The 72,089-nt window shown below is 44.3% G+C and overlaps 2 protein-coding genes and 1 non-coding gene across 5 annotated transcripts; 1 reads left to right on the forward strand and 2 right to left on the reverse strand.

Annotated features, from left to right (window-relative positions):
* Positions 1-7,929: 7,929 nt before the first annotated feature.
* Positions 7,930-16,203, reverse strand: MAGED2 (MAGE family member D2). 3 transcript variants are annotated; one of them, XM_032398216.1, is made up of 13 exons: positions 16,049-16,203; positions 14,492-14,565; positions 13,619-14,107; positions 12,704-13,012; positions 12,522-12,585; positions 12,184-12,263; positions 11,533-11,627; positions 10,762-10,841; positions 10,626-10,668; positions 10,242-10,304; positions 9,068-9,182; positions 8,254-8,672; positions 7,930-8,064 (listed from the first exon to the last, which is right to left on the reverse strand). In XM_032398216.1, the coding sequence occupies exons 2-12, from the start codon at positions 14,534-14,536 to the stop codon at positions 8,262-8,264; spliced, it is 1,794 nt and encodes a 597-aa protein (XP_032254107.1). In that variant the 5' UTR covers positions 14,537-14,565; positions 16,049-16,203; the 3' UTR covers positions 7,930-8,064; positions 8,254-8,261. The 3 variants fall into 3 exon arrangements, with proteins under 3 accessions (XP_032254107.1, XP_032254108.1, XP_032254105.1); XM_032398217.1 differs by lacking the exon at positions 16,049-16,203 and adding an exon at positions 15,885-16,028; XM_032398214.1 differs by lacking the exon at positions 16,049-16,203 and adding an exon at positions 15,442-15,545.
* LOC116628109 lies at positions 9,360-9,484 on the reverse strand. The gene has a single exon (XR_004298574.1). It is a non-coding gene; the product is annotated as a small nucleolar RNA SNORA11 (small nucleolar RNA).
* Positions 16,204-23,657: 7,454 nt separating the features above from the next.
* Positions 23,658-48,713, forward strand: ITIH6 (inter-alpha-trypsin inhibitor heavy chain family member 6). The gene is given in 17 exon segments (XM_032398157.1): positions 23,658-23,682; positions 23,769-23,776; positions 25,944-26,051; positions 26,053-26,099; positions 30,920-31,030; positions 32,076-32,325; positions 33,569-33,650; positions 34,469-34,638; positions 39,645-39,731; positions 39,733-39,765; positions 45,407-45,578; positions 46,436-46,460; positions 46,462-47,090; positions 47,093-47,260; positions 47,263-47,450; positions 47,452-48,207; positions 48,210-48,713. Coding segments are annotated over 17 exon segments (3,363 nt in total).
* The last annotated feature ends 23,376 nt before the right edge of the window (positions 48,714-72,089 follow it).

Consider the following 72,089-nt stretch of genomic DNA (forward strand, 5'->3'; position numbering starts at 1 on the left):
ATCAACCTATTCTGTCATTCCCTCATTCACACTTACTTACTGATTCATTCATGTATTTATTCACATTACATTCATCCACTCCATCCTTTACTCTCACATTCATACATTTTTGTTCACATTCTGTCAATCAGAACAGTGTCAAAAAACAGATGGCACATTCAATGGGTAACTGAAGATAAATTAGTGAAGACATAATTTTCAGAGGTGGGTAGTGTTAAAGGAACTTACAAGGGATGGCCAGATACCCAAGGACTGATCAGCTGAAATCCATTTCCACTCCAAAAATTTAAAGATCAAGGGAATAGGTTATAAGACAGTGGTTTATAAATGCGGACAAGGGCTGCCCACAGGAGTTTATGGCCATGGTTAGGGAACTCAGACATGGCCAAAAGACAACTCAGTAAATAGGAATACATGGGAAAAAACACCCTAAACTCTCTGATCATCCTCCATCTCATGCCAATGTGTCTTGTTTGCAGAAGGGGAGCTGTGAGGACGCAATAAAAAAAAATCATTATCCTGGGGCACAGAATGGGATAGACATGGCTCAAGAGGAGCAAATGGGGAATAATGAAGAGAGCCCATCACCATCACCTCCTCAGCTACCTTTGTACCTGCTTGGGGAGACCCAGCCATCTGTCCTACATCAAGATCTTTGACAGGGCACACATTACCTGGTGAACTGAGTGCAGGACCACATCCAGAGCCACATTGTCTACTATCTTAGGAAAATCCAAGTCACACCCCACTCCATCTACTTATGCCAGCATGGTGAGAGTGAACTCAACCTCAGAGGCCACATCAGAGGTGACTCTGGTCTCTCAGCTCGGGGCAAGCAGGTAGGAAGGGCCCCAAGCGACCCCAGGCATTGGCTGAGCTGGCCCAGGTGGGCTGTGGGTGGGTGGTACAGCCACTGCATGGGTCCTGAGGATGGGAGGACTCAGTGACAGGTAAAAGCAGGTTCTGGTCATACCTGCTCTTCCACCCAATCAGCCACTCAGTCTTGATCCATCCTTGAATGGCTCCCATGTGCTAACAGCATTTGCACATCTGTTAGCTTGGTCTTGACACTTCAGGCCTGCCCAGATCTGGCTGCTCCTCCAGCCCCATTACAGTGAGCACCCTTCACCCCTGCCTGACTGGTTCCCCTCCTCTCTTTCACAACTCTGTGCCTTTGCTTGTGCAGTTTCCCCCACCTAGGCTGCTCTCCTCTGTCAGCTGGTGACCACCACATGCCCTGACAGCTGCCCTGAGGTGCCCCACCCTTGAATCTATTTTCTCCCTTACTCAGGGTTGATGCCACAGCCCCCCACCCCCACTTCAGGCCATCCCACTGTCAGCACTTGTCCCCCACCAGTTACTGCTCTTTTCCCGCCCTCCCCCCACCCCCTTCCAGGGCCCAGCTGCTGCTCCATGGTTTGGTCCAGGAAACCCTGTCCTGTCCTCTCCTGCCCTCCCAGGCAGGTCCATCTCTCCCAGTTCTGGCCCATCTCTGACTATGGCATGAGTCTCCTATCTAGCCAAGCATGGTAACCTGCACATTATGGGTATAAAATAAAATAAAGGCACACATTTTCCTTAGTGTTTGGCCCTGTGCCTGGGCTTGTTAATACAGGTATTGTTCTTGCTGGAAGGATGGCTTGGGTAGAACAAATGGGAAATGGGGTGCAAAAGGGAGGGAGCACTCTCTTTTATTGGGCACCTGTGCACAGTCACAGCACCGTCTGCTTCCACATGTGTGGAATTCAATCTTCATTCAATCTTCACAACAGCTCTGTGGGGTGGGCATTACCATTAACTGTTTATGAAACCTGAGGAAGCTGAGGCCCAGGGAGGAGAGAAGAACAGCCCCAGGTCATGCAGCCAGTAAAAAAAGAGCCAGAAATAAAATGTAAAAATCCAAAAAAAAAAGAGCCAGGATTGAAAACCAGGCTTTCTTGCCTGCCCCCCAGCATCCCCCCACTGCAGAGGTGGTAGTGTCTTAGGCAAGGCACTGCACTGGAAGACCTGGTCCTCATGGCCCCCTTTCTGTTACCTTCAGACTGGCAGGCTCCCCTTGAGGTGGACTCAGACCTTTGACTCCCACCCGTCTTACTCCTCAGAGCAGAGGGTACTGGTGGCATCACCCCTGCCCCATGGCACCACCTGCAGCCAGGGGTCTCTTGGTTGGGGCCAGCTATGGCCCTGCCTATACAGCTCAATGCTCAGTTTGACACATAGCCATCTCCACAATGCATACTGCCCTCGCACACAAACTTGTGCATGTACACATAAATGCTTGGCCCCAACCTTCATACTTATGGGCACAGTGCACCATGCAGTTTACAAAGCACTTTCCCATCGACTCTCACCCATAATCAATCACAGAGGCTGTCACCTACTGTATGTCAGGGGGCACTCCATGTTCTCCTCTTCCACTATCTAATGTGATGCTCATAGGACAAGATTCAGTGAGCTAATGCTGTTCACATCTTACAGGCAGAAGATATAAGGCCAGAGAGAAACGGGGATGTGTCCCAGGTCACACAGGGACCATGTAAGGAAGCTAGAGCAGTTTAACTCCTGTTGCCTACCTCCCAATCAAGGGCTCCTTCCACCAGAGCACACTGACCGCTGACTCATAATCCATAATCAGAATGTGTGTACACAATGCCTATATTTAGACATATACATGTGGGCTTGTGTCTATGCATTTGTGCTGATGTTCATCACATGCCATCTGTAACTAATAACATGCTTTTGCCAAAAAAGAGCGAATCACTTGCTCATTTGGGTTCTCATAGCTCTTCATGGTTCCTCTCGGTGCTGTCATTGTTTCCCTCACTGGACTGGTTGTGTCTTGAGAATGGGACACTCTGGGACCCATGAATATTTTAGTCTCTAATGCATGTTTGTTTAATAAACAAGTAAATGTCTGAGTGAGTTGAGTGAGTGTGACAGATTGGGATGCTGTATGGAGCCTCTGACAAGCCCCAACTGGAGAATCAAAGCACAAGCCTCTAGAGTTTTAAAGCAAAAGTCATGCACTTTGTCAAATAACTACTCTCCTTTTAAGAAACAGCTCCTGGCACCTGATGACTAATTCAGCAAAGTTAAATTACTGGCCCTGGTAGAGTTCGAATACCTAACCATGGGATCCCCAGTGACCCTGCAAACTGAGCAGCCCATCCTGGGCTTGGTGCCATCTGATCCACCAAGCCAAAAAGTTGGGCAGGCAATAACAACACTCCATCACCAAAGGACAGTGGTATAAACAAAATCAGTCTGGAGAAGGTCCTGAAGGAACAAGTGAGTTGCAGGAGGTTCACACTCCCATAGCCCCTACTCCTGCCACACTGCTTGCTCTTTGTCAGCTCACACCTAAGTGTTTGTGGGTAATTTCCAATAACCAGCTTACTGAAGAAGAAAAAACCCAGGGGCATGGTTTGCAGGTGCTGCTGCTTGATAAGGAGGAACTAGGTGGAAGTTGACAGCTGTAGCGTTAATAGCTCCACTCAGGTGTGACCCTGATGGGAAGTAAAGGAAGAGAAATCCTCTTAGAAGGCAAAACTTGGAGCTATGAATCTGGTTGATCTCTTTATCCAGAAAGTGACCTGGCCAGGCACACAATCAATACCAACTAACACTCTGGCCTGATGATCCAAGACTGGGAAGGAATAAGACTGGAGAACTGATAGCACTAACAATAATGCAACAAAGTACTTACAGAGTACTGAAACTAGGCTAGTTTCAGTAACAAAGACTATAACCATCCTTCTTATTTCCTTCTTTGTTCTCTGTGTGTATGTGTAATTTATTTCCATCCTCTTCATCTTTGCCCCACTGTAGAATATAGTGTGTGCTTGGTGGCTCAACGTACAATTTAGTTCATAGCTTGTAGCATATCTAGAAAGGGTTGTAAGGTAACTGGAATAGGAAAGGCTATCACCCAAAAGTACTGGACCTGAAGCTGGAGATAGTGATAAGATTTGCGGTAATCTCCTTTTGGATAAGGGGTGAGTGGTGGTTATACATGGATTAGTAGCATTATGTTGAACCAAGGCATTTTTGAAAGTGTTAAGTTTGGGGAAAAGTTTGCTGTCCATTTTGTTCTCACAAATGCTTGATTTCTAGAAGATATTCTCTCTTACTCTCTCCCCTCACCCCCTTTCCTGGATACCCAGCATTCATTCTACCTTGTTTTATTCAGTCCACAGGAAATATTACTCTAGGGCTTGCATTTTCAACGTGGGAGTGTTGGTGGATAGGATGGTGGGTAATCACCCCCAGAGGGGTGAAAATTGGCTCTTGGGGAGGCAAAAATAATCAGCTATTGTGATAGTTTGTGGTCCTCTAAGGCTCAAGCCTATCTGATAAAAATCTTATTCCTCAGTTTTTAATTTCTCTTACTGGATTTTCTTGGCTATCACATGAGCAGCAATGCTGAGGTCACGGAAGATACACAAAACCTATGCAAGGTCAGCATTACAAAATCTCGGAGAATAGATGGCTGTGACTGGAGGACTTTCAATCCATTCCTCCACTGCAGTCATATAGTGAGAAGTGGCCTGTGTGTGCCTTTTGGCTGCCATTGACTGCCTTTGACCCTCAGTGCCTTTGTGTTATTTGGGCTTTGAGAATTAAATTAAAATAGTTTCTATTTAACTCTACAAAAGTTATTCATTCCATCGTTATTTATGTTAAGTACTGAAAAGAAAAACTGTTAATACCTGAATGAATATCTAGCAGCTAGTTATTTTCTCGTATCAAGTAACACTTAAAAATTAAGTTCACTAAAAATAGTTTTAAATTAATTTAAATTTCCAATTGTTTTACTTTTGCTAGAAAAAATAAGTTGTGAATAACTTTTTTAAAAAAATTATTACACTGCTATCATAACTGTTATAAAAATGGCTGAAAAAAATAAAAATAAAAATGGCTAATTTTCAGGGGCACCTGGCTGGCTCAGTTGGAAGAACATGTGACTCTTGATCTCAGGGTCATGAATTAAAACCTCACATTGGGTGTGGAGCCTACTTAAAATAAATGGCTAATTTTCATATGTAATTTGATACATTACAATGTAAGTTACATTATAATATAAATAAATTGCATTTAAAGTTTTCAGCAAATAAGGATGCCTGGGTGGCTCAGTCAGTTAAGTGTCTGCCTTCGGCTCAGGTCAAGATCTCAGGGTCCTGGGATCAAGGCCCGCATTGGGGTCCCTGAGCCTGCCGCTCCCCCACTTGTGCTCTCGCTCTCTCGTTCTGTCTGACAAATAAATAAAATCTTTAGAAAAATGTTTAAAAAGGGGTGCCTGGGTGGCTCAGTTGGTTAAGCGTCTGCCTTCAGCTCAGGTCCTGGTCCCAGGGTCCTGGGATCGAGCCCCGCATCGGGCTCCCTGCTCAGTGGGAAGCCTGCTTCTCCCTCTCCCACTCCCCCTGCTTGTGTCTCTCTGTCAAATAAATAAATAAAATCTTTTAAAAAAATGTTTAAAAAAGTTGTTCAGCAAATAGTTATAAAGTTAAATGTTAATAGCTTTTATGATTTTTAAACTTTTAACTTAAACATTTTAGTCATCACTAACCCTGTATTTAATAAAAATATTTTATGTATTAAGCACAAATATACAGTTATTAAATACATATACAGTATATCTGTGGTATCGAAATTTCATGGGAGGGAGCAATAGCAATTAGGACAAAAATATCTAAAAAGGCTTCTTCAGGAGTGATAATGAAAAATAGGTGGAGAAACCGCTCTAGGAGCTCTTCCATCTCCTAGCCAAGGGGAAGACATACAATATAATCTAGAATTATTTGGAATTTAATATGTACTGAAACAAAGAATGAAAATTGTGGGAATTCATTCATTGCAGTAATGGCCTCCAAACTGACAATTGGCAAAAACATGAACTGGAGTCTATCCCCATTTTCTCTTCCCAGCTCTGGCCACTCCCCACTTGCCTGGAACCAGACTTCATCTCTTCCCCTCTGCCCAACATGCCTTCAGTCCTTACATTTGGGGAGGAATAAGCCAACCCCTTGTCCTCTCAAATTCCAGGCCTTGCATGAAGGAAGAAGAGGTGGATAGCCCTGCAAGCCCAGTGGTCTGCAGAGGGAAGTGGAAAGAGCAGAGTTCTCCCCATGACTATGATACACCCTTATTTCTATCAAGCACTTTTAACTCAATTATTAGAATTATAATCCCCAAGTTCCTTGCCAGGCCCCATCACCTCCCCATTCCACTTTCAGATGGACATTACCTGAGAACCTGAGGGGGACCCTGGACAGAGTATCCATCCACTAAAGAGTCCTTCCTAAGCCTAAACTGTCCTTGACCTTGTCTACACTTCCAGGTACTACCCAGCCCCTGAGGAAACTGTGGTCTATGAAATCAATGCAAGAACATCCGCTTCCAGTGAAGAATACCTCAACAGCAAAAGCAAATCTCCATTCATGGCCATAGGCAAGGAGCTGCCTTGCTCTAAATGGGAGTGGTTTTTTTGTTTTGTTTTGTTTGTTTTTTAGATTGTTCTTTTATTGCTTAGTCTACAGGAGGGAAGAGGCAGCCATTACTAGGTCCGCCGTAAGATTCTGTCCCAGTGATTAGGGGTCTGGTATTGGGGGATTCGATGATGGGGGCTTCCTGGAGAGAAAGGTCCAGGGAAATACTCCCCAAAATAGGGTGAAGGTGGATCTTTTGATTGACTGAGGACCCTATGTCTTAATGGGCAGTGTAGCTGAGAGGACACCTTCAATCACACAAGTGTACTTTGGCACCTCATTCCAAATGTTCCTTTCTACCCCAACTCCTGCCACCATCCCTGGTGATTTCACTGTCCACAGGGATAACCCAGCCAGCACCCTGGCACCCCAGGCTATTGACTCCTCATTTCCAGAAAATGCCATCTTCTCTCCCCTTTAAGTACCCAATCCTTGGACCTTACATCACTCAGAGTTCTCTTTGCTCTGTCTTCTTAAATACAATCATCCCACTGTCTGACCATATGACTAGTCCCCCAGATCATCTTTCTAGTTCTCTCAACACCCCTTCCCAGATACCTAGAACACTGCCAGACATAGAGCAGGCACTTAACATTCTGCCCTGTTCACAGACTTCACTGAAACTCCTGCCCATAAACTCCTACAGTCTCCCAGTTCATCAATTTCCTCATCTGCCCCCTCAAGCCTGCCTGGGTCCCATGATCCATCCATCTCTTCCACCATTCTGTGTACCTACTATGTCAGACATTATGCACACAGTAATGAAGATACAGACCCACATACTCACTGCTCTTGACCTTATGTCCTTATTCCAGAACCAAAACCTTGGGATAAATTAACTCATCTTCTTGATTCCAAAATTGCTGAGCACCTTGCCATGGGGGAAAGGTCTCCCAAAAATCATGGGCTCCATCCTCTACTGGAGCCTACCCTCTTGCCTGACATCTTTCCACAGTCCCCTTTCCAAATCCTTTCTGGACAGTCCCTTCTCCCAGGCCTTACCCTCCCATCTCCTCAGGGCTACATGGGTCAGTCTTTAACATCTCCCTGTTTATTGGCTCCTGCCCGCTCAAGCCTCTCTCTCCTTTCCCAAGAAAATCCTCACTTGTTCTTGTATCTCCCTTTAGCTACCTCTCTCTCTCCTCCCTTTCTCATCCAAATTTCTCAAAACGAGAGCCTATATTTGATATCCAATCTCCTCTACCTCTGCTTTCTGCTTGACTTGCCCACCTCAGGGCTCTTCTTCAAAGTGTGTCCTCTGTGCTTAGAATCTTCATGACTCCCCACCCCACTGCAATCCTGCCTACACTGCAGACTAGAGATGTGGAACAAGCTATCCCAGAGAGATGCTAATCTTTCTCCCCTGAATCCAGTAAACATAGATTTATTTTTAAATGTGATACCAAAATATGACAGCCCACCAAAAAAAAAAAGAGCAATAAACTCAGAAATGGCAGATAGATTTAATGTAGAATATCAACTTCAATTGATTGATAGTGGCTGCCTAGAGTGCTATGTTGAGTAGGTTTCTGAGGAGGCACCCTGGCTCGAAGAGAAAGACTGCTGGGATTAGGAATATCTGAAAACACAAGTAAAAGAAATGCAGAATGTCAACTGAGAGCCGCCAAAAGGGAAGGAATAAAATGCCAAGAGTGGGGTTTTCCCACGTGCTCCATATGGTCCTGCAACCTTGGCCTTCCTATAACCAGCCAGCTCCTCATCCCAACCCCGTAAGCCCCGGCTGTCCCAACCCAGTCTAAGTAGATACCTGAAATCTCACTTATAGGAGAAACCACAGGCACCCGAGCTGCCACTGGCGCTGGCACCAGCTCCACTGAGGCCCGCGAAGAGCCCAAACGTGAGAGTGGCGGTCAGGCTGGCAGTGGCACCGAAGCTGCCAGCGGTACTCGCACTGGCACTCGCACCGGAGCTAGCACCACCACTCTCTTGGGCTTTGGCTTTAGCTTCAGCTCCAGCCTGGATCCGGGCTTTAGCCCAGGGTCCAATATCAGCTTCGTCCCAGTTGCAGGGCCCAGCAGCATTTTCAGAGCCAAGCCCAATGCCCATTCGAGCTCTAATCTCAGCTCTCGCCTTGGCTTCAGCTGCTGCCTCAGCAGCAGCCTTCATATCTGCTTCCATTGCCTCTCGGTACTGAGCTGCCCATTCCTTGGGATCCTTCTTTTGTACCTGAAACAGAAATAACCACCATCAGAAGGATCAGAATCCAAGAACCGAGCACCTAACTGTATGCTCGGCACCACGCTGCAGGCTCTCCACAATAACAATATAACAAATACTACTAGTACTTATGTGCTTAACATTCCATCCCTGCTCTGACACTTATTAGCTCTGGGAGCTTGGACGTGTCACCTAACAACCTCTCTGAGCCTGATTTTTCTAATCCGGTATAGGGTAATGACATGTTAGCTGGACAAATTAAATGATTCAGATAAATGTTTGGCACAGTGACAGAGGCTTCAGAATGTTCCCATATGACCTGCAGGCTGCTCTACACACAGCCTACCCTAGCCAGCAGCACCCTATGCTCTTGATATGCCAAGGTTGGGCAGCTATCCAATTACCTTGCAGGCAAACTTGAGGACTTTCATCTTGCTGGTCTCATAGTAGGAGCGCAGGCCCCAGAAGAACTCATACTCAGGGGGGTTGCTATTAGGGACTCTGGCATAGTCCAAGTACCTTGAAAAGAGAAGTGAAAAGCCTTTATGTCCAAGAAAACCACAGCCCACCCATGTATGGACTGGACAGGTCCTAAGTGGCAACCTCCCCCACTAAGTACTATAGCTTTTCTTCCAGTATTGAGCCCTGTCCCATTGGTCCTGTCCAGGGAAGCCACATGGAGGTGCAGGGTGGGACACGTGTAGCCTATATGTTTGTAAGAAGGCCATAAATTTCATTGGTCACAATGAACTCAGATTCTTATTGGGTGTCTTATAAACAGAGAAGCCATTTGTGTAGGCCCCCTGCTCTGAGCACACCCCATACTGGGGTACGTCTACAACCTGGTGAGCCCTGGGACAATCTACCATAGAAAATGACTGTAAAGGGAAGAAACAGTCCACAAAGAGTAGCATACCTCATGCATATTTCCGATCGCGCACGCACGCATGCACACATGTGCTCTCTAAGGATAAAGGGTATGGTGGGCCCTGACCAGAAAGTCAGAAGGGCTCCATGACCAAATCGTCCCCTTGCCAGCCAGGGCCACAATCAGACTTCCACTCTCTGAGACCCAGGTCCCTCAACTGAAAATGGGGATGGGATGGCAGCACCTATTCTGCAGGGCAGTTACAAAAATGAAATGAGATGCACAAGTCCCCAGCACAGTACCTGGCTGTCTAAAGCTATCATTCTATAGCGTCTCTTTATGGAGATTAATTTTTATAAAACCCTGGTTAGCACAGTAAAAAGAACCTAGGCATTGGGGCCAGGATCTAAATATGACTCTCCCACTTGCTACCTGTGTAGCAATTTACTTGAGCAAATTACTTCACTTCTCTGAACCTCAGTTTACTCACATGTACAACGCTGGTGATGACAATCCCTACCTTGAAGAACTGTCCTGCAAGCATATGTGAAAGTACAAGTAGGTCAGGAAATGTGTCCTCCTGTTCCCTCTCACTACCTCAGGAATAAGCTACCTACCACCTGCACACACACACACGCACCATAGGTTAATTACTCAGCTCTGAAACAAGCAAAACACGTGGAACACACCATCATCAGACACACACTTACTTCTGTTTCACAAACTCATCAGTAATAAGCTTCTTCACGTCCCCAAAAAGTGAATGATGTATCCTGATAGCAGAGAAAGAAAAATCCATCAATAAATCAGTTAATCAATCAATCAGATATGCACTTCCCAGATGTATGCAGAGGCATTTTCAACATGGAAAAGAGGTTACGAGCACAAGAGGAAAACTCCACAGAAGCCCAAGAGATAGTGAGACAGGAAGCAGAGTTTGGGACCATTTCCCCATCCACCCAGGTCAGAACCCTGGACCCTTTACCAGCACCCCCACCCATTCCACCAGACCACCAGACTGATGCAATCCTGGAACCATCCTTTCTTTCCAAACAACAACATGGACAGCAAGCACTGAGAGAGCCCAATCATACCCAGGGCGCAGCCCCAGCTTGCGCAGCACCTCCCAGATGACAGCTGCAAGGGGAGGCAAGAGGAGACAGGGACAGAAAATGAGCATGTGGAATTCCAACTGTGGCCACCCATTCAGCTGCATGCCCAGCCACTCACCCTCACTGGACCGATTTCCATTCATAAAGATGATACTAAGAAGCACCATGAGGAGACCCAGCTTTGGTGAATCCTTGGTCCTAGGGGAATAATAAGGTAGAGAGAAGGTTTATGTCCAGTGGCCATCTGCAAAAAACACACCAGCCAGCTCACTAGGCTATCCTCTCCCAGATTCCTCAGACGTGACAGAATTCTGCCCAGTCTATGCTTCAAGCTCTATGTGACCCTGAGCAAGGCTCTTAGACTCTTAAGTCTCAGTCTCCTATTGAGTAGCAGGGGAAAATCCAATCTTACCCCACCCCAAGTAGCAAGAGGATGGAAGAATGCCTGTCAAACTGGGACAACCCAGGGACCTTCTCTCCCAGACCCCTCTGCCCCAAAAGAATTCTAGGCACAGCCCCAGTGGTGCTCCTGTCCTTCAAGCATCATGATTCACCCACACCAGGAAGCCCTCCCTTGAGAACCCCACTCTACCAAAGCCAGTAGGAAGAGACAAGCAATGACAGGGCTGCTTTCCTGGGAAGCTTCTGGAGAAACAGAAAACCTGACAGGAGGAATGCACTGCTCCAGGCTTCTATACCCTTCAGTCAATCATAATCAAGCACCATTACCATGTGCAGGACTCCAACTATGTGCAGGAACTGGAACGGGGACTTTTTAGGTCCTGTCTTCCTGACTCTCCAAGGAGATGTGGGGAGAGATGACAGGGATGGGGTAGTGCCAGAGACAGAAGCAGAGCCTTCCTCCCACCCCAGCCCTTTCCCAGCTTACGTTCCCAGTATGCCTGCATCAGTGGGCTCTAAGGTGCTGAGAAGAATGTACAAGTGGTCATTCTTATCAATTTCCTTCAACTGAATCCCAAATACCTATGGATGGGGAAAACAGCTTGTAAGATCACAAATTCAGCTTCCTGAGCATCCCACAGCTCCCATGTACCTAGGTGTGTGGGGGTACGTGGGTGTGGATGAGGATGTGTGTGTGCGTTGTGTGAGGGGAGGGGTCAGTGAGATAATGTACATAAACCTAAGTGGTTGGCACACAGCCAACAGGTAAGAAATCTACTATTGTTTTCAGTATCATTTCTGTGATTAGTGGAAATCTAGGGAGACAGAGAATAGGGAAAAGGAAGACGTGAGCATGTAAAATACATTACAGGACATCTCCAGAAGCAGAGAGAAGCCAAGACTAAGTTGGGTGGCTTGGGTCCTAGCTGTGCTTTTATGAGATTTGCTATGTGACCCTGGGCTAGTCTATGCCCCTCCTTAGGCACTCTGGATATGGGAAGGCCCCTTCCTATCTATCCATTCACACAGTGATAGGACTGAATAGTGAGTCTCTGTGGTCCCACCCCAGAACAGACATGTACACTTGTTCAATTCAAAGCTTCCCCACTGCATCCATCCCCCATGGCTGCCCCTTCACCTTCTCCAAGGAATAGCCTGCTCGTTCAATGATTTCAGGGTACACATCAGTGTATTCTTTGATGATGTCCTTCAGCATGTCTGCAAGGGGAGAGTGTTGCGAGCACCTGAGCTGAAGTGAAGCCAGGTGGCCCCAAATCCAAGCTAAAGACCCTCTGCCAACCCTGCTGTAGGTGGCACAAACAGGTTCTGAAGTAATGAATAGAGATGCTAGCACTGCCAAATTAGAACTCTGGGAGTACAAAGGTAGGAGCGTAAGGGCAAGGAATGTCCTCAGCACGTGGGAAAGAGGGCAGTGGAGGGCACAGCTTAGGGGATGGAGTGTTAGCAGGACTCTACCTGAGCGTTTGATGGGAATCTTCGTCTGGTCTTTAACCAAGAGGTACTTCACCAAATCATTTGCCTGGGAAAGGGAAAACAAGGTAAAAAGATCAAAATATGTTTGCAGAAGATCTGAGAAGAAGGCAGAAAAGATAGGCAAGGCAGTAGATAAGGCAGAGTGGAGAGGACAGGGTTCTTACCCTCCCCTGCAAAAGGGCCACATCTCGAGGTGGTGGTGCTTCAGGCTCTTGGGATGACTGGAGCTTGGCAGCTCGACGGCGAGCCTTGCCCCTACGGGCCTTAGGTGACCTCAGGGAGAGCAAAGCTCTCCGGGCCCAAGCAGCCAACCGAGTCCTTGATGCCCTGCGGGCCCAAAAGGCTATGGGGCCCCTTGAAGCCCTGCGGGCCATTGAGGCCATTAGGGCCTTTGAGACCCTTCGGCCAGCTGTGGTTCCAGAAGCCTGACTCTGATCACTGTTGCCATCGTCTTCGCCATTCAGATGCTTCACCTGCATCAACAGAGAGGAAGGAAGCACAATATTATCAGATGAAGTAGGTGATCCTTTTCCCTCATCCTATCTCTTCTGGAAGGCCCCTCTAATCCCACCCCTAGAGTAACAGCCTGACTAGACATTGGCCATGTTGAGTCTTGGGTTTGTTTCTCACTGACTCCCACACAGGAGTTTCATCCCTGAATCAGGCCAGAAGCAACCTAATGGTGGGGCCTAAGGATTCTCCTCTTCCTATGTCCACAACTGGCTCTGCTTATATCACCCTGCACGAGTCACCCCACCTCTCTGGGACTCAGCTTCCTTCTCTATAAAACTGGATTACTTTCAGGATTTAATGAAATAACCTGTATGAATGTGCCTAGCTCAAGGTCTAACACATTGTAGCTACTATGTAAATACAAAGTGCTTTATATTCACATTGCAGCTACGTGTACCATTTCAATTCTCCACAGTCTGTGAACTCTCTGCAGAGAGAAATTATATCACATTCCTCTTATTGTCCCCCACAGCCTTGATGAGCACAGGGAACTTTCTAAATGTTTGCAGAACAAATGAATCAACTGAGAAGTGGAAAGGGAAGACTGGTGATTACAGAGGTCTTACCTTTCTGGCTTTCTTGGCCTTAACCTTGGGCCGAGTATCCTGATTCTGAGCCTGAGCAGCTGCACCCTCAGGCTTAGGTTCATCTGCCAAAGCCTGAGAGGCAGGAGCCTCAGTCTCCAAGGCCTTTGTATTGACCTTCGTATCAGCCACACAGCTGACCTTTTTGGTCTCAGTGGCAGGCATTGTCACAGGCTGAGGGTCAGCCCTCTGCATCTTGGTGTCAGCTGCTGGACTCTTCTTTTCAACTGCCAGAACCTGGGTATCAGTCAGCTTAGTGGTAGGTGAGGCCTGAGTGGCAGCTGCCTCCTGAGCCTCTGGGGCCTTTGAGACCTCTGTGGCCTTTGAGACTCCTGCAGCATTTGACACCTTCATGGCTTCTGAGACCTCTGGTGCCTTTGAGGTCTTCGGTATCTCTGAGACCTCCAAGTTCTGGGTCACTGTCAATAGGGTCTGTATCTTCAAGCCACTGTCCTTCTCTGAAGCTTCAGCCTACAAGAGGAAGCAGGAAAGCTCACAGACCTCCCCCCCCCAACTAGGCAAACGGCTCCAAAATTCCAGGGCCTCACTCCTCTGACCTATACTAACTCCTCCTTGCAGTGTGCTCTGCCCACCTAACCCCAACAAGGCCTCTCCTTCCTCTGAGCAGGAAGTGATGGCAGAAGAAGGGTAGGCCTGCCCTCCCTCCCTCCTTCCTTCCTCCATCCTTCATTTCTTCTTTCTTTCCTCCCTCCCTCTACTGGTGTGGGGGGGGCACCCAGGCAGGAAAGCGGGTAAAGAAGGACAAGGATGGGAGGGGTGGTGCCAATGGAACTGAGGCAGCAACAGGGGCTGGAGAAGAAAAGTAACAAGGGAGAGGACAGAAAGAGGCCTTACCTGGAAGCGGGTTGGACCCGTACCTCTCTTGCTTGTGTCAGACATGTCTCAAGTTCGCCTGGCAAGAGCTGAGCCTGAGGGAGAGAAGGCCTGTGTCAAAAGGGGAGCCTCCTGAACGTCCTCTCTCCTGTTCTGCCTGGAAGCTGATCCTCACTTTCCCTAGGGCCCCAATCCCAAACCCCTCCCCCACCCCCAATGACTCCGTTCTCAGATTCAGTAATCCAAAGCGTCTAGATCTCAGTTCTCTGCAGCCGCACCCTCCCCTTCTCCAGGAAGATGTGCCAGCGCGGCAGCTCTAAGGACCCCGCCCCTTTTCCCAGTGCACCCCCCCCCCAAGCCGCAGGCCAACAATGCGCATGCGGGTTCGCTGCAGGGCCCACCTCAGCCCCGCCCGCTTCCCCAGCACAGGCTTTCTTTGATGTCCACCGTGCACATGCGCATTCGGCAGCTGCCCCGTCTCCATGCTGGCTTTTCTCTACACGCCCCTTCCTAGAGATCCACAGTGCGCATGCGCAATGGTCCGGACTCAGTCCACCACCCCTTTCCAACACACGCCCTTCTCCAGGTCCGCAGGACCATTCGGTCCCACCCCCTCCCCTACAACCCTCCCTCTAAAATTGTCGCAGTGTCTGGTGGTCCTGGCCCCTCCCCTACTCACACCCACCCCAAGACCACACTACAGCCCGGTCCCGCCCTTTTTCACAACACGCCCCCTCCAGCCAGGGGCAAAGCCCATCTTGGTTCCGCCCCTTCCTTAATACACCCCCTCCTCAAATCAGAATAGAGCCAGTGATTCCATCTTGGGCCCAGCCAAACCGGGTCCAGTCCCCTCCCTTCTCATCCGGATGGATCCGGTACGATCCGGTCCCTACAGCAGGTTTTCTCCAGATCCCAGAGGGTGGGGCCGATCCCTACTGGGCTGTGATCCAGAGCCGGGCCCCGCAGCTCACCTCCTTCTCAAATTCCAGAGTGCGTCCACTCTCCAAGCCCCTCCAAAACTCCTAGACTGCCCTCCCTGCTCCAGGCCGGAAGTGGTCCCGCCCCTTTCCGCCTCCCTAGGGGGCCTCCGTCGCAGCCAGTCTGCCCTTCCCCCCCCGTCTCTGCTTCTCATTCCTTATCACCACCCCGTATTCCCTTTGCCTTGCTCCCTGCTCCCTATCACCCCTCGCATTTCCTATTTTACCCCACAGAATTCCTTATTCTCATTCCTTACCTCCTCCTCCCGTGTTACCTATGCACCCCCTTCCCTAGCACTCCTTAACCCTTCTCTGCATTCTCTATTTTCTTCTCTGGATTTCCACTTTCCCTCAGTATTCCCCTCCCCCTCCCAGTCCGCCACCCAACAAACCCGGTTCCCCTCCTCCCCCACTAGTCTCTGATCCCCAGTCCTTACCGCCTACTATCCTCAGTAGTCCTTGTTGCCTACATCCCACTCCAGGTCATCTCACCCTCAGCTGCAGTGGTGCAGTAAGGATTGCCCACCTGCCTGGCTGTAGGTTCGAGGGGACTGAAAGCACTGTCTGGCTGCCAGGAAACCCAAATCTCAACGCCCCTCACCTTGTCCTCGAGCAAGTCCGGGATGAGTCTGCCCTCTCTCAGTCCCTCTCGAAGTCTCAGCCTCCAGGACTAGAGCTGCAGCCAGCCCAGCCCAGCCCCTTTCCGCAGCCCCCTGCTACCCCCCTCCTTCCTTGGGGGTGGGGCAATGGGGCCCCGCTCAGGGCTGTCTGACGCCAAAGCCCGTGTTTATGCCACTGTACCAGGCTCAGTCTGCAGACCTTCCAACTAAAATCACCCCCTCAAAGCGATTCATTCATTGAATGTATTTCTTTTTATAACTTCATTTTTTTTCTTATTACAAAGGTAATGTGTTGTGAAAATTCAAATAATGCAAAAATATGTAACATACCAATGAAAGGCCACCCTTACCTCGTTTCCCAGAAATAACCACTGTTAACATTTTGATATACATCCCTCCACATTTTTTCTATTCATATACAAATTATTTGGGTTTTCTTCCCACAAATGGTATCCAACACCTACTGTTCTGTGACCTGTTTTTTCCCCCATTATATATTCTAAACAGCTTTCCATAGTGCACATTTTTCTTAACAGCTGCATAGTTTTTTCTTGTATAGATGGCCCATAATTTATTTAACCAGTCCAGGATACATGGATATGGACATTTAGATTGTTTCTCTCTCTCTGCTTCATGCTTAGTGATGCTTTCCACACTCCTATAACATTCTGTTTTTTTTCCAAGCACTTTTATGGCTTCAGTATTTACATTTAAATATTTGATTATTCCAAAATCTGTTTCATAAAAGTATTCAGCTTAATTATTTTCCAAAATCACAGTCTCTTATCCCTACACCATGTGTGAATTAATCCACCTTTTTCCCCACTGATTTGAAATAACACCTTTATCACATAATAAATTCCATAAGTAATTGGGTCTATTCAAGAGAACAAAATAAGATGTATAAATAATGGAAAGTAGACAAAATTATCATTAATTACTGAGTATATGAATGCAGACCTGGACAACCCAAGAGCATCAACTAAAAAGTTATTAGAAACCATAATAAAATTCAGCACAGTGGTCAGTTACAGAAATAAAATTCAATACCTTTCTTACACTCAAAAGTAATTCAAATGGTCTTACGTCTTCTGCTTTATGAGGTCACCTTTTCCTTTACTAAGCTAGTAAAACATCAATCCCTACATTCTAGGGATAATTCTCTCCCTCTCTCTCTCTCTCTCTCTCTCTCACACACACACACACACACACACACCACTCATTCAAGATGGGCCTCTGTTCTCCTGACTCCTCTGAATTGTTGCTTCCTCCAAGTTTATATCAGTTTACCACTTTCTTGCCTCCTGGATTCTCTCCCCCATCCACAGGGCTTTATTTCACACTAGACACAGCTCCTCCTTGTCTTCCAGTTCTAGTACCCAAATTCCCATTGCTTCCAAATCATAGCAAGCCTTGAATGCCAATATAAGAATTTTGGTCTTGATCTTGAGAGCACTGAGAGGTTTTTGAAGGGTTTTAAGTCTTGATACAATACAGATTTGTGTTTTAGAGAGAACACCCTAGCTGCCTAATCCATAAGGAGTCTAGATTAGATGTCTACCTGGAAAGAGGGTGAGTAGTCATCTTGGTAAACAATGATTGTGGTCTGGCCTAGAGTGATAGCAATAGAGGTAGTGAGAAATGATTGAATTCAGAATATATTAAAGAAGTAAAAAGCAACAAGACTACAAATAATTGCGTGTGGGGAAAGGGGTGAGGAGGAGGGAAGTATCAAAGGGAACTCTTGGGGATCTGGATTTGAGAGATCAAATGTGTCAATGGTTGGGGGTCTGATTTGAGAGTTTAAATGTGTCAATGGTAACCCTTTTCACTGAGATATGGAATACGAACAGAGGGCAACTAGGCATTGATATTGAGATACCTGTGGGACATCCAAGAAGAAATATTCCACAGGCCATTGAATATACATGTCTGAAGCTTAGGAAAGAGGTCTGGACTGAAGTTACAGATCTAGAAGTTATTAGTATATAAATGGTTCTTTAATCTATGGAAAGGGCAATAGCACCTGAGAAGAATGTGCAGCCTTAGAAGAGATGGGGCCTAGGGAAGAGCCCTGGAGACCAGCAGTGACTATGGCATAGGTGGAGGAAAAGGACCCCATGAGAGATGGGTAGGTAGTGACCAAAGAGATAGGGAGAAAAGCAGGAGAAAGTGGTATCACAAAACCAAGGGAAAAGATTATTTCAAAAGGAGGAAGGGGTCAATGGTGTTGAATGCTATCAAGAGGTCAAGAAAAGTCCTGAAAAAATGTCTAGGGATTATAACAATCAGGTGGTGGTCTGGTCTCTGGTGACCTTGGAGGGGATAATTTCAGTGCACACATTTGTGGCATAGATTGCTAATTGCTTACTCCCATATCCATTCTTATCTTCTTCCTTAGTAATAAAACATCTTGAGTTTTAGCTATACCCAGCCTCCTGGAATAAAGGCCATGAACACAAGGTGATAGTGGAGCAGTAAACTAAAAAGAACCTGGATCTCTTAACAATTTCACAGCGCCACCATACCGGCTTTGGACTGCCTACCCTCTAGATTTCTTTTGGGTGAGATAAAAACATGTATGTCTTATTTAAGCCATTGTTACTTTGGAGTCTATGCCATGCAATAGCTTCATGATTGCAGTGAGTTGAGATGGGAATGGTAGATGAAGTATACATGACAATGAGTATAGACTACTCTTTCAAGAAACACCTGAGCCTGATTTGAAGGTTCTCCCAAAATCTAGCCCTAACTAGTTTTTCAGCCTTTTTCTTGCTATTTTTCTGAACACTGCCTATATTCCAACCAAACAAAACACTTACTATTACCAGATAAGCCCTGCCTTCTCTTGCTTAGGAGCCTTTGTTTGTACAATTTCTTCCCCATGGAACACCCTCTGTTACATATCCTCTGTCACAACCTCCACCATTTTAAATTCCACAGCATTTTAAGTACCAGTTGTGGCCTTTGGGATCCTGGAGTAACTTTAAAGGAATACACAGTCAGAAGCTTAGGAGATACTGGATTCAAGCAATGGACTCAAGCAAAATCTCAGTCCAAGTCCATCAGTGAGGCATTCCCAAAGATTTTTGAAGCCAAACTTCCCCAGTCTCCTCGCAATACCACCATCTTCCTAACATAATACCATAGCTACCCTTACCTTATGACCTGGGGAATCAGAGGAGAGGAAGAAACCTTATCAGAAGAGAAAAGACAAATTCATTCACAATCTTCACCCTTTGACCAGAAAGATTTCTTTCCACCTTATCCTTGTGAACTCTTGGAATCTTTTGATCTTTAGCACCTACCCATAAAACCTGAAGAACCTAGGTCACAGGGTCCCAGACAAGTTTCCAGCATCCATATATCAGCAGGCAAATACCTGAGATCATATAGGTCCTACATATCAACTAAGAACAAAGATGAAAAGCTGAGTTATCACCAGGCAGCTCTGTTCAGGAGATAAGGAAAGGCAGGCTAAAGATTGCTTAGTGCAGAATGTCAGGGGATGAAACTACCTAATCCTGGAACATCTAAGATTTCAGATCTCTGAGGCTTAAATTGGAAACCCAGAATATCCTTAACCACCAACCCTCTCCTAACATATTTCCCTTTCCCCAAACTATACAAAATAAGTACCTCTGAATTTTCCAAAATTTTGGAAAATTTAGAGATAAGTCTGGAAGTGGGTGGCAAAAGTTTCTTTCCAAAGATACCTATCATGTTTTTAGTCATCTAAGTCTGCACAGCATAGCAATCAGCTTAAAACTGGACATCAGACTTTCCTGTTCTTCACATTTTTTTCAGCCATTCCCATCACTAGGAAAGGCCTACTAACCATCCCTTCTCCTGGGCTCCACTCATTGCTTTTGGGCCCTTTCTGTCCTTCAACATCTGGAGGGGGCAGCTCTTCTATTTCCAATTTTCAGATTTCTATGTCCCCTATCATGAGCTGCTGGTGGAATCTCTCTCTTTTTTTTTTTTCTTCCTTTTATGTGCAGAGCAAATTTAATTTATTTTGTAATACTCTAAGCCCAGAAAGCTATCTTTCCACAATCAAAGTGACTTCATTTTGTTAAACCAAAGGCAAATTTCCCATAGATGAGGAAACTGACTACCCACTTTTGGACTAAGACTCTTTCTCCCTTGCTCTTTGCACACTGAGCCCTTTCTCAGCACAAGTCTGTGAAGCAGGTTCAGGCCATTCAACAGTCATTGAGCACAAACTATATATTAAGCACCTCTATAGAGGTAGTCCTTGCTCTTGAGGGGCTTTCATTTCTACTGTATGAGCATTAGCCTCATTTTACAGAGGAAAAAATTGGTGGTAAGGGAAGTAACTTGCGCATGGCAAAGGAACTAACAACTAGTGAATGGGAGAGAGAGGACTTGAACCTAAGTCGGTACAATGCCAAATACCAGAGTCTTCACCACTGTGCAGTACTACTTCCAATGTTTTAAGTCTGAGAATATCCTTTCCAACCATCTTCATAAACATTTGTGTGGTGCGTTACAGTATGATTATCTTCCATGGAGGTGAACCTAACTGGATCTTCATATACCCATTTTGATACTATCATAAAGTATCATAGGATATATAATTATTTTGTTGTTATGAGATCAACATAAAGTTTTTAGAATTTTATTTTTATTAAAGTAATGCATGAACAAGGCAACAAATCAAACAGTACAGAAGAGCATATGATCAAAACCAAGAGTCCCTTGCCTCAACCCTCCCCATCTCCATCTCACTCCCTCCAAGCAAACTTAAAAGGTTTTTGTTGTGCTGCTGGTAGCTCCTTTTATAACTCTAGATAACATGTATATAGCTGTTTTTTGGTTTATAAAATTTAGACAATATCCTATTGTCTCTCCTGTATGGCAATGAGGATTTTGTTTATGTACATACACAGCCTCACTTTTCCCTCCACTCCCTTGCATTTTTAAACACTGATATTCTTTTTTGTTGTTGTTCTTGGTTAATTTTATAACTTGAAAAAATATAACCTCCATTCCTTATTCCATCCATTTTTGACAGATAATTTCAACTGCCCACTTTTTAGGAAAAGGATATTAGGGTCACTACACTCCCCCTGCCCATTCAATGAATCACATTGTCAGTTTCATCTTTCCTTTACATGGTTCAGGTTATTAACATTTACATTCTGCTCTGCAGCCACAACCAGGTCTTTCACGTTTTGTCCCCAAGTTGGCTCTAAAACCTGAAAACCAATAAATAGCATTTACATTATCATGACTATGTAAATATTTTTCAAAACCCAGCTGGGTACTAAGCCAGGAATACACTTACTTCTCTACAAGTCCAAAGACACAATCTTTGGTCCTCTCAAAGAAGAATGTTTCTACCATCAAGGTCGAAGAGAGTCTCTCTTATATTCTGTCAGCTGCTTATAATCATGATATATTTTATTTTGCTTTATATTTGGGCCATGATTTTCTCAGTTACACACCACACACACACACACACACACACAGAGTTTCTAATAGCCTTTCCTTTTTCCTTGAGTCATTTGCCTTTATCATATTCATTCATTCAACCAATATTTATTGAATGTCTACTATGTGCCATGCACTGTCCTAGAAGCTGAGGTTACAGCAGTGGAGAAGACAGACATCCTTGTTCTCATGGAGAAAATATTCTAGTGAGAACAAGAGAGAAAATAATCAGATAAACAAGTAAAATATACAACAAGTTAAAATGTGGTAAGTGCTCTGGGGAAAAATAAATCATGGTAAAAGAAATGGGGAATGCCAGTGAGGGTGGGAGATTACTGTAGTTTTAAATAGTCAGAGAAAGACTCACTGAAAAGGTAAAATGTGAGCAAAGACTTGCATGCCATGAGAGAGCTAACCAAGTGGACACCTGGGGAAAGAACATTTCAAATGAAAGAATAGTCAGTGTAAAGGCCCTGGAGCAGGACTGTGCCTACCATTTTTTTCTCCTGCCTGACATTTTTTTCATCTTTTTTTTTATTATTATGTTTTGTTAATCACCATCATCATTAGTTTTTGATGTAGTTTCCATGATTCATTATTTGCATATAACACCCACTGCTCCATGCAGTACATGCCCTCCTTAATACCCATCACTGGGCTAACCCATCCCCCCACCCCCTCCTCTCTAGAACCCTCAGTTTGTTTCTCAGAGTCCATAGTCTCTCATGGTTCGTCTCCCCCTCCAATTTCGCCCCCTTCATTTTTCCCTTCCTGCTATCTTCTTCTTTTTTCTTTTTTTTTTTAACATATAATGTATTATTTGTTTCAGAGGTACAGGTCTGTGATTCAACAGTCTTACACAATTCACAACGCTCACCATAGCACATACCCTCCCCAATGTCTATCACCCAGCCACCCCATCCCGTCCCCCCCCACCACTCCAGCAACACTCAGTTTGTTTCCCGAGATTAAGAATTCCTCATATCAGTGAGGTCATATGATACATGTCTTTCTCTGATTGATTTATTTCACTCAGCATAATACCCTCCAGTTCCATCCACGTCGTTGCAAATTCTCCTGCCTGACATTTTTAGAGAGCATAAAGGTCATTGTTGCTAGAGTGGTGGAGGAAGGCAGAGAGGGAAGTAATAGGATGAGGTCAGATAGGTAACAGGGCTTAATCTTACCAGGCCCTGTAAGCCACAGGGATCCACAGGAGAGTTTTGAGCAGAGGTGGGAGAGGATCTGACTTTGGTTTTATAAGGATCACTCAGGCTATTTGGAATATACACTGGTGGTGGAGAGGAGGGTGAAAGGGAAGATGACAAAGGGGGAAGAAAGAGGACCAGTGAGGAGGCTGTAGTAATCCCTTGGGTTGGATTAACCATTTCCTGGGTTCACTGTTCTGGGCATCTGTTCTGGAAATCCTTCTTCAGCTTTGGAAAATTAACTTCTAATATGTTTTTAACATTTTTTTCATCTTTTTCTGTTCTCTCTATCTAGAACTATTATTCAGATGTTGAAACGGCTGATCTCTATCTCTTAAAATTTCTCTCATACCTTGTTTTTCTTTTTCTTTTTTTGCCTTACATTCTGGGAAATTCCCTCAACTTTATTCCACAGTCCTTCTGTTGATTTTTTTTTATTTCAACAACTTATTTTCCATTTCTAAGGAGTCTTTCTTTTCTCTGATTGTTCCTGTTTTGTGGCATCTAGCTCTTGTTTTATTCATACTATATCTTCTTGAATTTTACTGAGAATATTATCATTTTTCTGCAATTCTCTTTTGTTTCCAAAATTCCCAGATTGCTCTGGGATCAGTAGTTTTATTTGTTTACTTTATTCTTTTTCTTTCATGCTGCAGTTTCTTTCAATTTGCCTGAGGATCCTTGGTTATCCATTTCTAGTTAAGGGATAAGACTGGTAGCTGGTTTCTCTGTTGTTGTACAAGCAGGGCTGTTTTCTAAATAGGGCTCTCCTCCATGAGGAAATTCTGACAGGAAACTCTGTGTGAACTTGGGGGAGGTGGCAACTGACAGGCTATGAGTGGTCCAAATACCAAGATGAGGAGGCTTTGTTCTGTGGTACCAAATGCCATAGGACAAGTCTGAATGTTCCCTACAGAGTTGTAAAATGACGTTGGAGATTTTGCCTGAAGGTAAGTACTGGAGCTGCATGTTCTCTATGTGGGTGAAAAGCGCAGGGAGATAGGGGTTCTGACTGATGCTGATATCCCATGTGCAGACCTTCAGGTAATCTTTTTCTCACCTCATCTCCTGACTCTCATCCTCCACTGTACCTGCAGACACAGTCCAGAGCATCTCCAGGTTCCCACATACTGACTGATGCCCATCAACTCAGCCTCTCCCCAACCTTCCTCCACCTAGGTCTCCAGAGGGACAGGGAGCTTCCCATACTTTTCATCTCAGTCCGGCCTCATCTCACTCTAGTCCTAGCAGCTAATATTTACTGAACGCTAACCCTGTTCCAAGCATTCTAAAAGTACAGTGTCACTTAATCTTTATTACAACTCTACCTCAACCTTATGAAGTAGGTGTTATTAATATCCTCATTATATAGGAAGAAACAGAGGCTACAGAGTAGTTAATTAACTTAATATTATTAAATATTAATTATTAATATTATTAGCTCAATGTTACATACAGAACTGAGATTCAAACCCAGATGATCTGAATCTACTAGTTCTATTTTGAACCACTATGTTATATTCTCACTCCTGCCCTAGCCTGTCTTGGCCTCTGACTATTCTGAAGATTGTAAGTCTCATGTCTGTGGAACTTCTAATTGGTTATGGGACCCAAAGTAAGTCTTTCTTGTCTCAAAGTTAAAGTCAGTGCCAGAAGGGACGAGGATTGGGGCCTTGCCCCACCAACCCCTCTCTCATATCTGCAACCTTTTTAAGATGATCAGTGTTAAGTGACCTTTCTCTGGCCTCAGTTTCTGGGCTCCTCTGGATGTTTATAGGAAAGAAAAACTCCACCTTGAGCCAACATAGCAAACAGACAGACCCAGCACTCTAGTATGTTTAGCTTTTATTCATCTACAGCTGGGTGAGGGGAAAAAGGGAGGCATGGAACTGGCCCCTCTCCAGGCAAGATGCCAACTCCAGCTCTTGGACAATCCTGGATCGTATGGGCCTCAGTGCCACATTCAGAGCCTTCCCCACCCTTCAGGATAGTTCCTCTCTCTCAAGAGAAGGAATACCTGGAGGTGTAAAAGACCAAGAATTTGGGGATCAGCTCAAAAGTCAGTTCTGGGATGAGGGAACAAAGCTCTGGGATTTTTGAGAAAATTAGCGCTTTGGAGGGGAATAAGGGGAAGTTATTGGGTCTGTTTTCTCAGTCCTACAACTCAGAAGCTAGGGCCAGAGAAAAGAGTTATTATTGCTGAGCATATGTCAGGTGCTGCACCAGAGATTTTAGAGTTACTATTTCATTTAGTCCTCACAGTGTCCTCGTGAGCTAAGCTCTATTATTAGCCACATCACACAGAAAAGGAAACAGAGGCTCAGAGGTTAAGACATAGTTAGGAAGTGGCAGAACCAAAATTTGAACCTAGGTCCATCTAATCCCAAATGCCTTCATTTCCCATTGCCTGACACTGAGAATGAACTAGATGTATGTTATATGTGGGTAAATGGAGGGATCATGGCTTCAGGAAAGGTGAGGAAGAAGATCAATATCTTACTTGTATGTGACCTCAGTCTCTAGGCCCAGTTAACACATTGGCAAAATGTGGACAAGAGTAGTATCTAGCTCAGAGAGTCAATTCGAGAATTAAATAAGATCATGGGTGCCAGATGGTTATCGTGCTTTCAGTGCATGATGGCACTTATCAGATGCAATTTTTTACACCTGAGATCCTAAAGAGGAAGAAAATATATATGTTTATCACAGTGCTTTGCATAGAGTAGGGCTTAATGAATGACAGCCACTCTATTATACTCTAAAGCCTTGCTACTCAAAGTAAAATCCATGTACTAGCAGCATCAGCATCACCTGGGAGCTTTTCAGAAAAAGCAGAATCACAGGCCCCACCCCAGACTTGCTGAATCAGAATCTACATTTTAACAAGATCTCCAGGAGATTCATGTGCTGGTGGTCCAAATACCAAAATGAGGAGTTAAAGTGTTGAAACACTTGTGTTGGAACACTTGTCCAGAGGTCCCTTAATTTGTGATCTTCTGAAAATCTGGTTCTGAGACTTGATAAAGCTCACAGAATATTAAGCAGATTTATGAAATGGATGACAGAGGCTGTTTTCCCTCTCTGGTCCTCAGTTTCTCCACCTGTACCCTGTGGTCTGTTCAGGAGTTCTGGGTTCCCAAGTACATGTTTCCAAGCACATGTAGGCCCAAGGTAGAGTCTACTTAACCCACCTCCCTGTCTTCTCTCTCAGCTGTTGATGACAAGCTATTGCATACATTCTACTGTGGCTTCTCATTGTGCTCACACCTTGATCATCTCTGTCCTGTTCAAGTCACAAGCTGAGGCCCATAAAGCCATTCTTTGACCTGCATCTGCCTCACCTTGCCTTTATCTCCAATTTCACTATATATGTTTGCTTCCAAACTTACTGTTTTATTCATTTGTGTGAACACTTTTTCATTCTTTTGTCCATTTTTCAGCAGAGCATGGTGATAAAGAGCATGCATTCTGAGATCAGACTTCTTGAGTTTGAATCCTGGCTCTGCCAGTTTTGGGACTCAGGACAAGTCACTTCACTTCTCAGGGTCTCATTTTACACATCTGTAAAATGGGGATAAAATTAGGACCCACTTGGAAGGATTAAATTAGTTTACATATGTGAAAGTGTCTGCTAAAATCAGTGCCAGGGACATAAGTCCCTGATAATGTTAGCTTGATTATTTTTTTAGCAAACATTTCCTGATGCCGACTGTGTGACTTGCACTGTGCTGGGTACTACGGAAAGAGGAAGATAAATTACACACAGTCCCAGCTCCCAAAGAGTTCACAGTCTAATGGGGGACAGGAAAAAGGAAGCAGATAGTTTTAATAATATGTTGGGAGAAAAGAGAAATGTGAATGCAGGATGATGGGAATGGTGAGGTCTACCAGGAGACAGTGGTTAGTTCCCCCACCCCCAGGCAGGAGGAGAAAGCCTTACAGAGATGACATATAAATTGAGGCTTGAAATATGAGATATTCACCAGGTGAGCAAGGAGAGGGCAGGGCTGGGGAATTTCAATGTCATTGGAGTGTAGGGCACAAGCAGGAGTAGAGAATGGTCTGAAATAAGATTGGAGATGTAAGGAAAGCCTAGGTAGTAGAAGGCTGCCAATGCCAGATCAAGTTCCTGGCCCTTACTTCGTAGTGTCCAAAACCATCTTATGTGTTTGCACACCCATCAGAAAAAATTTGATCAGGTAATCTCCAAATATGTATATTTATTAACTTATAAATTATATAAATAACTACTGAGCAACTATATTAGGTATAGTATGAAGCATATGCAAAAATATAAACAAAGGATGAGGGAAAAAAACCCTATAAGTAGAGTGGTAATCTTTCCCATTCCCTCATGATTTATCTCCAGCACCCCCTGGAGCATGTGCACCTCACTTTAGAAATAACTATGGCCCAGGGAACCTAGGTGGCACAGTTGGTTAAGCGTCCTTCTCTTGATTTGGCTCATGATCTCAGGCTCCTGAGATCAAGCTCCCCGCCTCAGCAGGGAGTCTGCTTGAGATTCTCTCTCTCCCTCTCCCTCTGCCCCTCCAACTCATGCTCTCTTTTTCTCTCTCAAATAAATAAACAAATCTTTAAAAAACAAAGAAATAACTGTGGCCCAAAGCGAGGAGACATGGCAAGGTTTTAAGCAAGGAATGACAATAATGAAATGGAGGTGGGCTGGAGGGGCCAACTGGGAAACAGAGAGCTCAGTAAGGAACCTGAGGGATGCTGAGGGCTGGAGCAGTGCAGTGGTGGTGGGATTAGAGACCATAAAGAGGGAGAAACAACTTGATGTATGTGAAAAGTAAGTAATACAGAGATGCCAACCTGATTTCACCTTGTCTGACCTGGTAGATGACAATGCCTTCTTTGCGATGATAAAAATGGGAGAAGGAGCAGGTCAAGGGGAGCTAAGTGGGGCCTCATTAGCCCATATAACACCTTATTGTGAACTAGAAAAGGCCCTCCCTGGCTTTGGGGAGAGGACTCAGATTTAGCAGTTGAGTAAGGCCAGCATAGGCAGTTTCAGTCTTTGCTCTGACCTCCTTCACCAGAGGGGGTCCTTGTACTGTAAACAACCGGTAAGTCTCAACAACAGCCCTGGGCTTTGTCATCTGGAACCTCCTGGCTTTGATGGCCAGATGGCACTCCCCTAGGGAGAGGGAAGTTTGGAGGAGGTGAGATGTGTGTTCCTGGCCAGGGAGTTCAGGGGGAGAGGTGCTGAGGTGATTAAAGAGGGCTTCCTAGAACCATGATTTTCTATATAGGTAAGATTTGAAGGGACCAGAATCATTGCATGTGAGAAACCAGGGAAAGGAGGGAGGATCAAAGGCAAAAAAGTTAGTATGGATTTGTAGTATGAGCGCTAACCAGAGAGGTTGCTGGTCAAATGATGCAAGGGCCAAGTAGTGGGGCAGAATTTGTTTTTTTGCTTCAATAGGAAAAAAAAACACCAAAAGAATTTTTTTTTAATTAAGCAAAGTAGGCTGGAGGAAATGTTCTTGGGCAGACTCTGTGGAAAGTATGCTTGCTGGAGGCAGCACATACACAGAGGCCCCAGTGTGCTGCTGCCAGACCAGCTCCACCCTACACCCCCACACCTCCCAGGAGACCTTGGGGCAGTGCCAGCCCAGCCCACCCCCACACTAGTGCAGCAATAGTCCGTTTCAGCTGCCTAGAAACACTTCCCGCCTGAGTGGTCTCTTCTGCAAGCTGCATATCCTCCTCAAGTGTTCCTGGCAGACACTGCTTTGGTCAAATAACTTCACCCCCACCTCCACCCCACCCCCATATCTGTGCCTCAGTTTCTCCATATGAAAATGGAGACTGTTGTTTCTGCCTCTTACAGAATTGCACTAATATTCTCTAGGACACTGAATTATCTACCACTCCTTAAAGGACAGCTCTGACCCATCCCTTCCCTTTTCAGGATTTATCCCTGACTCCTTATTCTCCATAGCAAAAGACTTCACTGCCATATGAGCTCCTTGATTCTGGTATTCAAATCCCTTTATTCTCTAGGCCTACCCAACCACTCCAAACTTCCCTCCATACCTTCTTTACCTGTACCTCTGCTCTAACTAAATACTTGCTGTTCCTTGAAATACAGTCTGTGTTTTTGTGCTGTCTATCCAGAATGGCCATTCTACAAATAATTGTTGAGTGCCTGCTGTGTGCTAGGCCATATTCCATGCACTGTGTATACAGCAGCAAATGAGACAGACAAAATCCCCACCCTAAAGGAGCTCACAGTCCACTGGAGAAGACAGACAAGGAAAAATTAAACATGGAAGTATATGTCAGTTTGTGGATGAGAAGTGCTACAAAGAAATAGAAAGTAGAGCAAGGGAGATACAGAGTGAATAGGAAGGTGCTCTTTTAGAGTAATCAAAGATATCTTTCTGAGGAAATGACATTTGAACAAAGACCTGAAAGAAGATAGGGTGTAAGACTTGCAAAGATCTAGAGGAAGAGTGTTCCAGACTAAGGGAACAGTCATTGTAGAAGCTCTGAGACAGGAGTATGCTGAACAAATTCAAGAAACAGCAATGAGGGCAGTGTGGATGGAGCAGAATAAATGAGGGAAAGATTAGGAGGATATGGGGTTAAAGAGGTAACAGTGAGCCAGACTGTAAAGGGCCATGGGGCCCTTGGTGAGAACTTTGGCTTTTACTCTGAGTTAAGACAGTCACAGAGAGTTTTGAGTGAAGAAGGGACATGGCCTCATTTAGGATTAAATGATCTTTCTGACTACTGTGAAGAGAACAGATAATAAAGAGGCAAGGCTTTAAAGAGGGAAGCCAGTTAATAGGTCATTTGTCCAAGCAAGAGATGTTGGTAGTTTGGACTTGGGTAGTAATTGTGGGAGTGGTAAGAAGTAGTCAGATTGTGGATGTATCTAAAGATAGAGCCAAAATTCCCTGATGGATTAGATGTGGAGTGTGAGAGGAAGAGGGGAGTCAGGCATGACTCTAAAATTTTTCAGCCAAACACTATTTCCTGAGATAAGGAAGACTGGGGAGGAGTAGATTGTGGAGGTGAGGGCGATACCAGGAACTAAGTTTGGGTTATGTTAAGCTTTAGGTATCTATTGGACATTCTAGTGGAAATGTCAACTAAGCAATTAGATATGTACCTCTGGAGTTCTTGGGACAGGTAAACAAGAGAGATACAGATTTGGGAGTCATCTGCATATAAATGATATTTAATTTAGAGGCCATGAGGGTAGATGACTTCACCTAGAGAGTGACTGTAGAAAGAACAGAGGAGGGGAAGGGGAGGTTGAGAACAGAGTCTTGGAGTGTCCCAAAGACTTAGAGGCCAGGAAGAGAAAGAGCCAACAAAAGAGACTAAAAAGGCATGGTCAGTGAAGAACGTATATCCAAAGTCTCCCTGTTTTTCAGGCCTAGCACTAAGGCTACCTCCTCTAGGACCCTTTCCTAAAGGCTTGGGAAAAAAGTGCTCCCTCCCTTCTTTGAAATTTACACTCTATTAGCTTCCTTAGAGCAATGGAAAAAATTGAAGGGGGATGGTAAGCAGTCTGATTTAGTATCCCATTAGTCTCTGAGTTCTCTAAGGTCAAGGCCCCCTCCCTAGTCAGGCCAGATGCCTTTGCAGGGATTTGCATTTTGCTTTCACAATTTTTACCACATGTACCACCTACCATATTATTTACTTAATATAGTTTTTTAAAAATAGATACACTTTTTAAGATTACCTAAATTAGTCTTATCTTAAGCAGCAATATCTGTGAGTTCATGGGTTCAATGCGTTAGTTATATTTTAATACATATTACAGTAGACACATAACAATTACAATAAAAATGTTCAGTTGTGTCCCAAAGCCTTATGTGCCAAAACATGGAATTCATTCAACACTTTGAGAAATGTAAAAGTCCCAACACCAGGTCCACCATATGCCAACTGTGTGATCTCCATTTCCCCACCTGACAAATGGAGATAATGATAACTGCTTCACCTGATTTTATCTACCTGGCCTCCCCTCTCTTCTCTTGTTCCTTTTCTCACTCTGGTTCTATAGTACTATTTTGCTCTTTCTCTCTCCCCATCCCCCATCTTTCTCTTCCTCCAACTTTTTTGTTTGTATCCTTCTCTCTATGTTGTTAACCACCTCTTTTTTTCCTTTTTCTGTTTCTGTCTCTCTCATTCCTCCTCTGTAAGGACCATCAACAATAAAGTCTATGTTGCAGAAGTCAAAGAGAAGCACCAGGCAAAGAAAATCTATGAGAAAGCCCATCAGCAGGGAAAGACAGTTGCTCATGTAGGCATCAGGTAAGGCTTCATCCAGTCTGAAATGTGACCAATTTCATCTTAGCTGTGTGATCAGGAACTTACACATGTTTTCCCAGGGCCTCAGTTCCTACCTCTGTAAGATGGAGATAATGACCTCTACTTCATAAGATTACATGAAGATGATGTAAGTTAATTAATATCCAAACTTGTAAGAAAGTAGGTGTTCACTAAATAGGAGTTTACATCCCCATTTCCACTTTCCTCCTCCTAGCAGGATGTGGCTTATTTAAGAACTGGCACCTTCTGGGGCGCCTGGGTGGCTCAGTCGTTAAGCATCTGCCTTCGGCTCAGGTCATGATCCCAGGGTCCTGGGATCGAGCTTTGCATCAGGCTCCCTGCTTGGCGGGAAGCCTGCTTCTCCCTCTCCCACTCCCCCTGCTTGTGTTCCTGCTCTCACCATCTCTCGCTCTCTGTCAAATAAATAAAATCTTAAAAAAAAAAAAGAACTGGCACCTTCTAGTAAGGTTATATTCAAGTAAGATTTTTCTAAATTGAATCCTCTTTCCTAACTGAGTTCCATTCTACTGGCCGAAATGTACATTCTTCCTTCAGTGTTTCCTCCCAGCTTCCAAAGAGTTTCATCAAACACATAAACTTTAGGTTTGGCTACTGCACACGGAGGAATTGACATATAAACAAGTTTACTCTAAAGCATGGGGAGAGGATGGGTGTGAGGGGCCATTTGATGGGAAAGAGGCATTGTGTGTAAATGGAAAACAATTTTCATAAAACAAAACATTAGCCATTTATTGTTCTATTCTACATTTAGATTTTCACCCACAGAGTTTCCTTATGTGTAAGCTGTCTGTGGATCAATTTCTCAGGCACAATATTTAGGAGTGTGAATGAGGGAGAGAGATTAATGAGCAGATGACAAACTATGGGTAAGGGACTTAGTTGAACTGGAAGCCTGGTCAGATCTGCTGGGGCCAGGGTGGGCATGGGCAGAACTAGATCATCTATCCATTTTCTTCCCCCTTATGAGATCCCAGCCCCTGTCCACCCTTCTCCCTTTCATGTCCAGAGACTGGATATCAGAGAAGTTCGGAATCTCTACTAGCCTGGCAGCAGGTACAGAGGTGACTTTCCCCCTGGTCTATCAGGGGCTGCTGCAGTGGCACCAGGGCCAGTACCTGGTGGTGGTTAGCCTGAGGCTTGGCCAATTGGTCACAAGTCTGAGTGTAGAGGTCACAGTGTCAGAAAGAATGGGCATTGGCTATGTTCATATACCTTCTCTGAGGGCCAGCAGCCTGTACCAACACCCACAGAAGAATGTCAGCAGCACTATGTGTCAACCATCATATTGGCCTTCCCTAAATGGGAAACTGCACTTGGAATTCCTTTTAGTACCACTTCTGCCCTAACCTTACTGCCAAGATCCCTCTGCATTCAAATGAGAAGGGGTAATGTTTGGACTTCAAAATACTTGTGTTATAAACTTGGTCTGACCCTTGCAAGCTGTGTGAAATTAACACGTCCAATAACTTTCCAAATTGTGATTTCTCTTACGAAAAAATAAAATTTGCAGGAGGGGGTGCTTGTTGGGCTCCATAAAATCACGTGGTGATAAATACTGAAGTTGCAGAAGCCGACATAACCAAACCTTGCAGAGGGCAACGGGAAGACAGTGTGAATTGCAGGCTGCCCTTGAGGATCCCATCTCAGGCTCTGTAGGCCAGAGAGCTGTCCTGGCTGCCAGCCTCGCTTTAAATTTCGTCTGCAGATGTTTGAAGGCCAGACTGGCTACATCAGAATCACTATGTGAGCTGTTAGAAATACAGATTCCTGGACCTCACCCTTCTGGATTCTGCTTCAGTAGGTTGGGGAGGGGCCCAGGAATCTATGTTTTTAACCCATTTGCAGGTGAATTTGATATCCAGCCAGATGGGAGAACAACTGAGCTGGCCTACCCACCTCCTCTGAGAGATGAATGGACAGGCACAGAGAAACCACTTATGCCATGTGGCCACCCTCACCAAGCTGTTTAGCTTGGAGGCTTTGCCTCATTTGAGCCTGCTGGCCCAGAGACGCAGGGTGGTATACATACATAAAGGAGAGAGACAGCCACACAGACCTGGGTTCCAATCCCAGCTTTGACCTTCTCCTAAGGTGGGACCCAGGCAAATCACTCAATTGCTCTGCTTCACTTTTCCCGCCAGTACAATGGGGAGATGCCATCTATAGCCCAGGACCATTGTGAGGATTTGAGAAAATTCCTTCTTACAAATCACTGGTGCAGAGTCTCATGAAGATGTGATGATAACTGTAATTGTTTGAGCACTTACTAAGAACCAAGTACGGTTCCAAATGCTTTACATAAATGGTCTCATTTAATCCCCACAATCACTGTCTATGAAATAAGAGCTGTTATCATTCCCGTGCTATGGATGAGGAGACTGAGGCTTAGAGAGTGTGAATAACTTGTCCAAGGGCCCACAGGCAGCATCTGAGTCCTTGCAGGCTGTACTCTTAAGCCCTAAGCTATAAATGGCAGCTCCCTCCCCCTTCTCCTTAAAGGTTAAAACAGAGGGTAGAGCCAATCCTGTGGGGAAAAAACAGAACAAAGACCTCTCAAAGGAAGGAAGCCAAGGGAATGTATGTAAGCAGGCGCCTCAGAGAGTATGGGGGCTCAGTTTGCCCCTAAGCTTCCTGGCAGCTGTAGCAGGAAGGAGGGGGGAAGCAGAATTCCCAAGGTTCCATTTTCTGGAAAAAAGGAGGCACAGAGACATGTCTAAATGGACATTTGTCTTGCGCTGGAATTCCAGAAGAGTTGATCTTGTGGCCGGCTCGGCAAACATCCGGGACCAGAAAATCATCTGTGATTTCATGAGGCGCTAAAAGCCTTATTCACGCACGTGATTCTGAGAGTCAGAAGGCAGAGGGGGAAGAAAACACATAAAATTCTATCCCAGAGGAGAACCTTGCTAGGCTGCAATTTCCCACAGCAGTAAGGGGCATGGGAGGGGACCTAGGCCCTGTTTCCGTGTTTGTCTCTCTCCGCAGCACACACTCCACAGCCTCTGTGGGAGGAGACGCAGGTCCCTGGTCTACCTGGGGACATGACACTGGGCCCAGGGATGGAGGCCCAGAGACTGGGCCCAGGGATGGAGGGCACGTGAGCCAGGGCGGTGTTGCGGGTGAGGGTCAGACTTCCAGAGCCTGGGAGCTGTGGGGAGGGCTGGGTCTGTCAGCCTGGGCCTGCAGGAAGAGGCAGAGCAGGAGGAGCTAGTTGTGGGATTAGGAGAGGATTATAGGACTGGGGCAAGTGGAAGGGTGTTGTAAGCAGGAGGAGCAGCAGGTGGTGCAGGGTTTGCTTTTCCCCATGCTCAGATATTGCCCCTTTTGATGTCCCCTTTCCTGGATTTCTGCTTGGTGAGCCTTCCATGCCACCCACCTCAACCCTCCCCACCCATACAGGTGAGGCTGACTTGCCCCCATCCACCAGGATTGAGAGGGGAGAGACCTGTGTCTGAATCACCTTCTGCCCCACGCTGCAAGACCAGTCTGCCTTCTCCAGCTCAGGCATCTTGGCCCACTTTGTGGTCCAGTACGATGTAGTCATGGAGGGCATCACTGGAGACGTGCAGGTGAGGGAGCCAGGGGAATGGAAAGAGTATGGGCTCTGGAGTCAGACAGGCCTGGCCAGTAATCTGGCTTCTGCAAGTTGCTCATCTGGTTTTCCCTAGAGATCAGTGAGGACAAGTGAACACGGACAGAATGTAGTATAGGGACACATGACTTCACACCATAGGAGACACATGTGCTTCCTCTAAGTGTTAGAGACCTGGAACTGTATAAATTGAATGAAACTCCAAATGAACCTATTCTTTTTTTTTTTTTTTTTTTTTTTTAAGATTCTATTTATTTGAGTGAGAGAGAGAGAGAGAGAGAGCACGCAGGAGCAGGGGCAGGGGGAGGGGGAGGGGCAGAGGGAGAAGCAGAAGGAGAAGCAAACTCCCCACCGAGCAGGGAGCCCCACACAGGGCTCCATCCCAGGACCCTGGGATCATGACCTGAGCCGAAGGCAGATGCTTAACCCACCAAGCCACCCAGGCACCCTGAAGTGTATCCATTCCTAATTGAATCAAGTTATAGCCCACTCTTAACCAGTCCTTTTGGAAAGTGAACCATTGGCCCGTAATTGGTCTCTCACACTCATGGGGCTCTCACACTTTCTGCAGCTCTGATGCTCTCATGTTCCCTCACACTTTCTTGCCGTCTCTAAGTTTGAAAAATTCTTTTTGCCTCACCTGAGCCATCGGCCTAAACAGGGAGCCCTTAATTCTGAGCTCACACATTCGTGAAGAATATGCAGAGATCCCATGCTCTGCCAGAGGGTTAGAGCATGGATCCAAGACCCTTGGCTTGACAACAACGATTGCATGGCAGCCTGAGACGTCTGGTCCCAGCCTTCCTTTCCTGCCATACCTCTCACCACCTGCAGCACACAAACCACCCTCTGGCTGCCCCACACCACACCACACCACACCACACCATACAACACCACACCACATGCCTTTCTTCAAAAACACCTGAATTTGCCACTCATTTGTGTCTGAGCATTTGCTTATACTATCTGCTTGCCCTGGGAATGTCTTCTCCCTCTTTTCTCCACTGGTCCTCGTCCTTGAAGACCTTGCTCAAGTGCCACCTCTCTGATGACCCCAGCCCACGGACAATTCCTCTGTCTGCTCTGGGCTAATATAGTGCTTTGGTAACACCTCTTCCCATGCACATATTTACTCATTCATTCATACGTGGATACATCGCCACCAAGCAGAGCTACTCTAGCCCAGTCCTGTCCTCACTGACTCTGGGATCTCAGAAATGAGGTGGACACAACCCCTAGTCTTCCTTTGGAACATCCCGGTCCCTAAGCAGCCGGATACATAGAGCTTCGGCAGTCATAAACGGTTCTAAATGCTGCGTATAAATCTGTAATGGGTTATGTGCAGATACCACTGAGGAGGGTTCCAGGAAAGCCTTCCTAAAGGAGTTGGCCTTTAAATTAGCCTGGGAAAATATGAATAGACTCTACCTCTGCCTGGGTCGATAGTGTGAAGGGAATAGCATGCAGAGAGAGTGGGGGACAGTATGTGCAGAGGCACAGAGGTATGGTACAGCCTGTTGTGTAGGGGGAATAAAATAATTCTCCCTCGCAGAATAGGAGCTGAGGGTACCCTGCCAGTAGGTGGCAGCAGGGGCCTTAACCTGGTGTTCTATCATGTGGGTGTGTAAATTGAGGTATTTGTCTGCTTCCTGTTCTTTACCTTTTTGACCATTGCCTGGAGCAGAAATATAATTAGAACAGATGTAATTAGGCACTAAATAGCAAGACAGATACTCCCATTTACTGTGTGCCCTGACTCCTGCATCCCCTACCAAGAACCCCTCAATTGACTTCCCATTCCTGCTTGAGTATGCCCATCTTTCAAAGTCCAGCACATTCACCCCTTCATTCACTCAGCTGGGACTCCCTATGTACCTAATCTCCTTCATGCCCACTGCTGGCTGGTGCTGGGAACCCTGAAGTGCATCACACACAGATCCTATTCACTGTCTCTGGGTGAAACAGAGAGACACACACACACACACACACACACACACACACACAAGATGAGAAGTGCTCTTCCAGTGACAACACAAGCTGGGATGGATGCCGTCATGAGGGAAGAAGGTGGTCAGGCAGGGCTCCCTGGCCGAAGTAAAGACCGACCCGGGTTAAGGAATACAAGACCGTGTACCAAGTTGGGAGAGGGGCTGTGGAAAGAGAAAGGTATTCTAGCCAACTGGGGGCTGCCTGATACAGGGAATAAAGGCTGGAAATACCCAGGGGTGTTTAGGGAGCCTCAAGTAGGTTGGAGTTCCTGGAACATTGATTTGAGGCACAAGAAATGGTAAGAGGTGAGACCGAAGGCTACGAGTGCTGCAGGGGCATGATAAGGAACATGGAATATGTCTTGGAGGTGACAAGGGAGCCATGAGAGGGAATGACATTATGGGGTTTGAGTTTAGAAAGACCCGACTGAGCAGCTGCTGCAAAGATGCATGGATGGGAGGGGCCACAATAGAAGCAGCAGAACCAAAGAGAAAGAAGTCTTGAATCTGGGTTTTGTTAGTTTGGGATGGAGAGGAAGGGTGGGCCTGAGATATATCCAGCAGATTAAACCAGAAGGAATTGGTGGCTGGTTGGATGTGGGGAGTGAGGGGCACAGGAAGATTCAAGGGTGACGCCAAGGTTTGTATCTGGAGTGACCATGTGGTTGATAGGGTCTGTAAATGACAAAGGCACACAAGGGCAGGATGGAGGAAATATATGACTTTATTGTTTGGGCAAAATACATTGGAGGCATCTTCAGACATCCAAGAGAATGGGTCCAACGGTGATCAGGTATGCAGTTGTGGAGGGGAAAGAGTGGAGAGCATTGGATTGGAGAAAGAGGTATTGAGTCATCGTGGAGATTCAGGGACTGAAAATACGAGAGGTAGGGAAGTGACCCAGGGAGAATGTGTTGAGCCAGAAGAGCAGATCCAGGATGGCAATTGCTAAGGCACAGCTTCCCAGTCCAGCAGCCATTGATCTCCTCAGCTCTCTGGGTATCCAGCCCCACCAGCTGCCAACAGTCTGCTCAGAGCTCTATATCCCCACCATTTCCCTCCATTGTGCTACACAAGCATAGTCATTTTCTTTGCATGCCACGACTGAAAAAAAAAAAAAAAATATCAGGAAGCACTGCTTAAGGGACAGGGGGAGAAAATGGAGCTCAAGTAAGAGGCTGAATCAAATGGGCCAGAAATCTGGTAGGAGAATAAGGAGAGTTTGCCATCTCTGATTCCCAGGACAGAAGATTCTTCTTGGGACCAAAAGTGATCGCCAATTGTGAAATACATCAGGGAGCTGCAGTTCAATAAGAATCAAAATACACCCATTGAGTTTGGAAACCAACTAGTTATTGTTGCCTTTAGTGAGGGAAGAGTCAGTGTGTGGTGGGGGCTGAAGCCAGTCTGTGGTGTGGAGAGGAATAAGCTGGAGGTGGGCAGACCACTGTAGGTGATGATTTCATTACCTTGGCATGCTGCAGGGAGGAGAGGAGATGGTTTGAAGTTTTGAGGGGATTGGGATCAATGGGGACTGTCTTAGTGGATGGAAAAGACACAACACTTCCCGCATCTTAAAGAAGACCCAGTAGCATGTGTGGGGCAGGTTGGAGAGAAGGGTCTGACTGGTGGAGGAGATGCTGGAGGCTGGGAGTGCATGGGGTCCAGGACAGGACTGTCTGGTCCTTAATAGAGGAAGAGGTGTATGGGTGTGTGAACCCTGTGCAAGGGTGGGGTGGGCAGTCCAAGGGACATGGCCTGGTGCCCTTAATTTTCTTCATTAGGAAGGAAAGGAAACATTTCCTGCCAAGTGAGGTGGCATGGCAGCTGAGGGGAGCGTGAGAGGTTGGTGACCTGGGTCATGCCTCTGGCTTATAAGATGTGAGGTGTGAGGCCACCATGAGGAGATAAGAATGTGATTTTTCTGGAAACTCTCACCTGCCCAGGTTATGGGAGGAATAGGAGGGCAGCTGGACTCTGCCTTGGGCCTGGGCAGTTGCAGGATGGACGACCCAGGCCTTTGAGAACTGCTGTAGAGTGCCAGGAGAAAGTGGAGACAGAGCCCCCATATGCACTTGTGAACTAATTCAAAGGCTGGAGTGGAGGGAAAGAGCAAGATGTCCTCCCTTATCTTCCTTTCCCCCCTGAGTGAGAGAGAAGGAGATAGTGTGTCCAGCCTTGCCATTCAGAGAGCTCCTGAATGGCAGAGAGGAGAATAAAGCTGGCTGTCCCAAGGCAGGGCTTACTTCAGGCTACTGAGCAGCATAGACCCTCAGCAAGCCCATACTTCCCTAGGCTGAGCTGACACTGGTCCTGGGGGCCTTCCCAGCTCCCCCCTCCACTTCCCTTAGCTGTCCCAGCCCCCAGGCTCTGCAGAGGGGAGATGGAGTGGGGGAAGGGGGTCAGCAGCCAATCACATCCCTGGCAGGCCAAGGCATCTGCACCTGGTCTAACCAATCCCCTCTGAACAAACGGCTCACTCAGCCTCTGCTCCCTCCTTCCCTGCTTACTCTGCCCAGCAACAGCAGAAAGGAGGTTTAAGGAGGAGAGGGAAGCCCTGCAAACTCCCAGCCCCTGGCAGCAATGGAGCTGGGCCCCTGGCTCACTCTATAGAGGGAGGTTAAAACAATACTTACAGTTCCTGGAGCCCAGGCAAACTGTCCCCAGGGGCCCTCAAGACTGTGCAAGTCAGCTCTCATGGACAGGAACTCACATATTACAGAGATCCTGATCCTTGGAGCCTTGGGCCACAAGCCAGTCTCATTCACTCCACAGCTCTGGGGCAGGCCCTGGGCTGAGAGCCTGAACAGCAGAGACACAGTTCTGGTGGAGGAGATGGACATTGAAACAAACAACTGCACAGATGCCTAATTTAACTAGAAACAGAGGGAAGGCCTAGGGAGGAAAAAAGCAGGGTGTTATGTCGGAGAACAAGAGGGGACCTGAGTTAGACTGCCTTTCACAGTTCTTGTTGGTTTCACTTCTTTTTGTCCAGATTTACGAGGGCTATTTTATTCATTACTTTTCCCCCAGAGCCCTCCCACCTGTCAAGAAAAACGTGGTATTCGTTATTGACATGAGCGGCTGGCTCCAAGTTTGGCACCACGATGAAGCAGGTAACGAGGACCCAGCAGACCTTTCATAGCTCTTGTTTTAGAAGGCTCAGAAAGCAGAGAGTATGGGAACAGTGGTCCCCTGGGACCAGGGACTCTACCTCCCTTCACCCTTGGATCTTATAGGCCGAGGCCTACCTTAAGGTCCTGGTAACCTTGCACATCAGGAGCCATGTAGACCCGAAACCACAGAATACTGGGAACGTTGAAACATTGGACAATGGGGCTGTAACCATCAAGACCCTTAAGCACAAAACTTCAGATCGCCAAGGGGCCCAGAGTCATAGAACCTTCAAGCTGGAGAACTCTGGTGTCATAAAACCTGAGTCAACAAATAAAAAGAAGATCATAGTCAATTTAGACTCTGAACCTTCCAGAGGCCACAGGTTTGTTCTGTCCTGGTTTGTTTATTTTACTTCAAAGCCAGAAAAATACGGTGCCCTGGCATTGTAGTGCTTAGAAACTACAGAGTCCTGGGTCCATCTAGATTTAAATATTGTAGCCCTTCTACCAGAGCACCCTTAGAATGGAATAGTGGAGCCATAGGCCAAAGAGATTTTGAGTTTAGAGCCTGAATCCATAAAGTTTTGGAAGCAGTATTTTGAACTCCAATACTCTGGGACTCTAGAATTATAAAATTCAAGTGACCTGGAGCAGTACAATCTATGTGCCTTGAAGTTCTGAACCATAGAGCCCATGGGACCTAAGGCTACTAACTTGTATTTTACCAGGGTGTAACCAAACTGGGGGAAGGGAAATATTGAGAGCTGTCTTTTGTAGTCTTACGTGTAGGGGAAAGGATATACCCAACTCCAAACTTTTCTAGCCTTTCCATCTCAACTGAGGTCAGGAAGAAGCTGAGGAGCACTTGTGGAGGTCATAGTTCAGGGGCATAGGTGCCCTAAAAGACTGAGACCTGAGCATAGAACTATGAAATGCTTCTCCTTCCCCCACACAGTATCACCACATGCACTGCATTCCTGTATAACAACAGGAGATTACAGCTGACAGAACTGGAAGCCTAGACTCTTTAAGAAAGAATATCCCGAGAAACCCAAGACAATAGAGGAGTCCAAAACAAGGACCCTAAAAGAAATTTTTGCCTCTGACACATGCAACTGTAACAACTAGCAAGCACAACCTAATTCCTAGCCAGATAAACATAGAATCTACCACTAAAGACCTATTTACCTCAGGTCTTTTTACGTGACACATCGTGTCTGCTTTCACCAAAAACTTACAAGCCATGCTAAAATGAAAAAACACAGTCCAAAAAGATGAATCAACCATCAGAACCACACTGATATGGCAGAGAAATTATTAGACCTGGAATTTAAAATGGCCATGACTAATATGCTAAGGGCCCTAATGGGAAAAGTGGATAACATGCAAGAACAGACAGGTAATGCAAACAGAGATGGATACCCTGAGAAAAGCAAAAGTAAATGCTAGAAATATAAAACACTGTAACAGGAATGAAAAATGCCTTTGGTGTGGGCTCATTAGGAGACTGAACATGGACAAAGAACAAGTCAATAAGCTTGAGGATGTGTTAATAGGAACTTTCCAAACTGAAAAGCAAAGAGAAAAAAGAACGTAAAACAAAATAAGACAAAAGAGAATATCTAAGAACTGTGTACAATTACAAAAGTGCAACACATATGTGTAATGGGAACACCAGAAGGAGAAGAAAGAAAATAACAGAAGAAATACTTGAAGGAATACCGGGTACAGATTTTCCAAAATAAATGACAGTCACTAAACCACAGGTCTAGGAAGCTCAGAGAACACCATGCAGGATAAATACCAAAAAAATCTACACATAGGCATATCCTATTCAAACTGCAGAAAATCAAAGAAAAAGTTCTAAAAGAAAAAGCCCATGGAGAATATCACCTTCCTTATACAGGAATAAGAATAAGAATTACCGGGGCGCCTGGGTGGCTCAGATGGTTAAGCGTCTGCCTTCGGCTCAGGTCATGATCCCAGGGTCCTGGGATCGAGTCCCACATCGGGCTCCCTGCTCAGCGGGGAGCCTGCTTCTCCCTCTGCCTCTCTCTCTCTGTCTGTCTCTTATGAATAAAGGAATAAAATCTTTAAAAAAAAAAAAAGAATAAGAATTACCTTAGACTTCTCTTGAGAAAGCATGCAACAACAACAACAAAAAAGAGTGAACTGAAATATTTAACGTGTTGAAGAACAACAAAACAAAGCAAACAAACAACAAAACCCAAAAACTACCAGCCTAGAATTCTGTATACAGCAAAATTGTCTTTCCAACGTGAAAGAGATAGAAAGACTATTAGCCAAACAAAAATTGAGGGAATTGTTGCCGGTAGACCTGCCTTGCACAGGTAAATGTGAAAAGAAGTTTTCAGAGAGAAGGGAAATGGTGTAGTTCAGATATTTGGGTCTACATAAAGAAAGAAAGAGTGTTAGGGAAGGAATGAATTCAGGTAAGATAAACTCTTTTCTTTTTGAATTAATTGTTCTAACAAAAACTGTTCAAAATAATAACAGAAATAATGTGTTCAGTGAATACAGCTTATTGATAATTGAAACTAATGACAGCAATGTTATATAAGAGACAGGAGGGATGAATTGGGAATATTCTGTCATGAGGTACTTGTACTACACATGAAGCTATAGTGTTTTTTGAAAGTGGACTTGGATTAGTTGTGAAAGCATATTGCACACTCTAGGGAAACCACTAAGAAAAAAAAAATTAAAACCATAATGGCTCTGCTAAAAGACAAGAGAAAATGGGATCATATAAAACACTCAATTAAAACCACAGAAGACAGAAAAAGAGTAGAAGACCAAAAAAAAAAAAAAAAAAAGGAGGAAGGAAGGAAGGAAGGAAAAGAAAAGAAAAACAAGGGCAGCAAATAGAAAAGGGTTAAAAACATGGCAAATATTATTCTATCTATAACAGTGATCACTTTAACTGTGAATGGTCTAAACACACCTATTAAAAGACAGAGACTATCAGTGTTGATTAAAACCAAACAGAACCTAACAAAAACAAACAAACAAAAAAAACCAGACCCAACGATGTGTTGTCTACAAGAAACCCATTTTAAATATAAAGACACAGACAGATTAAAAGTAACGGTATGGGAAAAAATAAAAGATACCATGCTGAACACTAATAAAAAAGCTGGAGCAGCTATATTAATTTCAGACAAAGTAAACTTTAGAGCATGTAAATTATCAGGGATAAAGAGATGCATTGTATAAAGGAACAAAAAGCAAATTTCCCTGACAGATAACACACTGCTCGATCTCTTGGTAGATATGGCATCGTTCGCATGGAGGATCTGATTCACAAGATCTATATTACTGTAAAGTGTTTCAAAGAAACAAAAGACTTCCAGTGGCCCTTCAAATTATCTTCTCCATGAGGTGGAATGAAGAAAAAGATCACCCATTTTGTGGAAGGTGCAGATGCTGGCAATAGGGAAGACCAGATCAACAGCTTATTAGAAGGATAAACTAAGGTATCTAGCATCATTATTTCTGCAATTTGGCCAGTTAATACACAATGACTGCTTTCAGACTGAAAAAGAAATCTTATAGAACTATAATTATATAACGGCTCTCCAAGAAGACATGACAATCCTTAATGTGTAATGCACCTAACAGTAGAACGTCAAAAGACATGAGGCAAACACTGATAGAAACTGCAAGGAGAAATAGCTGAAACCACTGTTATATAGTTAGAGACTTCAGCTCCCTTCTGTCACAAATGGACAGATCCAGCAGGCACAAAATCAGTAAGGACATAGTTTAACTGAACAGCACCATCAATCAATTGGATCTAATTGACATCTACACAATACCTCATCCAACAACAGCACAATACACAACCGTCTCAAGCTCACATGGAACATTTGCCAAGGTTGACTCCATTGTGGGCCATAAAACATGCCTTAACAAATTTAGAAGAATATAAATCATACAATAAATATATGCTCTCAGACCAAGTGGAATTAAACTAGAAATCAATAACAGAAAGATAGCTGGAAAATCTCAATAGATTAAACAACATACTTCTAAAAACATAATTTGTCTCTGGTTAACAGGAGATTCTCGGGAAGGGCCATCATGCTCTATGTTGCAGTCCTCTGAATGAAAACAAGAATGAATGGTTAAATCCTTAAAACCATACAACACTTAGGCCTTAGTACCTTGTATAGAAATAACCTTTCAGTCTTGAGCAAGACCTCAGCTCCCTATTCCAGAATGTGTGACCTGAGCTCATCCTGTGGCAGGAAAGACTCTGATCCACTTGAAAGTATTCAAGGCATCTTCTATCAGTTTAAGGTGTAGAGAAAGGTGGGCCACAAGTGGTATTCCTTGTGGTCTCCGAAATCTGTAACAATATAAAATTTTGAAGGCATAATGTTTAACACCTCCAGAATATGGATTTGAGTCCCTGGTTCATCAGTGACTAGTTGTGTGACCCTGAGCAAGTCACTCCAACTCTCCGGGCCTCAGTGTTGTCACTGATAAAATGGGTATAATATCAGTACCTTTTTCATTGTGTTGCTATGACGATTAAATGAGCTGATGCATCTAAGCATTTGGCACAGTGCCTGGAACATAAAAAGTGCCCCATAAGTGGTACCTAATTCTAGGACCTACATTCCGTATTCCCTGAACCTCCTATGTGCCCAGCCCTATGCTAGGTATTGCCATGGAGAAGGGAGCCAATAGGAAGAAGCATTTGAAGCCCTGTTCTCAGAGGGCTCAACATCTCTGTGGAAAATGAAAATATTCTACGTATGACAGTCAGCAAACCATCTGGGACAGGGAATATCTGGGTACAAGGGGCATGGGTCAAAGTAAGCAATCAAGGAAGGGCTGCCCAGAGAAGGAGCAGTGAAGATACGGATAAGTAAAGGGGAAGTGGGAAGGTCTGTTATCCAAAGGGCTCAACAAGAGCAAAGTTGTGGAGAAAAAAAAAAAAAATTGGAATCTGGGTTATCTGGGGGCTGGTGAGAAGATCCGCCTGGAAGAAATGGAAGGTGAGGTAAAAGAACAGATTACATGGGGCAGAACCAAAGCATGCCAAAGTCACTGAAAGGAAGTTATAAAGACCTAGAATCATAAAGCTCTTAAGCTTTAGGGTCCTGGAATCACTGAATCCTGGGTCATGGGGTCCAGGAACCATGGAACACACAGGATTCTAGCACCCTGAATGCATAGAGCTTGAACCTTCTAGACCACCACTGTGTAATAGAACTATCTTGATGATGGAAATGTTCTAAAGTTCTGAGGTGTCCCATACAGTAGCCACTGCTCTGCAATAACTCTCGTGTGGTTATTGGACACTTGAAATGTGGCTACTGAAAGTAAAGAAATAGGATTTAACATTTTTTTTCGTTAATTTTAACTAACTTACATTTAAGTAGCTACATGTGGCTAGCAGTTACCATTGGACAGTGTAGTTCTAGGCTTAGATCCATAGGGGCCTATAGCATTTTTCCCTGAGAATTCTAGACTTCCAGAGTGCCAGAGTCAGAGAGTCTTAAAACCATACAACACTTAGGCCTTAGTACCTTGTATAGACATAACCTTTCAGTCTTGAGCAAGACCTCCAGCCTTGGTCCATCTCCTTCACTTCATCCATATCCCACAGACTGAAAAGGCCACGAATGTGATCCTGAGTGACCTGCGGGTCAACGACCACTTCAACATCATCACCTTTTCTGACTCGGTTACTGTCTAGAAAGCTGGAGGCTCCATCCAGGCTACCATCCAGAATATCCACAGCACCAAGGACTACCTGGGTCACAGGGAAGCTGATGGTTGTAAGTGTTAGACCTACCCACTCAAATGGATGGGCTATGGTAATGTGGGGAATTCCTTTTTATTTTTTATTTTTTATTTATTTATTTTTTCTGTTTTAGGTAGGCTCCACACCCAACGTGGGGCTCAAACTCATGACCCTAAGATTAAGAGTCACGTGCTCTACCGCCTGAGCCAGCCAGGTGCCCCAGATGTGGGGAATTCTTGAAATGCTCCCTTCATTCCCCCATCCACCTCACCTCTCACAATACCTGAAATATCACTATTATATTTTATCCAAATACGTCCCTTCATCCTTCTGGGTCCCTTTTCCTAGTAGAAAGAACATAGCACTATGTATTTTAGGGCACATTCTTCTTTGGCCCTGAGTTTCTTTAAAGCATGTACTCAGAAGAATTTGCCAAAACTTTTTAAAATCAATAATCTACATACTTATTTCCAAGCATTTGGTCAAGCTACCGTCCTGATTCTGGCTTTTGATCAATCGTCTCTCAGAAAAGTACTCAAGTCTCCCCCACCCACCACCTCCTGTCAACTCAGCCCTTTCTTCCCCTGTAGCCTGGAGGTGGGGTTGCTATCGTTGGGGAGCTGCCTGTCTGACTAGAGAATTAAGATATCCCCCCAGGAAACGGGCAAATCATAGTCTGAGGCAGGGAATGATAAAAGCCAAGGACATGTGGGCCCCACTGTCAGATCTCAGGGAGCCTGTGTGGGGGTGGAGGAGTTAGGAAGGATAAGCAGCAGAAACAGTCTGAGCAAAGATGAGGAGAAATGACTGAGCCTGAGAGGTTGGTGAGGTGCCCAGAGTGTCGATAGAAATAACTAGAAAAGATGGTCTCACAGTCAGCTTCCCAGTTAGGGACCAACGTTCACCCAGCTCTGCTAAACCATAGCAGTGCTAAACCACAGCAATCAGGAGACTGGACGGGGCCCCAATAAGGGGAGGATTCCTCTCATCATCTTCCTGACAGATGGGGAGCCCACAGCCAGTGTGATGACCCCCAGGGTGACCCTCTCCAACATCTGTCAGGTGCTGGGCAACAGGGTGTCCCTTTTCAGTTTGGCCTCTGGGGATGAGGCTGACTTCCCATTGCTGTGTCACCTGCCCCTGGAGAACCAGGGAGCAGCCCGGTGCATGTATGAGGGCACTGATGCACCCCTACAGCTGGAGGACCTCTATGAGGAGGGCCTCTCCATGCCTCTGCTGGCAGATGTGCATCTGGACTGCCTGGGCGGCTTGGTTGGGGCCTCCCCTTGGGCCTTTTCCCCCAGTTATTCTGGGGGCTCAGAACTGGTGGTGGCAGGACAAGTGCAGGCAGGCAGGCAGGCAGGCAAGCAGGAACTGGGCATCCACCTGGCAGCCCGTGGCCCCTAGGGTCATCTTCTTGTGGCCTGCCACAGTGAGGTGGCCACCAACAGCAGCCAGAAGAACTTTGGTGTCCCAGGGGAGCCAGCCTACAATGTAGCCCACTTCACCTGCTGCTTCTGGGCCTACATCACTATTGGAGAGTTGCTGAGGGATGCTTCCAAGCCCGTGACACCACCACTCTCCACCTGCTGGCCGCCAAAGTCCTCAACCTGTCCCTTGAATACAACTTTGTCACACCTCTGACTTCACTGGTCATGGTGCAGCCCAAGGAGGCAAGTGGGAAGGCCAGGATACAGACTTCCACTGCAGCTGGACCAGCACCATTATGCCCTCATCCAGCAGCAGGCATGGCCTAGGGACAGGCACAGCCCAGTCAGCCTTGGTACCCAAGGTGTCTCCCAAATCAAGGCTTGTGAAACCAAGGTCCTATTTATCCTCAACGACTCCTGCCTCTACAGAAATTATGCCCAGTTCCAAGGAGTTGGAGCCACTGGGTCAGAGCACTAAGTACCCTATCCACCCCAGCACACCCAAAGCCCCCAAATCCAGCACAACAGGATTCTGGCACTTTGGTTCAGCCAACTCTCAGAATAAAAACTGCTGCCTTTGGGCCCTCAAACTCTGGTGCCCCATTGCTTATGAAGCCCAGCGCACCATCACACCAGAATCCTGGTACCCTATTACCCATGAGTTCCAAGACACAAGTCCCACCTCTGAATCCTGGCACCCTATCCCAGCCCAAAGCTGGCATTATGAAACATGTTATTCCACTGCCCTCCAAACCTGGTGCTCCATCACAACCCAAACTGGATGTTCTATCACACTCTCAACCTGGGGTACTCACATCACAGTCACCCAAAAGCTTGCCACAGCCCAAGCCTGGAGTCTCCACACTTCAGATCCTCAAATACCTACCACACACTAGACCAAATGTTCCTGCTCACAAGACCCCAGACAATCTGTCACACCCTAACCCCAGGATCTTCTTACCTTAGGCCCCTAAGATAATCCCATCACCTCTTAAATCTAGTACCCTACCTCCCCAAAATGACCCAAGCTTATCATCTTCCAAACCTAAGACCCCAATCCCCAATAAACCCAAAATCCCATTACCCCCCAGACCTGCCAGACCTATGCCCCCACCTCCTCGGGATCCAAGCACATTCACAAGCACAACCTCAAGTCCCGCAAGTCCCAGCAGCACCATGACCACCTCTGTCCTTGGAGAAGCCCTCCCTATTACCTTTGGCTCCACCTTGCCCTCTAGGCTGCCCCGAGAAAGCTCTGGCATCAGCATGACCTGCTGCTAGGGCCCCAAAGTACCAGGCAAATTCTGGGACCATCTGTGTCAGAAGTCCCAACAATGAGCCTACCCAGCAGCTCCAGGCCTATGCCAGAAGGCAGCCCCCCAAACCTGCCAGTCTTGCTGCCTTCTGGCACCCTCCCTGAGGCAGTCAGCCTACTCCATCTCCCTGAGGAGCTAGAGCTGCTGTCTGAGTCAATGGTGGAGTCCATGATCATGGAGTCCTTGAATCCACCAGCTTTCTATACCTTCCTCACTCCTGATGAAGATGGTGAGTGCCATGGGCAAGAGGTCAAGCCATGCGGGGGAGGTATGAATGGAGAGCTCCAGGGATTGGGAGCGTACAAGGCTTCTGCAGATTCTAGTGATGACAGTTGCCTGATTGCTTGCTTTGAGACTTTGAATCAGCTACTTAACCTCTCTGGGCCTCAGTACATAAGCACAGAATTAGAGGAGGGATGTTAAGACTGGGAAGGCTAAAGAGAAACAATCTGGTCAAGCTGTGGTTTTGACATTTGCTATGTTGGACAAGAGAATTGTTCATGCTTCCCAAGCAGGGTAGGGATACAGGGTTCTAAATGGAAGCACCACTGGGTAAGGCAGGTCTGATTAGTTCTTTTGTGCTCTGTAAACTGCCCTGCTAACGGAGAGGGGTACACAAATTGGAAAAGATGATAATTATTATCTTTAAATTGCCCAAAGACTGTGAAGTAATAACAGTTAACATTTTTTTAGTCCTTCCTATGTGCAGGTACTCGTCTACATTTTGTACTTTTAGTCCCTCATTTAACACACACACACACACACACACACACACACACAACCTGTTGAAATCTGCATTTTACTCATGGGGGAAACTGAAGTACAGAGAACTGAAGTAACTTATTCCATGTCACACAACTAGGAAGAGATCTGGACCTACATTAATTTGGTCATAGACTGAATGTGCTCCACCACTCCATTGTTCTGTCTTCCTAAGAAGAGTGACATTTCCTGGGAGACCTTATAGGGCAGGATTAGAACCAGTTGGTGGTGGCAGTAAGTCACAGGGATTCAAATTTGGGCATGAGATCCTTGACATGCCCCTCTCCTTCACCCCTCACCAATATCCCATCCATCTTCAGTTCTTGGCAATGTTACCTCTGACATATTTGCCAAATGCACCCACTTCTCACCACCCCAACTGTCACTATCTTAGGGCAGATTACCATCGTGTCTACCTTAGAAAACTGTTCCAGTCTCCTCACTGGTCTCCCTGCTTCCTCTCTCGGGAGATTTTTTTTTTTTTTTTTTTTGCCATTCTTCCCCAGCAGCAAAAGGATCATTTAAAAACAAAGATTACTTCATGTCCCTTTCTTACTTAGCTACCCTCAAGGGTTTCCCATCACACTAGGAATGAAGTCCAAAGTTCCCTTTATAGCCTACAAGGCCCTGTGTGATCTGCCCTCTATCCCATACCCCTCTGACCTCACTTTCTCCCACTCACTCTCTGAACTCTAGCCCCCCTGGCCTCCTCTCTATTCACTAATGGGCCCTGCCTCAACCCCATCTCCACTCAGGGACCTCTCTCAAGCTGTTCCCTCTGTTTGATAATCGCTCTGTCCTGCCCTGCCCTGCCCCCTGTCTACCATCTTCATCTCTTGCATTGCCACTCAAATTCAGATCACACCTTAGATCTCAGCTCAGATGTCCTTCCCACCCTCTCCCCAACCGCCCCAGACTTCATCAAATATCTGTAATTCCCTCAGTCACTTTATTATTTTTTCTGGGGCTCCTGGCCTGGTTCAGTCAGTAGAGCATGTGACACTTGATCTCGGGGTTGTGAGTTCGAGCCCCATGTTGGGATGTAGAGATTACTTAAAAATAATACTGGGTGTTGTATGTAAGTGATGAATCACTAAATTCTATGCCTGAAACCAATACTGCACTGCATGTTAACTAACTAGAATTTAAATAAAAATTCGAAAAGAAAAAAAATAAAATTTTGTTTAACTACTAAAAAATAAATAAAACCTTTATTTTATGAGAGAGAGAGAGTGAGAGAGAGAGAGACAGACAGACAGACAGACAGAGATATTCACAAAGACCCAGACACAGAAGCAGAGGAGACAAGAAACACAGTGATACATAGAGACACAGGGACACAGAGGTAACCAGGGAGACATAGGTCAACACCATGGTCCAAGACACCAAGGACTAAGAAGTACAAGCACAGAGACATGCTGACATGATGACTTACAGACACGGGATAGGGGATGAGAGGAGAAAACAGAGACACAGGACCACAGATCTACAAAAGCATAGAAACAGAGATGCTGCACACACCAAGACTTGGTAGCAAAGACCCAAGGACATGGGCACATGCAGAGGAGCACACTAAGAGTGGAACTGGAGCACAAACTTATATACTCAGAGATCCAGTGGCAAAGACGTGGGAACGCAGACACCCAAACTGTGACAAACACCAGCTAAGACACAGGGGTTAGGCTAGGTAACAGAGAGACATAAAGACAAGCAAGCTGGAGGCCCAGATATAATGGAGACACTGTGACATAGGGACACAGGAATTTAGAAAGGGAGAGAGAGAGAGAGACAGAGAGAGAGAGAGAGATCCTAGAATAAGTAGACATGGGGATGTGAACCCACAAACACAGCCATATGGATACAAGCTAGAAATGGGAACAGATACACAGGAACATGTCTGGGAGGATCAAGATAGGAACAAAGAAACCTAGACACATAGAAACAGACACACAGAACATAAACAAACGGGCAGAGACACAGTGACAAGGAAATCTATCCAGAGAGGCAGGGAGGCAAAGGCACAGAATAAAAATAAACCTGGGGATACCCAGAAATAGAAACACACAAATAGGCCACAAATGAAGAGCTGGGGACAGTGAATCAGGCACAGGGACACAGAGAGTGGCTCAAAAATAAAAAGACACGAGTAGGAGAATACAAAGATGGCAGCAGTGTAGGGGAATGCTATGCTCACCTCGTCACACAACCAGAACTAGATAATTATCAAATCATCCTAAATACCCCAGAAATAGACCAGAAGACTGACAGAACAAACTCTGTAACTAAAGGGAGAAAAGAGGCCACATCGAAAAAGGTAAGGAAGTGGGGAGACATGGGTTAGGGGAGAAAAGAATCCTGGGTGCTGCAGAGGGGAGGGAGCTGTGGTCACAGAGAAGCGTAAGAATGAGGAGCACGCAGGGGAATGCACAAAGAGAATGCATCCCCAAAGCCATTGGCTTGAAAAACAAGAGTGGCTGAATTTCACGAGTTCTTGCAACCAAGGGGGCTTAAAGGCTGGAGTTTTAGAGGTCAGTGGGCTTGGCTGGAATAGACTTGGAGGGCACTGCGCTGCTCCTGGAGAGAAGGCAGGCAAAGGACCTGAAGGCAGACAGTGTGGAAACAGCAATCTGAAAATCACCTGGGACACACAGTGGGAGAGTTTATTTGTTCTTCTCGTAGTGTGTCCCTGAGAGCCAGTATTCGTGGAGATGCTGCTCCGGGGACAAAGAAGGTGACTGGCGCTATTTCCCTCCCCTGACCCACAGCATAAACAGGGAGCCACCTGGAGCAAGCAACACAGCGCCCACACTGGTTGCCTAACCTGCTTACACCAAGCCCCACACCCCTGTGCTCTGATGGGACTGTCCTTCTCAGTCAAGCTTGCTCCAGTCCCAGCACAGAGGGCCCCTTCCCAGAAGACCAGGAGAAAACCATGCCCACACCACATCTCCCAACCAGAGAGTTCTGCAGGGCTTCAGTTCCAGTGGAGGTACTTTCAGGTCTCATCTAACAAGCAGACTAGAGCACACCCACTTAAAACTCACCACTTTCTGCCAAAGGACCAAACACTGCCCACTGCAGGCAGAGAGCCTCTGCAGACAGCTACCCTGAAGGATAGAGCAGCCAAAACACTCCTGCAGAGTGCACACAACACACACCAGAGACACTTCCTGAAGTGCCAAGCCCTGGACACTACATGACCTCTTCCTCATAAAGCCATCGCTCTCAGGAGCAGGAAACATAACCGGCTATTCTCCCACACAGACGAAGGCAGAGACCTAGACAAAATGTCACATGGAGGGATTCATCCCAAATGAAAGAATAAGATAAGGTCATGGCCAGAGATCTAAGCGAGACAGATATAAGTAACATGAGTGATGGAGAATTTAAAGCAACAATCATAAGAATACTCCCTGGGCTTGAGAAAGAGTAGAAGATTTCAGGGAGACCCTTACCACAGAGATAAAAGAGTTAAAAGCCAACCTGACAGAAATGAAAAAGGCAATAACTGAGATTCAACCCCGGCTGGATGGAATAACCACAAGGATGGAAGGAGCAGAGGAATGAATGAGTGATATAGAAGATAGAATAATGGAAAATAATGAAGCTGAACAAAAGAGAGAAAGCCAAACTATGGATCATGAGGAAAGGCTTTGGGAACTCAGTGACTACATCCAACATAATAACATTCGTATCATAGGAGTCCCAGAAGAGGAAGTGAGAGAAAAGGGGACAGGGGGTTTATTTGAGAAAATAATAGCTAAAAACTTCCCTAATCTGGGGACGAAAACAGCCATCCAGAACCAGGAGGCATAGAAAACTCCCATCAAAATCAACAAAAACAGGCCAACACTAAGACATATTGTAATTACATTTGAAAAATAGAGTGATAAATTAAAAATCTTAAAAGCAGCAAGACAAAAGAAGTCCTTAACCTACGAAGGAAGATACATAAGGCTAGGTGAGATTTCTCAACAGAAACTTGGCAAGCCAGAAGGGAGTGGCATAATATATTCAAAGAGCTGAATGGAAAAATCTGCAGCCAAGAATACTCTACAGCAAGGCTATCACTCAGAATAGAAGGAAAGATACAGAGTTGTCCAGACAAACAAAAACTAAAGGAGTTCGTGACCACTAAAACAGCCCTGGAAGAAATATTAAAGGGACTCTTTGCAAAGGAGAGATGAACAGGGATAATGACAAGAAAGGATCAGAGAAAATCTCCAGAAATGAGGAAGAACAAGTAATAAATTGGCAATAAGTACATACCCAGCAATAATTATTCTGAGTGTAAATGGACAAAATGCTCCAATTAAAAGACATAGGGTGTCAGAATGGATAAACAACAACAACAACAACAACAACTGAGTCTCATCTATATACTTCCTACAAGAGACTCATTTCAGACCTAAAGACAGCTGCAGATTGAAAGTGAGGGATGGAGAAACTTTTTTTCACACAAAAGGATGTCAAATGAAAGCCAGCATACTGATTCTTGTATCAGACAAACTAGACTTTAAACCAGACTGTAGCAAGAGAAGAATGACACGATTCATAATAAAGGGGACAATACAGCAAGAAGATCGAACAATTGTTAATATCTGTGCACCCAACATGGGAGCCCCAATAAAACAATTAATAACAAACATGAAGGACCTCATTGACAATAATACAATAATAGTAAGGGACTTTAACAACCCACTTACAGCAATGGACACGATCATTGCAGAGAATCAACAAGGAAACAATAGCTTTGAATGACACACTGGACCAGAGGGACTTTACAGATATATTCAGAACATTCCATCCTAAAACAGCAGAAGACACATTCTTTTCATGTGCACATGGAACATTCTCCAGAGTAGATCACATATTGGGTCACAAATCATGCCTCATCAAATACAAAAAGATTGAGATCATACCATGCACCTTTTCTGACCACAACACTATGACACTATAAGTCAACCACAAGGAAAAAAAATTGGAGAGATCACAAGTACATGGAGGTTAAACAACATGCTACTAACGAGTGAAAGGGTCAACCAGGAAATCAAAGAAATTAAAAAATACATGGAAACAAATGAAAATGAAAACAAAATGGTGCAAATCCTTTGGGATGCAGCAAAAGTCCTAAGAGGGAAGTACATAGCAATACAGGCCTGCATTAAGAGGCAAGAAAAATCTCAAATAAACAACCTAACCTTACACTTAAAGGAGCTAGAAAAATAACAACAAACAAAGCCTACAATCAGCAGAAGGAAGGAAATCATAAAGATTAGAGCAGAAACAAATGACATAGAAACAAAAAACAAAAAACAAACAAACAAAAGACAATAGAACAGATCAATGAAACCAGGAGCTGGTTCTTTGAAAAAATTAATAAAATTGGTAAACCCCTATCTAAACATAAAAAAGAAATGAGAAAGGGCCCACATAAATAAAATCACAAATGAGAGAGGAGAAATGACAACCAGCACCACAGAAATATGGACAATTACAAGAGAATATTATAAAAAAAACAATATGCCAACAACCTGGGAAAAATGGATAAATTCCTAGAAACATATAATCTACAAAAACTGAAACAGGAAGAAACAGAAAACTTGAAAAGACTGATTACCAGCAAAGAAATTGAATCAATAATAAAAAATCTCCCAACAAACAGGAGTCCAGGGCCACATGGCTTCACAGGGGAATTCTACCAAAGATTTAAAGAAGACTTAATACCTATTCTTCTCAAACAATTCCAAAAAATGGAAAAGGAAGGAAAACTTCCTCATTCGTTGTATGAAGCCAGCACTACCCTGATACCAAAACCGGACAAAGATTCCAGCAAAAAAGAGAACTACAGGGCAGTATCCCTGATGAACACGGATGCAAAAGTTCTCAAGAAAATACTAGCAAACCTAATCCAACAATACATTAAGAGAATCTTTCACCACGATCAAGTGGGACTTATTCCTGGGCTGCGAGCATGTTTCAACACTTGCAAATCAATCAGTGCCATACACCACATTATGGTGTATGGATCAACCATATGATCAACCATATGATCCTCTCAACAGATGCAGAAAAAGCATTTGACAAAGTAGGACATCCATTCATTATAAAAACCCTCAACCAACTAGGGTAGAGGGAACATAACCTAATAAAGGCCAAATACAAAAAACCCACAGCCACTGTCATCTTCAATGAGCAAAACCTGAGAGCACTTCCTCTACAATCAGGAACAAGACAGGGATGTCCACTCTCACCACTGTTATTTGACATAGTATTGGAAGTCCTAGCCACAGCAATCAGACAATGAAAAGAAATAAAAAGCAACCAAACCAGCATGGAGGAAGTACAACTTTCACTATTTGCAGATGACATGATACAATATAGAAAACCTGAAAGACTCCATCAAAAAATTGCTAAATTTGATGCACAAATTCAGTAAAGTTGCAGGATACAAAATCAACATACAGAACTCTGTTGCACTTCTATACGCCAGTAATGAAGCAGCACAAAGAGAAATCAAGGTATCAATCTCATTTACACTTGCAGGAAAAACCATAAGATACCTAGCAATAAACCTAACCAAAGAGGCAAAAGACCTGTTCCCTGTAAACACTAAGACATTGATGGGAGAGCTAAGATGGCAGCATAGTAGGAGGACCCTAGACTTGCCTCATCCTTTGAACACAGCTAGATAACTGTCAAATCATTCTGAATACCCAAGAAATCAACCTGAGGACTGATAGAACAGACTGCACCACTAGAGGGAGAGAAGAGGCCACATTGAGGGAGGTAGGAAATACAGAGATGTGGTTTGTGGGAGAAAGGGATCATGGGAGCTGCGGTGGGGAGGGTTCCCTGGCCGCAGAGAAGGGCAAGAGAGAGTGGAGTGCACAGGGATACACACAAAGAGAACACTTCTCCAAAGCCATTGGCTGGGAAAACGAGAGGGGCTGATTTTCGTGAGTTTTTGCAACCAGCGGGACACAAAGACTGGAATTCTAGAGGTCCCTGAGCTTGGCTGGGGTAGAGGCCTGAAGACACTGTCTTACTCCTGGAGATGAGGCAGGCAAGCAACCCCGGGACAGACTGTGCGATCTGAGGATCATCTAAGGTGCATGGGAGGGACTCTTCGTACTTTTTTGGAGCACATCTGCAAGAGATGGCATGGCCTCTCTGGGGACAAAAGAACTGGTAGGCGCCACTTCCCTCCCCTGCCCTTCAGCATAGGTGCAGAGACACTTACTGAGGGCAGCAAACCCAGACACTGCCTGTTTAGCCTGCTTTGCTCCAAATCCCGTGCCCCTGTGCTCTGGCGTGACTGCCCTTCTGGGTCACACCTGCATCGGTCCCAGCACTGCGACACCCTTCCCCAGAGGACCAGCACAGGTCCCCACCACACCAGGTCCCTGAAGTTTGGAATTTTAAAAATCAGCAGGTGTGGCTCGGATAGAGCCCAAGGTGCGCTGCACTGCTCCAGGCAGGCAAGCAACCCAGAGACAGCATGAAAACAGCGATCTGAAAAAAAGCCTGGGATGCATGAGGGGAGATCATTCGCTCCTCTGAAAGTGCTTCCCTGAGAGCAGCAAACACGGGCTCCCAGACTCCTGTCTCCGGAGACAAAGGAGCTGGCTGGCGCCACTTCTCTGTCCCACCCGTCAGCATAAACTAACTTCAGTAAACAACACAGTGTCAACACAGGCTGCCTTACCTGCTTCTACCAAGTCCTGCCTCCCTGTGCTCTGCTGGTACTACTGCTGTTTTTGGGCAAGCGTGCTTAAGGAACAGCTCAGTGGGCCACATCCCCAGAAGACGAGCAGAAACCCCCGCACGCAGGATGTCTACTGACCACAGAGTTCCGCAAAGGTTCAGTTCTAGTGGAAATAGTATCAGGTCCCTTTTAACAAGCAGACCAGAGCACAACTAGTTAAAACTCGCCACATTCTGGCCAAGGTCCAAACACTCCCCCTCTGCAGGCAAGGAGAACCTCTGCAGACCACTGGCCTGAGGGATAGAGCAGCCAAAACACAGCATCAGAGGGCACACAGCACACACCAGGGACACTTCCTGAAGCACCAGGCCCTGGGCATTATATGAACCCTTCTTTGTAAAACCACTACTTGCAGGAGCAGGGAACATAGTGGGCTTTTCTAACACGCAGAAGAAGACAGAAACTGAGACAAAATGCCAAGATGGAGGAATTCACCCCAAAAGAAAGAACAAGAAAAGGTCATGGCCAGGGATCTAATCGAAACAGATATAAGTAATATACCTGACCCAAAACTTAAAGCAACAATCATAAGGATACTAGCTGGGCTTGAGAAAAGCTTGGAAGACATCAGGGAGACCCTTACTGCAGACATAAAAGGGCTAAACACCAATCAGACCAAAATGAAAAATGCAATAACTGAGATTCAAAACTGACTGGATGTAATGACCACAAGGATGGAAGAAACAGAGGAATGAATAAGTGATATAGAAGATAGAATTATGGAAAATAATAAAGCTGAACAAAAGAGAGAAAGAAAAATTTTGGATCACAACAGCAGACTGAGGGAACTCAGTGACGCCATCAAATGTAATAACATTCATATCATCGAAGTCCCAGAAGAAGAAGAGAGAGAAAAGTGGGCAGAAGGTTTATTTGAGGAAATAATAGCTGAAAACTTCCCTAATCTGGGGAAGGAAACAGTCATCCAGTTCTGGGAGGCACAGAGAACTCCCAACAAAGTCCACCAAAGCAGGCCAACACCAAGACAATATTGTAGTGAAGTTTGCAAAATACAGTGATGAAGAAAAAAATCCAAACAACAGCCAGACAAAAGAAATCCCTAACCTACCAGGGAAGGCCCATACAGCTAGCAGTAGATCTCTCCGCAGAAACTTGACAGGCCAGGAGGGAGTGGTATGATATATTCAACATGATGAATGGGAAAAATCTGCAGCCAAGAATTCTCTATCTAGCAAGGCTATCGTTCAGAATAGAAGCAGGGATAAAGAGTTTCCCAGACAAACAAAAACTAAAGGAGATTGTGACCATTAAAGCAGCCCTGCAAGAAATATTAAAGGGGACGCTTTGAGTGGGAAGGGAAGACCCAAAGTGACAAAGACAAGAAAGGAACAGAGAAAATGTCCAGAAACAATGACAAAACAAGCAACAAAAAGGCACCAAATACATATGTATGAATAATTAGTCTGAATGTAAATGGATAAAACGCTCCAATCAAAAGACATAGAGTGTCAGAATGGATAAAAACCCAAGACCCATCTATGTGCTGCCTACAAGAGACTCATTGTAGACCTAAATCACACCTTCAGACTGAAAGTGAGGGGATGGAGAAACATTTATCATGCAAATGGACATCCAAAGAAAGCCGGAGTAGCAATACTTATATCAGACAAACTAGATTTTAAACCAAAGACTGTAACAAGAGATGAAGAAGGGTGCTACATCATAGCAAAGGAGACTATCCATCAAGAAGACTTAACAATTGTAAATATTTATGCCCCCAACTTGGGAGCACCCAAATATATAAAACAATTAATAACAAACATAAAGGAACTCATTGATAATAATACAATAATAGTAGGGGACTTTAGCACCCCTACACTTACAGCAATGGACAGATCATCTAAGCGGAGATCAACAAGGAAAGAATGGCTTTGAATGACACCCTGGACCAGATGGACTTAGCAGATATATTCAGGACATTTCATCCCACAACAGCAGAATACACATTCTTTTGGAGTGCACATGGAACATTCTCCAGGATAGCTCACATATTAGGTCACAAATCAGGCCTCAACAAGTACAAAATGATCAAAATCCTACCATGCATCTTTTCTGACCACAACAGTATGAAACTTGAAGTCAACCAGAAGAAAACATTTGGAAAGACCACAAATAGGTGGAGGTTAAACAGCATGCTCCCAACCAGTGAATGGGCTAACCAGGAAATTAAAGAAGAAATTTTTAAAATGCATGGAAACAAATGAAAATGAAAACACGACAGTTCAAAACCTTTGGGATGCAGCAAAAGCAGTCATAAGAGGGAAGTATATAGCAATACAGGCCTACCTCAAGAAGCAAGAAAAATCTCAAATAAACAACCTAACCTTACACCTAAAGGAGCTGGAGAAAGAACAACAAACGAAGCCTAAAGCCAGCAGAAGAAGGGAGATAATAAAGATTAGAGCAGAAATAAATGATGTAGCAACTAAAGAAACAGTAGAAGAGATCATTGCAACCAGGAGATGGGTCTTTGAAAAAATTAGTAAAATTGGTAAACCCCTACCTAGACTCATAAAAAAGAAATGAGAAAGGACCCAAATAAAATCACAAATGAGAGAGGAGAAATGACAACCAACACCACAGAATTACAAGCAAGTATAAGAGGATACTGTGAAAAACAATATGACAACAAACTGGACAACCTGGAAGAAATGGATAAATTCCTAGAAATATATAAACTACCAAACTTGAAACTGGAAGAAATAGAAAACTCGAACAGGCCAATAACCAGCAAAGAAATTGAATCAGTAATAAAAAATGTCCCAACAAACAAATGTCCAGGGCCAGAGAGCTTCATAGGGGAATTCTACTAAACATGAAAAGAAGAGTTAATACCTATTCTTCTTCAACTATTCCAAAAAATAAAAATGGAAGAAAAACCTCCAAATATATTCTATGAGGTCAGCATTACTCCAATTCCAAAACCAGACAAAGACTCCAGCAAAAAAAAAAAAAGAGAGAGAGAGAACTACAGGCCAATATCCCTGATGAACATGGATGTAACAATTCTCAAGAAAATACTAGCAAATTCACAGACCTCTACCTCTGAAACAAATAATACATTATGTGTTAAAATAAAGAAGAAGATAGTAGGAAGGGAAAAATGAAGGGGGAGAAATCGGAAGGGGAGACAAACCATGAGAGACTATGGACTCTGAGAAACAAACTGAGGGTTCTAGAGGGGAGGGGGTGGGGGGATGGGTTAGCCTGGTGATGGGTATTAAAGAGGGCACGTCCTGAATGGAGCCCTGGGTGTTACACGCAAACAATGAATCATGGAACACTACATCAAAAACTAATGATGTAATGTATGGTGATTAACATAACAATAAAAATAAATAAATAGATAAATAAATAAATAAGAAAAAGAAAATACTGGCAAATTCAATCCCACGGTACATTAAAAGAATCATTCACCGGGATCAATTGGGATTTATTCCTGGGCTGCAAGGATGGCTCAATATTTGCAAATCAATCAACGCGATACACCACATTAATAAAGGAAAGGATAAGAACCATATGGTCCTCTCAAGAGATGCAGAAAAAGCATCTGATAAAGTAGAACATCCATTCATGATAAACACCATCAACTGAGTAGAGGGAACATACCTGAACATACTAAAGATCATATATGAAAAACCCGCAGCTAATATCATCCTCAATGGGCAAAAACTGAGAGCTTTTCTTCTTCAGGAACAAGACAGGGATGTCCACTCTCACCACTGTTTTTTAACACAGTATTGGATGTCCTAGCCACAGCAATCGGACAACAAAAAGAAATAAAAGACGTCCAAATCGTCAAGAAAGAAGTAGAACTTGATATTTGCAAAAGACATGATACTCTATATCGAAAACCCAAAAGACTCCCCCCAACAATTGCTCGAACTGATGTATGAATTCAGTAAAGTCACAGGACACAAAAATCAACATACGGAAATCTGTTTTGTTTCTATACACCAATAATGAAGCAGCAGAGAGAGAAATCAAGGAATTGTCCCCATTTACAATTGCACCCAAACGCGTAAGATACCTAGGAATAAGCCTAACAGAACAGGTGAAAGACCTGCACTCAGAAAATTATAAAGCACAGATGACAGCAATTGAAGAGGACACAAAGAAATGGAAAGACTTCCCGTGCAAACAATGAATCATGGAACACTACATCAAAAACTAATGTTGTAATGTGTGGTGATTAACATAACATAATAATAAAAAAAAAGACTTCCCATGCTCATGGATTGGAAGAACACATATTGTTAAAATGTCTATACTACCCAAAGCAATCTACACATTTAATGCAATCCCTATCAAAATACCAACAGCATTTTTCACAGGGCTAGAACAAACAGTCCTAAAATTTGTATGGAACCACAAAAGACCCCAAAGAGCCAAAGCAATCTTGAAAAAGAAAAGCAAAGCTGGAGGCATCACAATTGTGGATTTCAAGTTATATTACAGAACTGTAGTGATCAAGAAAGTATGGTACTGGCCCAAAAACAGACACACAGATTAATGGAACTGAATAAAAACCAGAAATGGACCCACAACTATATGGTCAACCAATCTTCAACAAAGTAGGAAATTATATCCAATGGGAAAAAGACAGTCTCTTCAACAAATGGTGTTGGGAAAAGTGGACAGCAACATGCCAAAGAATGAAACTGGACCACTCTCTTACATCATACACAAAATGGATGAAAGACTTAAATGTGAGACAGGAATCCATCAAAATCCTACAGGAGAACACAGGCAGTAACCTCCCTGACATTGGCCATAGCAACTTCTTACTAGATATGACTCCTGAGGCAAGGGAAACAAAAGCACAAACAAACTATTGGGACTTCACCAAGATAAAACACTTCTGCACGGTGAAGGAAACAATCAACAAAACTAAAAGGTAACCTTCAGAATGGGAAAAGATATTCGCAAATGGCATATCTGATAAAGGGTTAGTATCTAAAATCTATGAAGAACTTATAAATCTCCACACCCAAAAAGCAAATGATCCAGTTAAAAAAAATAGGCAGAAGACATGAATAGACATTTTTCCAAAGAAGACATCCAGATGGCTAACAGACACATGAAAAGATGCTCAACACCACTCATCATCAGGGAAATGCAAAGGACAACCACAATGAGCTACCACCTCACACCTGTCAGAATGGTTAAAACTAAGAACACAGGAAACAGCAGGTGTGGCTAGGATACAGAGAAAGGGGAACCCTCTTACACTGTCGGTGGGAATGCTAACTGGTGCAGCCACTCTGAAAAACAGTATGGAGTTTCCTCAAAAAGTTAAAAGGGTAACTACCCTACAATCCATCAAGTGCACTACTAGGTATTTACCCAAGGAATCTAAAAATACTAATGTGAAGGGATATATGCACCCTGATGTTTATAGCAGCATTATCTACAATAGCCAACTTATGGAAACAGCCCAAGTGTCCATCGACTGATGAGTGGATAAAGAAGATGTGGTATACGTATGTTGGAATATTACTCAGCCATAAAAGTGAAATCTTGCCATTTGCAACGACATGGATGGAGCAACCGAGCATTATGCTAAGCAAAATAAGTCAGTCAGAGAAAGACAAATACTATATGATTTCACTCATGTGGAATTTAAGAAACAAACAAACAAACAAAAAAGGAACAGATGGGAGAAAAAAGAGAGAGAGAAGGAAATCAAGAAACAGACTCTTCACTATAGAGCACAAACCGATGATTACCAGAAGGGAGGGGGGGGGGGTAATATAGGTGATGGGGATTAAGGAGTGCACTTGTTGTATTAAGCACCAGTGATGTATGGAAGTGTTGAATCACTATATTGTACACCCGAAAGTCATATTACATGGTATGTTAACAAACTGGAATTTAAATAAAAACTTAAAAAAAAAAAAAAAAGACATTGATCAGACACCAGACACAAGCCGTGAGACAGGAACACAGAGATGGTGAGTCAGATCAAAACAAAAGCAGGGTCAGAACAAGAAGGTAAGAGAAACAGATGCAGAGAGGCACCCTGGAAAATAGATGCATAGAAACAAGAACACAGCCATGGGGACATAGAGAACATGAGGCAGGGACCGAGAAATAGAGTTATTGAGTCACAAAACAACCTAAGACACTGTCACAGCAACATCAAGAAACAAATACAGAGACATTGGCCAAAACTGGGGAAAGTAAATGGAGAATTACAGTAAATACCAAATCACAGACATGGAGAACAAAGTCCCAGAGATACACAGACTCAGAGACTCACCCACAAAAGGTACATGGAAGGAAGCATATGCAGATTCACGAGCACAGACACTGCAACACAGAGGCTCAGAGACACCCAGATACAGGAATACAGAGACCCTGAGACACACTTCCAGTGGATCACAGAGGTTCAGGGGTATGCAAGGACTTGGGGATGCACAGAGTTAAAAACATAGAGATACTGGCACTGGAACACAGAAGCTCATGGGCATCCTGATACAGAGATGCACAGATGCTAGTTCACAAGCTAAGGCTCAGGGACATGTAACGATTTAGGGACATGCAGACTCAGGGATGCACAATGACTCAAGGACACATCAAGACTCAGGAACATGCAAAGATTCAGGGACATGTAAAGAATCATGAATACACAAAACTCAGTGATGCACAGAAGAAGGGATGCACAAACACAGAGAATTGTTGGATTCCCAGACACTGAGACACAGAGATCTATGGGCACACAGAGACAGGAAGACACAGACACTAGATTGAAGAGGCTCTGGATATGCAGAAACTCAAGTACCTTCAAGGACAAGGATGCGCAGACACTAAAACACAGTGATGAGGGACACACAGAGACAAGAACATAGAAGCCGAAGAATACAGGCAGAGACTCAGGGACACTCAGAGATGGTGATATACAGACACTGAAACAGAGACTAATAGGATGTACAACACAGGGATGCATAAAGAATGGGACACAGAAACTCACAGACTTCACAGGGGGTCAAGGACATGCAGATACTGGACCACAATATACAATGGAAATCACAGACACCAGAGCACAGGGACACTGGGATGCAGAAACCTTGGGAAACTGAAATATGCAGACACTGGAACACAGCTGGACACTTGCCCATATAAATATTAAGATACACACAGCCATGAAGAAACATGGGAACCCACTAACACACAGAGAGACACAGGTATACACACAAACACACAGACACTAGAATAGATGTCAGAACACACAGGGGTGGTGGCACACAGAGACAATGGGACCAGACACTGCCACACAAGTACCGGTACATACAGACACTGGGATACACAGAGGGACACATAGAACCTGAGATGGACACACACACCTTTGAGACACAAGGAAACTGGGGTATGAAGACTGAAGCACACAAAAGAGGAAACTCAGAGACACACAGTAGCATGCCAATACTGGGACACACAGACGATAGGATGCAGGCATTGAGGCACACAGACTCAAGGACAGACAAAAACACTGAGACACACAGACACTTTGACTCACAAATAGTGGGACAAGCAAACACTGGAATACACATACACTGAGGTACAGTGGCGTTGAGACACACAGAAACTGGGACACACCCTGGGACATACAGTTATAGAGGCTTACACAGGCAGTGGCACATACAGCCATGCGGCTACACAGAACTGGGCCATATAGACATTGGGTCAAACAGACATTGTGATACACAGACACTGGGCTACAGATACCGGAGTACACGGAAACACTGAAACTAGTAGACACATGTAACATGCAAATGGTCAAGTTACACAAAGTGGGACATATAGAAACTGAGGAACGCAGATACTGGAACCTGCATAGATACCAAGACACACAGACACTAGAACATACAGTCATTAGGACATAAACAGATACTGGGGACACCCAGACATTAGAGTACAGAGAAACTCTGGTCTGCAGACACTGGGAAATATACAGACACTGTGATACACAGTCGTTTTGACACAGACACTGATGCACAGCCAGGGGTAGAGGAAGAAATTGGGATTTATAGACATTGAGGTTCACAGACACTGGGATACAAAAACACTGGAATACACAGATACGTGGGGGGCATAAACACCGGGACACAGCCCCTGAGACACATAGACATTTGGATGTAGAGACACTGAAGAATACAGTCCCTGGGACATTCAAGCACAGGGAAACAGGGTGCACAGACAGAGACAAACGACCACTGGGGCATACAGACACTGACACACACAGACGTTGCAATGCATAGGTAATGGAACACACAAATGCTGGGGTTCTCAGAAACTGGGAGGTACAGACACCAGAAAACATACAGACCATGGGATATACAAACACTGGTTGCAAACACTTAAACCTACAAATTCTGGGACACATAAACACTAGGACATACAGACACAGGGATATAGTCTCTGAGGCACACAGAAACACTGAAACTCAGATATACTACACCATGCTGACACAGGGACATTGTTACTGAAACATACAGACATTAAGACACTCTGACCCAAACACACAGAAACTAGAGTACAGACACTAAAGCACACAAAACACTGAAACACATAAACACACTGCACCATGCTTTCTTTGGAACACACAAACACTGGAACATACAGACATTGACACAGACACTGGAACCTACAGTCATTGGGACATGCACGGACAGGAGAACACATAGACACTGGAACTTACAGATGTGGGGATACAGACACTGGGACATACAGACACTCTTTTCACAGATATTGAGACACACAGATGCTCGTACAAAAACACTAGGGCACACAGACGGGAATAGGCACACAGAAACACTGAACTGAGATACACAGCCAACATGTTGGCATTGTGACACACAGACGCTAATGCACTCACTTATAGACATAAAGAAAAACTGAAATACAAAAGACATTGTGGTACATAGACGCTAAGACACATAGACCTTAAGACACACAAACATTTGGATATACAGAGACTGGGTGAATGATGGAGCCATTTCCTAAGACGGGGGAACCTAGGAGAAGAAGTAGGCTTTGGTGGGGAGCCTACATTAGTTTAAGGTGTCTGTGGGCCTCCAAAAACAGTTATTCATTAATTAATCTCTCTTCTTTCTCCAAAAGTCTTGAGATTTGATGCATAGGTCTCTGTTAGAATAATTTTGGTTGCAAGTAGTAGAAAATCCAACTCAAACTATTTTAATAAAGGGGACTTACTGGCTCATGCAACTGAAAAAAAAAATTCAAAAGTAGGGTGGGCTTCAGAACCAGTTCAGCTGTTCAATGATATCACCAAGGTAACATTCAACTTCTTTCTATCTCTTCACGGCCTTCCACAGTCACTCTATCCTAAGCTTGGCTCCCTTAACCACAGGGTGACTGCCAGCAGCAACAAACACTGGAGGGAAGTCCTGAGTTTCACTCTAACTTGCGTACATGCCCACTTTCAAATCAGTTATTGTGTCCTGGGATATAGGGTTGTGTTAACTGGCTTAAACCAAACCCGAGCCCACTCTTGGATGTAAAGATTGAGTCAGCCTCAACCAACTACAGGGCTGCTACACATTGTGTGAGGGGTAAAATGAACGCTGGATAGACCACCAAGCATGTCACTACATCAGAATAAGTGGTTTGGTTATAATAAACACGGCAGACCAGGTCAAATGAATAAGTGCCCAGTAATGATGGAGTAGTAATTATACCAGAAGACCCATACTGGGGAAAGCTACTCAACACAGCCCAAAAGCTTGAGCTTCCTAGCAACCATGGTGCAAAATGACAATACAGGGATGATCTCTGAAAGTGATCTTCAGGTAGCTGTTTCTTCATAGTAGCAAATGACTGCTACTGCCATAACCGCCACAGTCCCCTCTATCTTCTATGTAAGTTGGGTAGAATCTACAACTCAGCAATGCTACTATTAACAGAGGATAAGACAGAGGCCAAGAGAGTGTGTGTGACCTACTTTGGAGGACAAAGCAAGTCAATGGCAGAGCCAGGACTAGAACCCCCAATGTTTCTTAGCTATAAACAACAGAAATAAACTCTGGCTGATTAAAGCACAAAGAAATTTGTTAAACAGTTCTTAGATAGTTCACAGAGTCTGTGAGAGCAGGAAAACCAGATGCAAAGGCAACATAGCCAGGAATGATACCCAGACTCCCACCTCAGAATTTTTCCAGAGGAGATACTGCTCATGACGGCCACTGGAAACTGATGCCATCATTTGCAGTTCCCACCTCACCAGCTCTTCCACTGCCTCTGGAAATCAGATGTAGTCGCTGCAGCTGCATTCACCCACCAACAAAATGGATTCCATGTAGCCCCTGCTTCCTTAAGCTTAACCCCTGATTATAAGTCTAGGATAAGTTGATCTAATTACTGTAGTCTAGTCATGTGCCCAAGCCTTAGCTGCAAAGGAGTCTAGGCAAGTGAGGAGGTGGCTTTTTCAGCTTCTGTTGTGGCAGGTGGGCTCTGTTGTATAAGGCAGGGGATTACCAAACACAGAAAAGGAGTCAGTAACCAAAAATGGCGGTAAGTCCTCATTATACCTGGCTTACTGTCACCCTACCCAGGGCTTCTACAATGGAGCCACTTATTCTGCAACCAGTTGTTCAATAAGCATTCCCCAAGTACGGTAAACCAGCAACACTAGGAGAAAAATGTAGGGGGTAGGAGACGTACGTTCTCCCTGTCCTCCTTCCAGGCTGGTTGGAGTGTTCCACCCACACAGGAGCTCTTTGGTAAATAGCACCAAATACTCCTGAACAAGGTTTAAGACTGGGAAGGCTTCCAGGGGTACGTGGGGCTCAGTTGGTTAAGCATCTGACTCTTGTTCTCAGCTCAGGTCTTGATCTCAGGGTTGTGAGTTCAAGCCCTGCATTAGGCTCCATGCTGGTCTTGGAGTCTATTTAAAAAAAAAAAAAAAAAAAAAAGACTGGGAAGGCTTCCAGAGGAATAAAACTTGGTCTGGACCTTCGAGGATGAGTAGACATCAGAGAGGAAAAGAAGAGGAAAAGAGCATTGCATCTAGTCTCCACTCTCAATCCTCTTCTTTTTCTTTTCTTTTTTTTTTTTTTTTTCAATCCTCTTCTTTTTCATCTGGTCCCTACCTGGTTGCTGGCTGTCTGAGTACCTATTCACATGTGTAGAGGATGGTTGAACATCACCATTGCCTCTGGATTTCCAGGCCTAGAGCTAAGGGCCATGCTGGGGCCAGCAGCAAACAGACACATGGTACAAATGGCTGGACGGTACAGACCAAATGAGGCCCAGCAATGGTCTCCATTGTCACCCAGAAGGATATGTGATCACACACACCATTTCCTTCTCCCTTTTCACGTGACCTCAAGTTGGTGAGTTTTTCCCTCTAAGTCTCAGTAAAATGGAGAGAATCAGTCATATTTTGCAGGACTATGAGGTTGAAATAAAAAAATATGTATGTATGCATGCATGTATGTATGTATGTACGTATTTACATACATACATATACACCTTTATAGTACCTGGCTCAATGCCTAACACATAAATGGTACTTGATGTTATTGGCATTCCTCTTAGAAAGTCAGAGGTTAAAGGAACTTTAAAAATTACCCATCTCGGCCAACAGACACATGAAAAAGTGCTCAACATCGCTCGGCATCAGGGAAATCCAAATCAAAACCTCAATGAGATACCACTTCACACCAGTCAGAATGGCTAAAATTAACAAGTCAGGAAACAACAGATGTTGGCGAGGATGCGGAGAAAGGGGGACCCTCCTACACTGTTGGTGGGAAGCAAGCTGGTGCAGCCACTCTGGAAAACAGTATGGAGGTTCCTCAAAAAGTTGAAAATAGAGCTTCCCTATGACCCAGCAATTGCACTACTGGGTATTTACCCCAAAGATACAAATGTAGGGATCCGAAGGGGTACGTGCACCCCACTGTTTATAGCAGCAATGTCCACAATAGCCAAACTATGGAAAGAGCCAAGATGTCCATTGACAGATGAATGGATAAAGAAGGTGTGGTATATATATACAATGGTATATTATGCAGCCATCAAAAGGAATGAAATCTTGCCATTTGCAACGACGTGGATGGAACTGGAGGGTATTATGCTGAGCGAAATAAGTCAATCAGAGAAAGACATGTATCATATGACCTCACTGATATGAGGAATTCTTAATCTCAGGACACAAACTGAGGGTTGCTGGAGTGGTGAGGGGTCGGAGGGATGGGGTGGCTGGGTGATAGACACTGGGGAGGGTATGTGTTATGGTGAGCACTGTGTATTGTGTAAGACTGTTGAATCACAGACCTGTACCTCTGAAACAAATAATACATTATATGTTAAAAATAAAAAAAGAAGAAGATAGTAGGAAGGGAAAAATGAAGGGGGGAAATTGGAGGGGGATACGAACCATGAGAGACTATGGACTCTGAGAAACAAACTGAGGGTTCTAGAGGGGAGGGGGTGGGGGGATGGGTTAGCCTGGTGATGGGTATTAAAGAGGGCACGTCCTGAATGGAGCCCTGGGTGTTACACGCAAACAATGAATCATGGAACACTACATCAAAAACTAATGATGTAGTGTATGGTGATTAACATAACATAATAAAAATAAATAAATAAATAAATAAATAAATAAATAAATAAATAAATGAATAAATAAATAAATAAATAAATAAATAAATAAAATTACCCATCTAACACTCGTTTCTTAGGGTAGCTAGGGCCTAAAGGGGGTAAAAACATTGCCTGGGATCACACAGGTTAATGGCAGAGAAAGAACTGTAACCCATTCTTCCCAACTCCTTCTCCAAGGCTGTTTTTTTTTAACCTTTTTCTAGCTGAGTCGTGTTGATTACAATCCGCACTGTGGGGGTAAAGTCAGTGGGTCATCCCTTCAGTGGGTGTTGGCCTGTCTTCAACAGTCGGAGGACTTATTCATCTAAGATATATAGAAAATTTATCTATGCCGGGTTATTGCTAGACAAGTTGAGGGACTAAAGAGGACTCAGACCTGATCCCTGCCCCTGAGATATTCCAAGACCTGAGAGAAGATGGTTATAAACACAGACAACTGCAAACAAACAAACAAACTGACAAAAACTAGAGATTTGTGTGTGTGTCAGGTAGTGAAGGGACTAAAGGGTGACTTTAAGGGATGTTAACGATATTAGCCTCTCCCCCCCATATAAAATCCATAAATCAATCCACATCCATATCAAATAAATTAAATGGCAATGATGTTCTTTCTATGGACAATTACAGCTTCTCAATCTTTTGTAAAGTGTGACTAAATTAAATCCTGAGAGACTTCCAGCTATGGCTTAATGAGAAGATCAGCAAATGCTCCCCTCAAAAAGTAACCATAAAGCAGACAAAATTGATTTTAAAAACCCCAACTGTATTGGAAACCAAAGGAATACAACAGTCTCAGAAGTGTTTATACTTGTGTGTATGTGTTTGTGTGTTTGTGTGTGTGTTTCTATTTTTTCCAGGTTTATTGAGAAATAATTGGCAAACATCACCATATAAATTTAAGGCATACAGCATGACTGTTTGATTTATATGTATTGTGAAATGATTATCACAATAAGTTCAGCTAATGTCCATCTTCTCATACAGATACAGTAAAAAGAAAAGAAAGAAGAAAGGAATAAAGGCAAAAAAATTCTCCTTGTGGTGAGAAGTCTTAAGATTTACTCTCTTGGATTAAGGACCTAAATGTGAGACCTGAAACCATAAAAGCCCTGGAAGAGAGCACAGGCAGTAATTTCTCCAACTTCAGCCATAGAAACATTTTTTTTAGATATGTCTCTTGAGGCAAGGGAAACAAAAGCAAAAATAAGCTTTTGGGACCATATCAAAATAAAAAGCTTCTGCACAGCAAAGGAAACAATCAACAAAACTAAAAGGCAGTCTTCAGAATGGGAGAAGATATTTGCAAATGACATATCAGATAAAGGGCTAGTATCCAAAATCTATAAAGAACTTATCAAACTCAACACCCAAAAAACACAAATAATCCAGTAATATATATAATGTATATAATATATATAATATATATGTGTAATGAAAATAAATAAAAAATAAATGGGTATTAAGGAGGGCAAATACTGCATGGAGCACTGGGTGTTATACAAAAACAATGAATCGTGGATCACTACATCAAAAAACTAATGATGACTAGTTATCATACTAACATCAATGATGATGTTAGTATGGTGACTAACATAACATAATAAAAAATAAAATAAAATAAAATAAAATAAAATAAAATAAAAATTTTAAGAAATGGGCAGAACACATGAACAGACATTTCTCCAAAAAAGAAAACATACAGGTGACCAGTAGACACATGAAAAAATCACATCACTCATCATCAGGTAAATGAAAATCAAAACTATAATGAGCTATCACCTCACATCTGTTACAACGGCTAAAATCTAAAACTCAAGAAACAACAAGTGTTGGCAAGGATGCAGAGAAATGGGAACCCTCGTACACTGTTGGTGGGAATGCAATCTGATATAGTCACTGTGGAAAACAGTATGCAGGTTCCTCAAAAAAGGAAAAATAGAAGTACCATATGATCCAGTAAATGTACTACTGGATATTTACATGAAGGATATGAAAATGCTAATTTGAAAAGGTATAAGCACCCCTATGTTCACTGCGGCACTATTTACAATAGGCAAATCGTGGAAGCAGCCCAAGTGTCCACTGATAGATGAATGGGTAAAGAAGAAGTCATATATAATGGAATATTATTCAGCCCTAAAAAAGATTGAAATCTTGCCATTTGCAACACGTGGATGGAGTTAGAGAGTATAATGTTAAGTGAAATAAGTCCATCAGAGAAAGGCAAATACCATGTGATTTTACTCATATGTGGGATTTAAGAAACAAAACAAATTCAACTAATGAACCATTGAACATCATATCAAAAACTAATGATGTACTATACCTTGGCTAATTGAATTTAAGTAACAAAAAGGAAGAAACAAAACAAATGAACAAAGTATGAAAGAAAAAGAGAGAGAGAGAGAGAACCAAAAAACAGACTCTTAACTATAGAGAAGAAACTGGTGGTTGTGAGAGAGGAGGTGGGGGGAGGTTGGGTAAAATAGAAGGCAGGGATTAAAGAGTACATTTATCACAATGAGCACTGGGTGACATATGGAAGGGTTGATTCACTATATTGTACACCTGAAACTATTATAACACTCTATGTTAAGTGTACTGGAATTAAATTTTTT

The sequence above is a fragment of the Phoca vitulina genome, unplaced genomic scaffold, assembly GCF_004348235.1.
Source record: "Phoca vitulina isolate PV1807 unplaced genomic scaffold, GSC_HSeal_1.0 scaffold111, whole genome shotgun sequence".
In the NCBI taxonomy this organism is placed as follows: domain Eukaryota; kingdom Metazoa; phylum Chordata; class Mammalia; order Carnivora; family Phocidae; genus Phoca; species Phoca vitulina.

Bases quoted from the DNA above. Each gene is read 5' to 3' on its own strand.
- MAGED2 (XM_032398216.1), bottom strand. From the start codon at position 14,536: ATGTCTGACACAAGCAAGAGAGGTACGGGTCCAACCCGCTTCCAG. The intron at 9,183-10,241 runs GTAAGTGTGTGT...TCTCTTTTCAAG, and splicing joins GATGAGTTTGTGAAACAGAA to GTACTTGGACTATGCCAGAG. The intron at 8,673-9,067 runs GTAATTGGATAG...TTTCTGTTTCAG, and splicing joins TCCTCAAGTTTGCCTGCAAG to GTACAAAAGAAGGATCCCAA.